The 64,389-nt window shown below is 34.1% G+C and overlaps 1 protein-coding gene and 3 long non-coding RNA genes across 4 annotated transcripts; all 4 read left to right on the top strand.

The window, feature by feature from the left end:
- The first annotated feature begins 10,629 nt into the window (after positions 1 to 10,629).
- On the top strand, positions 10,630 to 13,832 carry LOC111989326 (basic leucine zipper 61). The gene is made up of 4 exons (XM_024021118.2): positions 10,630 to 11,524; positions 11,908 to 11,998; positions 12,163 to 12,289; positions 13,439 to 13,832. Exons 1-4 carry the CDS (start codon positions 10,968 to 10,970, stop codon positions 13,594 to 13,596), a joined length of 933 nt encoding a protein of 310 aa, XP_023876886.1. The 5' UTR covers positions 10,630 to 10,967; the 3' UTR covers positions 13,597 to 13,832.
- Positions 13,833 to 20,070: 6,238 nt separating this feature from the next.
- LOC136063866 (uncharacterized) lies at positions 20,071 to 24,950 on the top strand. The gene is made up of 2 exons (XR_010625526.1): positions 20,071 to 21,559; positions 24,661 to 24,950. It is a non-coding gene; the product is annotated as an uncharacterized LOC136063866 (long non-coding RNA).
- A 5,956-nt stretch (positions 24,951 to 30,906) lies between these two features.
- On the top strand, positions 30,907 to 34,112 carry LOC111989284 (uncharacterized). Its single transcript, XR_002880525.2, has 3 exons — positions 30,907 to 31,041; positions 32,432 to 32,486; positions 33,495 to 34,112. It is a non-coding gene; the product is annotated as an uncharacterized LOC111989284 (long non-coding RNA).
- A 1,276-nt stretch (positions 34,113 to 35,388) lies between these two features.
- Positions 35,389 to 36,217, top strand: LOC136063863 (uncharacterized). The gene is made up of 3 exons (XR_010625522.1): positions 35,389 to 35,483; positions 35,645 to 35,717; positions 35,876 to 36,217. It is a non-coding gene; the product is annotated as an uncharacterized LOC136063863 (long non-coding RNA).
- Positions 36,218 to 64,389: the final 28,172 nt, after the last annotated feature.

Raw genomic sequence — 64,389 nt, 5'->3', positions numbered from 1 at the left:
CTTCGCTAGGGTGTTACTCACCAGGTTAGGCTTAGGTATTTGTCAACTTACTCCTAAAGTATGGAAGCTAGTTGTCTTTATGCAAGTTTTGTGGAGGAAGGTGTTTAAGGGGATAGTCCTCTCATTGTGGATGAGTTCCTCAATTGCTATAAGCCCTCCGAGATTAAACAATCCCTTGGCTTCTATCAATTCACAGCTAGAGAGAAAGATTATAGGCTAATAAAATCCCTAGTCACCTCAGATAGGAACTGGAAGATAAAGTTCTTTTTCGTCCCTAGTTTTTGGACTGGACACCCTGTTGAGGTTGACAGGGATCCATTTGCCCCTTATACAAGAGAGTTAGGGAACCTTTGTTCTGAATGTATGCTTATGATTGTCATTTGATTATTTATTATATTTATTTTTTGTTTGTAATCGTCTAACCCTTTGTTCTCTCTCTCTCTCTCTCTCTCTCTCTCTCTCTCTCATTTTTAAATTTTTTTTTTTTTACAGGTGTCAAATGACCACATTTAAGCAGGTTCTATCTCAAACGAGTCCAAAAGGCTTGTCTATACACTGACAGGACTTTCCATTCTTTGGTAAGTCTTCAACATCTTGCCATTTGGGGGTTAGGTCCTAAGCCGTCTGTTGAAGCTATTGCCCACGAACTTACTATCCGTAGACGCAAGCCCTCTTTTCTTTCTTTTCTCTCTCTTTTTTGTTTTGTTTTAGTGTTTTTTTTTTCTTAACTCTACCATGGTGGCTGCCATGGACTGTATATGTTGGATGGAAGGCGGTTGCGTGACAAACGCTGATTGTCGATCACGGTGGGGATTACTAAAGGCATCCCTACTCTCTTGGTGGCCTGGGCTAGTGGCCTTTGATCTTATTCGAACCATACAGCCTTTTGTTGAAGCAAGATAAATTGCAAAACACAATATTCTCCTCTCTATAGACGGCGCCAACTGATGATACACAAAAAATCAGTAAGCTAAATGCTCCGGACTTCAATAATCTAGAAGGCTTGAAAAAGAAAACATAGAATCAAAGATGACCAGCGTGGACCAGCCAAGAACCCTCCGATGCTTAAGTTAGTTTCTCTCAAATTCTGGAGTTCCAACTTTTGGGGAAATGTTTCGCACTTACCTTTTCTTGTCATAATTGAGTGTTTATATAGTGCACACTAGAAGCAGTTACTTGTTAGTAACTTCCCCTATCTTTGAGGAGGTCGAAGGATTTGGGGTTAACTTCCACAACCACCATGGAAGTTAGATTATTTGATCTTATTTTCCATAACGATTTTTGGAAGTATTTAGTAACAACTTGCAACAATGAACTTCGACTTTTACTTATGCTTCGGGACAAGAACATGTGATTCACTTCCTTAATTTGAGTAAAGTAACATGTTTGGAATTCTTGTCTGGGGGTCGTCCAAGCATCTTTGTTGATGGATGACCTTTCATAGACGACAGTTCTATAAAGTGCTTATTCTTCTTTGGAAGACTTATGGACGAGCCTGGAGTTAGCTTATTTTATAGCGGACCATCAATACTTTTGGTGGCGTAAACAAACTTCGTGTCCATACTCATTTCTTGTCTTTGGAAAAGCATCTCTAATTCTTTGATTCTCTATTTACCTCTTTTTCTCATCTACTTTCTTAGGGGGATTTGGATCATGCGAGAGAAAAATTATCTATGGCAAAAAGGGAAAATGTAAAAGTGAACTTTTCAAGTTTTCAAGTTTCATTCTCAACCATTAAAATTGGTATTGTACAGGATCTCAATTCCTTGATGACAATAATGTTGTTAGGCTTTATCTTAATTGACCTCTCTATTCTCACTTATTAATCTCAGCTAAGGCTATGTTTGGCTCAATATAAATTCATTTCCGAGTGTAAAATGGGTCCAGGGGAAAATATTTTCGGGTAAGGAAAATGTTTTCAATGTGTTTGGTTGCACCAAGGAAGGTAGAAAACGATTTCCAGTGTTTGGCTGCTGCGAAAATAGTTTGACCGTATTCATTTTCCCATGTTTGGTTTGTTCCAAAAATTCACGGAAAATATGAAATGAACAGTAAATAAAAACCTACATTCCTATAGCAATCTAAACAAATATTGTACTCATCCACTTCAACATGAACAAAGAGCATCTGATAAATAGTTTCATAATATTCATATCAATAAGCACATAATGTAGCATTCACCATTGGAGGTGAGCCTTTATGGTCTACAAAAATGATACCTACATGTGGTATTTGAACAGTACACATGTGCCCTATATGCTTACACTGAACATACATAACTTGGGTAATTGTATCATCCCAAGCACACAAAATACTACATCCTACAGTCAAGGTACTTAATTGTTATCCCTTAGAGTATAACAATCCACAAAATATACATACCATCATCGTATGTCCAAAGTTAGAAATACATACATAGCCTGCTTATACTAGCCAATGTTTATAGACAATACAATACTGTCACATGTATGGTACAATCAGAGGTGAATACTAGTACTACAACATATTACCAAAAAGGAAAATTACCATCACAAATAACACCAAACAGATTCGTCAGAGCCGAGTAAAAAAATAACTATCCATCCAAAGCTTCCTCAACTTAGCATTCTTGGCCAGAAATCTCCTATCTACCTTCTTATTTTCACACAAATGGTCAAAGGCAGTTGCGAGCATATCTTCATTATACCTATCCGACACCATGGCCATCACCTCAGAGTAAAGACTGGTGTAATCAACAGGCCCTCGGTTGATTTCTTTCAAGGCCACAACAATTTTCTTAAGCTGATCAGATAGATCAGTGAGAACACTATCATCATTGGGAGGTGCATGGCCTCTCTTGCGGGACTTTGAAGCTGTGGCCCGATGGTGGATGATTCTACCACATTCTTCCCCTTGTCCCCTTTATCCACCACACCCTCCTTGCTACTGCCGGCCATATTCTCAGTGTCATCACCATTCTCTTGTTGTGTGTCAAGATTAACGCATGACTTAGTAAAGCTACTTGTGGCCATATCCTTACCCACTATAAGGGCCAACTCATCGTACATCTCTATCCTCTTATTCAAAAACTTGGCATACTTACGATGCGTCTGTAAGGGAGAAAGGAACGTAGAAAATTCAATATTCACTTCAATAATCAGAATTGACTCATATAGATTCCATATTCACTCATATAATCAATATTTACTAACATAACTTAGTACACATCGCAGAAGCATCAAAATAAGACTATATTAACAAAATATTGTTGGAAGTCATACCATAACTTCCTCTTGATAGGTCTTGGCGTCGCATGTGATCATCTTGAGGTTGTCATCCCATCCAAATCCACTCTTCTTCCGAAGAGTCTGGATGGTACGCCACATAGTCCTTAACGTACGTAGCCAGTTCTCCACAAACGAGAGGTTGCACTCTACCCCAAACTGAGCAAAGATGGCTTTTGCTGTAGTGGCAAAAGAGCATGCCTTGAAAGTGTTTGAGGGCTTGTTGCCCTTCATAGCATCTTCGGCAAGTAGGGTAATCATGGTAGTATACATTGGGGGTAACCACCTAAATTGCTTAGAGCCCACCTTCTCTTTTTCTTTCTTTTTCAACATTGCTATATATAAAAATTGTATAGTGAGAGTAGCATTTAATAATAACTATGCATATGAATAACAAAACAAACACACACACAACCATGCTTATTTGAGGAAAAAGTGCATTAACATCAACGAACCTACAGATGTGCACAAAAAACAAAACAACTATAGGAAATAACAATGTAATATTGAAAATAATTATCCTTACACCGCCACAAGTCTATAGTAAATACATTGTCCTTACACAATAGATAGTTATAATTCTCAGTGTCATCAATCATAGAAAAATACATTACATATTACAACTATAGAAATTTGAATCACACATATTTAAAGTACTACTCTCCACTCCTAGTATAATCAGACCACATGGCTTGGCATATCTTATCTCTATTAACATTTCACACTTTACTTTTTTCAGTGGAGTTCTGACATTAACGTGTTTTTGGTTCTCCACCGCTACTCTACTTGGTTTATTGCAGCTTCCATAATATAGTAAGTAGGATCAACCCCTATAATGAGATTATGAACCACACAATATTCTAACACTACTTCCACTTGGGTTTCCAAAGACCAAAATGGTTTTGCATCCAAGACTCGAAAACGTTTCTTCAATACTCCAAACCTCGCTTAATGGTAGTTCTTAAGGATGAGTGACGGAGGTTGAACAATTCACGTTCATTCTCAGGATGACGATCACTAAACTCTTTCAAGTGATATCGAACACTTCGATAAGGTGACAAAATTCCATTTTTATTACCATACCTAGCATCACCAAGATAATATTTATCTACATATATTGAAAGATAAACCGAAATAACTCCTATTCTTTAGTAAAAAGAACAAAATTTACTAAAACTAATAAACCCAAAAGGTGAAGTAATCCTATAATACTTTCGGGAATTGAAAATCCCTCTGGCCTAACGAATGTATCATTTAACACACGCGAATCATGTGCACTACCTTCACATCTAGCCAATACATAAGTGAACTTCAAGTCAAAACTAATGGTAGCTAACACATTTTGAATGGTTCCATCTTTGTGACCACGAAACCTTCCTTGTATTTCAGGTGGTACAGATGCACGAACATGTGCACCATCTATTGCTCTAACACAGTCCTAATTTTCAACAGATATAATGGTTAAAAAAAATACACAAAATCTTCACAATTACAAAAATAAACAAAGTTCCAATATTTACCTTAAAATATGGGTAGAACCTTTTGCTATCCCTTATCTCTCGAGATGTATTTTCGCTAGACAGTCTTATTAAAGCTCTATATAATTTCAGAATCCCCCTAAGGACGACCCTAAAATATCTATGAACAGTTTCAGTTGATTTATGGAACCAACTACAAATTACATGGAACCTCACATTATGACCAATTATGTGTAAGAAAATTAGCACTTGCTCCCTAACGGACATGTGAACAGTCGGCCGTATGTGCTCCCCCTGAGTGAGAATGTCACATAACTAATGGAAAACTATAGGCTTCATCCTAATTTGACTTACATAATGTCTCTCACTTCTATGCAGAATACTATTTATGTAATGCTTTCTTTCGGTTGCATGATTAACGTAAGGTGTCCTATGCAATCATTTACATCGTAAATTCCTTAACAATGCAACCCCTACAAGGAGGACAGATGCAATTGAGGCAAGAATTGTTGCTTTGGTTTTTCTCTTCATCTAAAAATAACAAACACTGTGGTATAAGAGGTACATAAACAAGCATACTATTTTAGACATTACGCAATGTATAGAACATCATAATGACAAAATAGCACAACACATCCTGTTAACCAACACAACAATGTAATCTCTTACACAATCAGTATATAAAGCCATGCTTAGTTTTTCTTAAACCATCCAAATTCACAAAAATATTGTAACAAGCCCAATTCAAGAATGATGCTAAATTTAGTTTACCAAAATATTCACAAGTTACCATATACCTTCACAAACACTTATTACAGAGAACATTGTGCACATATATTTTATATACAAATAAATATATAAATAACTATAAATATTATATATATATATATATATATATAGCGATTCTGGTACAGGGATGTGGAGTGGTGGGTTTGAGGGATGGGCTTGAGGAGACGATGTCCGAAGTGGGACAGATCGGGTGTTCGGATGCTAAAATCGGTGTAGGTTTAGCTGCAGTGGGTAGATCAAGTACACGCATTGCTCAATCTAGGCTTGCTTTGTAAGAGTTGGGTTTGAGCAAGATGAAGGAGATGAGGATGGACAAGGAGAGAAGAAAACCGAGGAAGAAGAGAGAAAAGAAAGGAAGAAAAGGAAAATAGTACTCACAGTCGCATGGAGGGGAAGAGAACGGAGCGATCTGACCGTTGAACCTTGCTTGGGTTTTCTACTCATGTCCCTTTGAGCTCTCTCTCACTCTCTCTCTCTTCAAGTGTGTGAGTCCAGAAATAGAATGAAGGTAAAATAGATGTATAAAACATTTTACGGGTTAGTTGGGGGTATTTTCAATCAATTGAAAATGATTTTCAGTTTGACCTTATTTGCATGTGCACCCAAATACGCATCAAGGTATAAAATAATTTCCTAATTATATTTACACCCAAAACAAACACAGCCTAAGTTTAAATTCTATCCAAACTTGGTGTAAAACTAAGGGTTTATACCATCCAATAAAATAAAAACACATCATCATTTCACCAAAAACTGAATACACCTTACCACTCACAATCACAATTGGAAACCCACACACCAAACATGAAATGGGTTTGATGATTTCATAATTCCTTTGAGTTCGTGGTTATATAATAGAATGATTATGTGATTGAATGATTAAATTATGAATACCTTGGGATTTGTTGAATTTCATGCCATACGGCTATTTTCTCATGATTTAGATGTGTATAGACTCATTGTCGTATGGCATATGAACATGATGAAATGAATATATATGCATGTACACCTTTATGTACAGACACATATATCTACTCATGTTCATATGATCATTCATGATTTATGATGTACAACGTGAATGATTGTCATTTGAATGCAAAGATAAGTATGCATAACAATATGTGTTAGCATGTGCATGTAGCAATAGATGTTAGCATGTACATATCCCAATATGTGTGAGTACGAAAACCTCCTCCTTCATGATTAAGTGAAAATCAAAAATATATTTTAAGCATATCATAGACACTCTCATTTTGTATTGGTTAATAATCTTTCAATCCCTAGCTCCAATGAGGAAATTAGAAAATGTCTACCAAGTATAATTGTAGTATTCTCGATAGTTTGGAGGTAATCATAATTCACAACTTAAATGTTCTAAAAATAATACTTCAAAAAATGATGTAGAAAAATAAAAATTTCTTACTTTTTTCCTAAAATTTGTTGAACTACAATGAATGTTTTAGTGAGGTTTTTTCCATTAGAAAGTAGACGGCTAAGGTTTCAAAATAAACAAAAATTTGAATTTAAATCAAGTGAGGAATGCCATTTTGAAGTTTGGGAAACAATATATATCATCAATGTGACATACAGTTGCTTTAGAGGGGCAATCGTAGACATTCTGTTTTGTACTAGTTAATAATTTGTAATCCTCAACCCTAATGTTGACATCAAATTTTTTGTTTGGGATCGACCCCACGAACCATTTAGGAGGCCTTGTTGACATGTGTGAGTGTGTGATGATGTGTAAGTATTAGCTATTCTTTTTTATTTTTTCCTTATATTTGCATTTTAGGAGTTGCCACCAACCATAGGATTTCTAGATGTAATTTGTCAATTATGTCTAATTCTTTTCATTTTATTTAAATTCTAAAAAAAAATTATTTTATTTCCTAATTAACTAAAAGATTCCCCAAGGGCTCTTAAGCTAAAATGGAGAAAATATCTCGAACAAAATATACAAACTTGAAAGTTTGGTTATGTATAGAGAATGTGTTACTGTGTTAAGCACCCCAAAACGTCTATTTAAGATGGTATCTTGTTTTGATTCAATTTAATTGTCCACTATTTTGAAAAATAACTTGAATATATACTTGAAATTTATTATTATTATTATTATTTTCTCATAAAAAACAATTGAAAATAACTTCACATGCAATTTTTTTATATATATAAAATGAAAAAAAGAAAAAAAAAAAAAAAGGAAATCCTTATGATTCTATCTAGTCTAATAGGAACAAATGGATGGAACTACGTATCGCTTGTTTTTTCAATATATATATATATATATATATAAAATATAATTGAAATAAATGGAAATCTCTATATGGTATAATTGGTACAAATGGATGGAACTGTGCAATGTGGTCACCACCCCACCTTTCTTTCTTTATTAGTGTTTGCGCGTTCTCTTTCTGGACCTTTTGTTATTATCCGATTATTTTTTTAGGGGGAAAAAATAAAAACAAGTAGGGTCTTCTTCGCTCCTCCCACGTGCAATAATGCTTCTTTTGTATTCAGTTCACAAACAGTCCTTTCCCTCTCCCTCTCCTGTACGGCACTTCAGAATTTTTGGGATCCCTCGATTAAATGAAAATTCAGAGAGGATTGAGATTAGTGAGAGATTATTATATATGTATATTAGGTAATTCACTTGAAAGCTACGATTGGAACGCACATGCAAACCATTTTATTAGCATTTACTTGTGGGAATCTTATACTCTTCTTTTTCTTTTATTCTTTTTAACAAAATTATAATTGCAATTTAAAAATTAAAAATAAAAACTTTTTTTAAAGGTTTTACATATAAAAAATCAAGCTAAAAGATTGTGTTTATTTTATATATTCATTCTTAGATAAAGGTTATATTGGTTGGGTGGTGATTATATAAAATAATCACGCTAATATTATAGAGCAGAACATGGCATTAGTTGCATAGTGGAAGTTTATCATTTTATGGGCATTGACCAAATATTTATTTATTTAATTATTTTGATACAATAAAAACCCGTTGTGTTCAAATTCTTACTTAATAATTTCATATGCATACATTAAGAAAATAAAACCCTTCCCCTAAGAAAAAGGAAAATAGAAATGACAATTGACAGACAAATTGTTAATTAGTTAATAAACAAAGGGGATTACTTGGCATGCATTCTAACTTTTCAATTAATCATTATTAGCGTCTCCTAAGTACTTAGATTAATAAATTCCAACATGATCAGATGATGGAAGGTACCAAGAAATTTAAGAGAGAGAGAGAGAGGCAAAAAGGGACACAAATCCTCCCATGTGAGTCTGATTTGGGGACAAAGCAAAGAAAGGTGGGCTCTTACAAGTTAGAAGCAATTCACATGGAGGGAGGAGGACATATGATTCTTCTTAGCTCTCTTTCTTTCACAGCTCATCCTCCCCTAAGTCCTACATCTTCCCACTATATTCCCCTATCCAATATATATATATATATAGTTTTTATCTTTCTAATAAGATTTCTTCCTATATATGCAACTAGTCCACAATAATATGCATGCACAACTTGACGATTAATAGAGAATGATCTTATACCATTCTAATTCATCATGACTCTACCCCCACCTTTTTTTTTTCCCTTCAAATTGACCCTGACCCAGACCCATTTGATTCCTTAATTTCTTTCCTTGAACAATTTAATCCAACCTTAAAACAAAATCTTTTTTTTTTTTTGGGGGGGGGGGGTTATTCAACTAATATATATATATATATTTTAAATTGTTTGGTAGCTCCTATATTTCTATGATCTAATTTCTTTTTGCTGAACCCATTAATTGATCCTAATTTCTATGGTAGCATGAGCTTATACTAATTTCTTTAGTACCTCATATTTATATACCCAACAATGATAAAAGTGGAAATTGATCCCATTAATTGATCCTAATTTCTTTGGTAGTATGATCTAATACTAATTTCTTTAGTCCCTCATATTATATACCCAACTATGATAAAAGTGGAAATTCATCCTAAGTCATGATCATCTTAGGAAATCAATTTGGAATAAAAATCCTCTATCCCATTTGGATTTGAGGATTCAAAGAAAAAATATTGATAATTGATGGTTAGGGGAGTAGGGATTTAAAGCTTAAATAGATGTATTTGTTAGAAATAACATGAAGTACCAGCTAGTTGAGGTACAAGACTCTTTGTAATACTAGTATAAGTCAATTAATATAAATTCTATAACACATTGTAATGTAATCTTTGGAACTTTCCTAAAAATAAAATATTTGTGATATTATGGATTTGAGATGAAATCTTACACATAATTATTTCAAATCCACATATTAATAAATAAAAAAATTCTTTCAAAATTTTCATCAAAAGAAAAAAATTCTATCATTTCATACCTTAACTAAGTCATTTAACTATAGATTGCAATTCAAATCCTTATCTTTAAATTCCTTTATCAGAAAAATTCATCACTATTCTAATTTATACTCTACCAACCAAATATCTTATTTATTTCTATTTTAAATTTTGATTACTTTCTAAGGAAGAGAAAGAAAAAGAGAGAGAGAAATATGATAAACTGTCATTGGATTAATTGTCACATCAATTTTTGCAACTATTTATGTGACTAATTGTAAGTAGTAAAAAAAAATTGATAAGTAAAGTGATAAATAACCGGTTATAACCTACCATATAAAATATTTGTAAAAAAAAAAAAAGGTACAATCCTATAGTAAGTTAATAACTTTTTTTGGCTGAATAAGTTAATAACTGTTTTTATTTAAAGAATTGTGACACAAAATTTGATAGAAAAGTAGGGCATGAGATGATGATGATGAAGGGAAAATCGATGGTCAAAAGGCACTTACACATAAAAGACATCAACGCTCGATATGCAAAGTAGATGGAGGGAAGTGAGAGTGAGAGACATATGGTAAGTGCATGTTGGTGATTAGATTAAAAAATGGTATTAAGGGTGATGAATGCCAAGGAGAGGGGTCACATCGGCACGTGGTGGCTGATTCCGCCAGTTATTAAAACTACACTGACGACTTTCCAGTGGAACCGTTGAGTCCCCCCTCCCCATTTCCTTCCTTTCCTTTACCCATTCCCAGCTGTTGCTAGCTGTCTCTAATCTCTCCCCATGTGATCACCCCCTCCAAAACCTCTGGGCCTTCTAAAGAGAGAGAAATAGAAGCAACAAATTAATGCCGTGATTGTGTTTGTGTTTGTGTTCCTCCTTCCCTCTCAGTCTTACTTTCTCTTTCTTCCTCTCCTCAGTGATTTTAGGACTCCCAAGATTTTTGTTTTTTTTAGATTGCTTATTCTGATTAATGAATGTTACTAGTGAGCACACATCTGTTTTTGTTTTTGTTTTTGTTTTGATTGGTCAGATTGGTTTCTCTCTCTCTCTTGTACATAAACCACACATTTTTCGCTCTCTATTTTTGTGTGTCATATGGCACAATTACCGCCCAAAATACCAAGCATGACTCAAAATTGGCATTCATCTCCTCACCAACGAATGCCAATTGTAACAAACTTCATTCCCACAAACCATAACACCAACAACAACACCCAACAACATCCCTCTTGGGTAGATGAGTTCCTCGACTTCTCATCCGCCAGACGCGGATCCCACCGTCGGTCTGTGAGCGATTCCATTGCCTTCCTGGAAGCCCCATTTATTGAAGAATGCCGGAATTCTAGCACCGCGGTAGTCATGCATGGGAATAATGGTTTTGACCGTTTGGACGACGAGCAGCTCATGTCAATGTTCTCCGATGATTTATCGGTCACACTTCCGCCTACTGTGTCCTCTTCCAACCCCTCTACGCCATCCGATCACAACAGCAATATTGATGATGACAACAAGCCAATGCCACTAGAACAGCAGCAACAGCCTAAAGCTGAACCAGGAGAGGTGGAAAGCTCATGCAATACTCACCCACAAGCGCCACCGCCCTCCGCAACCCCCACCGGAGACTCCATCACCGATCCTAAGAGGGTTAAAAGGTAATCACAATGTTGATATGATAACCCACGTATTACAATACCTAAATTTTAACTTATTAGTCTTTATTAATATATATAATTTTTTTTTTTTTTTTTTTGATGACCGTAAAGCATTTTATTATCAAATCATATAATAGGGTTGAAATTCTATCAACATAAAAAAAAGGAACTAATTAGTGTTTTTCCTTGACAGTAAAAAAATAGTTATTATAAAGTAGAACCGTAAATTTTAAATTCTATTGAGGTTATAATTTATAAAACAATTTAGAAACTATCACAGTTGTTCGCTAAAACATTACTAGAAGAAGTATTGTTGGATCTATGGTGTAAAAGGAGCTAGCTAGAATTATTGTTTTTATTAATTATTCTTGGGTTTGTATTAGAATCTTGGCAAACCGGCAATCTGCGCAAAGGTCTAGAGTTAGGAAGCTACAATATATTTCAGAGCTTGAACGGAGTGTGACAACGTTACAGGTACATAATATAATATACTTGCAATGAATAGATATAGTTAATTAGTTTATTTTTCTTTATTATGTGATATTTATTGCGGTCTAAAATGTATACTATTCAAATTAAATGCTATAAATTAATATATACTAAAAAATTTTCATTTAATTTTATAATGCAAATTGAAGACCGAAGTATCAGCGTTGTCACCACGGGTTGCATTCTTGGACCACCAGAGGTTGATTCTTAACGTTGATAATAGTGCTCTCAAGCAACGGATCGCTGCTTTGGCTCAGGATAAGATTTTCAAAGATGGTAAGAACTTCTTTATTATTTTAATAAATAACACATTTCCTCCAACTGCAATTCCATTAATGCAATCATGAAGTACCATGATTTCTTTTTTTCGAGGAAGAAGTACCATGATTTCTAAGTACAAAGTATTGCTTCCATGACCCATGACCACATGGGAATTAATGTTTTGGGATAGCAGTAAGTTTAAGATCCATGAGACATGAAATGATAAAGGTTGTAATTATTTTGTTTGACGCGGAATCACCAAGTAAATTACTAATAACCCCTAGTAAATTTACAGTGAATTGAAACCATAATAGTACGAACCTAGCTATATATAAGAAAACCAAGCAGGTCTCTAAACTGTGTTTGGGATTAGGTTTTTTATTGAGAAGAAGTTTATTTGTTGAAAGTTGACAAAAAATACTTAATTACAACCGTACGCAAAATAATAAGATTTTAAAAAGTGGTATATAAACGAATAAGTTTATAAAAACTAATGAAGAAAAGTTAATACAGACAAACTCTTTTTTTTTTTTTTTTGAAGGGCTGGTTTTCTTTTTTGATAATCTTGAAGGGCAGGAAAATGTTACAATCTAATAGTAGAAACACTACTCTTGCACATGCATAACTCCCTTAATCACTTTGGAAATTAATATTTGTTTAGAAGTGGCATTAGTGAGTCAGACTTTAGGAGGGAAGGTGGTGGATACATAATATTAATGAGCAGATCTCTAATTTATACAATTGATTTTAAACGTGGATAAGAATTATATATAAGAAGATGGACACTTAGAAGATATGAAAATAATACTTTTATACTAAGAAAACACATTTTATATTTTAGAATTATAGTTAATTGATTAAATTTATTATTTCATAATAATTTAAAATTTTTGAGACAATTTATAATTTATCATATATAATATCAAATTCAGAATAGATGGTCATGAGTTGAAATCCTAACTCTATTCTACCCTCAATAAAAATATAAAAAAATAAATAAAAAAAGTTGAAAAATCTTATGTATTGTATCTCAGTGGGAAGTTTGGCTTAATTAAATGTTTATGATAATCAATAATGTATCATTATTATTGAGTGGGCAGGGCATGCATGTCTAAGCAATTTTTGTTATTGTTATTGGTTGTATATATATATATAATTAATTAGCTCATCAAGAGGCATTAAAGAAGGAAATAGAGAGATTGAGGCAAATCTACCACAACCAGAACCTTAAGAAGATGAGCAACCAAAACGCAGCACAACCACGACAGCCACCAAACTCTGATCCCTTGGGCTGTACGGACACACAGCAGCTTATCAACTGAGGCTAAGAGAGTAGTGGCGCGCGCGTGTGAGAATCAGATCACGTACTGCTATTGTAGCTGCATTCTGCTAACAGGTGTATGTTCCCACTTGTATGTTTATGTGGGACCTCTCTGACAAGCTTTCTAAGACTCAAAGGGCTTGGAATGGACACGTGGTTTTCTTAGATTGGGTGGTGAAAACATCTTGTTTTTTCCAGTGATGTTTTGGGGAAAATGGGATTGGTCTTCTTCTTCTTCTTCTTTCTCTCTCTCTCTCTCTCTCTCTCTCTCTCTCTCTCTCTCTCTCTCTCTCTCTCTCTCTATTTGTCTCTTTTCTATCACTGTTTCATACCCTCTCTCAATTTATCACTCTCATTTTAGTATTTTCAGTTCTCATTTTACCTCTCATTAGTCATTTTTTGCTTTTTCATATTATAAGTATAAGGAAATTTTAAAATTTATGTGTTAGTGTTTTTTGTGTGTGATGTTGATGTATTCAAGCTCTCTTTATTAAATTATGTATAAATTAAGTTTCTTAATCACCGCCTTAGAAAAAAAATTCCTAAAGTTGCTTTTGAATATACACTTAGACTTAGGGGTGTACATGGGTCAGGTTGAGGGGTTTTTTCAACTCAACTCACTATGGTTAGTTAAAAAAATTCCAGATATCCAATGCAACCCACATTGATCGGGTTGGACCTATGGGTTTGACAAATTTTGTTTTAATTACTATTATTAATATTAAATTGAGAATTAGAACAACACTATCACAAATAAGAGGAAATTTATAACCAAATAATTCTAAACATAACACCAAACCAACACAAACTATATAAGGAGAATTTAAGGTTTGAGTTTAATTTAGGAAGGGGAGTAAAAAAGTAAATAACAAAATTGTATAATATATTTTAAAATTTAAATATATATTAAATATAGGTGTGTCGGGTTAAGCGGATTTGTAAATTTTATGACCCAAACCGAACCAAACCCACTGTAAAAACAAATTTCACAACCCAACCCAACACAACCCACCAACCTACCAGTAGGTTGGGTTGGATTGGGTCTGTTTGGGTGGGTTAACTGCACACCCCTATATACATTTATTGTTTTAAGTTTGAACCAATGAAATTATGAAACGTAATTGATTATAATTAATTTTTTAGCCTATCATAATCACACATAATTAATCCCATTTGTAAGAGTGCATATTGACTATTAAAATCTTGATTTAGCTTGATCTTGCAATTCGAAGGTTTGATTTAAGCACATGATATATTGTTTTGATAGTTAGAATTCTAGATTCATCCAATTGTCAAAATTATGATTTGACATTACATCATAACGTGATGATTTTGCCATTGGTGATGAAGTTAAACAGAAGTAGCAAAATGAAGTGTCTACACAATCTCGCTTTTTTGGCTTTCCAAACCATAAATTTCCAAGTTTTTTTCATCAAAGCTCATGGGTTTTGACCATGAAAGAGAGTTTAAAGTGACCAAATCACTTTTATTTGCTGTTTGTGGAGTGTTCTTGAGAAATTTGTTGCCTTGGACTTGAGTGCTTGACTTTGATGCTTTTGTCATTAACCAAAGGTTGCTTCTTTTTGGCTTGTAGAGAGGAGGCTAATGAGCTCAATAGCTCATTCTGAAATGATTTTTCGTTCTGGCAGTTCATGGGAGATAAGAAGTTTGCTTCTTTTTAAGTTACGATTATGATTGTCTAAGCTTTCTCCAAATATCAAAAATTTTGGCCTTTGTGGGTTCTAGTTATCTCAACTAGCAAAGTTCTGATGGTTGTATAAGAGATTTAAGATTCAATCTCCGCCTACACCAAAAATTGATTGATGTCTTGGTCTGATGATAAGAGTTATTATAAGAAGTGGACGCTTTAAGTTGAAACTCTCTAAAAAAAAAAGAATTGGCCTTTGTTTGCTAAAAGGAGAGAGAGAGAGAGAGAGAGAGAGAGAGAGAGAGATGTTGAAGTTGCACGGAAAAAGTTGGTGCCCATGTGTTGGCAACATGTTGCTTGGACATGAAAATGTGGATTTTATCCCTTTCTACATGTGTTTTTTTTTTCTTTCCTCCATTGATTTGCTTTTTTGTTTTATAATGGTGATGTAGTTCATTGAGGGAAATAATTTAGTTCCTTTTGTTATTATCCTTGCCCATTTGAATCTTTTGTCTTCTAGTGAGGTAGACTTATTAGATAATTGGATTTGGAGCCAAATATGAAATTACGCCAATTAGGTCTTGGGACTTGAAGAAGCATGCTTGGGACTTAGTAGCTTTTGTAGTCTAAATAATTCATTTGGCTTGTAGTTAGACGTTTTTCTTCTGTGCTCATTTGTGTAAACATAGAGTTTTATTGGGGAAGGTTTTTTTTCATGAGGAACATAACAAATAATGTGGTTGGGCCATGATCCCGGATCCATTGAGAGAAACATATGGGCTTAAGCCCAATCTATGATGCAAAAAAAGAAAAAAAAGAAAAAAAAGAAAAAGAAGAGCCATAAACCCAATCCATGTAGTTGACTATGAGTCCATACTGTGAAGTGAAAAAAATGTGGGCCACAATAAATGTTGAGTAAAAACACAATCCATAAGGTTGGATGACTAGTTGGTCTATTTGGATTTTATAGAACTTGGTCCGACACTTATATTTTTTTAGATGGATAATTATTAGTTTACATACTCTAGTGCATGTAAACATAGTACACACAAGTCAGAGTGGTACTTATTTCACACATGCTCACTTTTTTGCACTAAACTCGTAACTTGAAGTCACGATTTCCAACTTGGAAATCATGACTTTAATTTACAAGTTTAGTGCAAAAAAGTAAGTCTGTGTACTTTGTATTCAATAATGGTTGTGCACTAGTTATTAACATTTTTTTAGAAACCAAATATGATGATATGACATGAGTTACCTAATTAAATGACGCCACACCATTTGCATATGGAAAAAGGAAGAAGAGAGCATAAATTTAATCACTTTGTGAACTTGAATAGATTTTTGTTATTCTCACCTACACCACATTATTGTAGCATCAATCAAACTTTTTCCAAAGGGCAAAGATCTTTTATTGGAATTTTTCCTTAAGTTGAATGTCTAAGTGATTAGGTTTGTTTGTTTGTGAAAAAAAAAAAAAAAAAAAACCAAAAAGGTATTATCCAGTATAATCCTATTGCTCCTTAAAAGATTGGATTAGTGTCATAAGTTTGGTAACCCATTTAAGAAGACTTGTTTCTAATTTCTTGATCGCATTGAATCCAAATTCAATCCACCTAACCCATTTGCTTGGTCTATCTATTCCCACATGATAAAATCTAAAAACACAGCTTTGTGTTACAACTTTTGTCACAACAATAGGATTGTGACAAAACATATCTGTAGTTCCTTTCTCTATTCTTTTTTTTTTCCCTTTGATGAACATATAAAATTTGCAACTTAATATCTAACAAAACAACATATATATTGTGGGGATATTGGGCCCAGATGTTCATTATATATTCGCACATTGGGCCTGTGGCCCAAGCAGAGGACAAAGTCTTGCCCGAAGAGGAGGAATCTTGGAGAGAAGGGACTGTGATAACAAACAAAAAAGTTAGTATTGGCCATAAGGGCTTAATGAGATGAGCCAAGGGTAAAGGTGTCCTCGGTCGACCAAGGTCGAGGTTAGAGGAAATGGTCTGTTGATCAAGGGAACGTTCTAGGAAGTTCTAATGGATTGGATAAGCTTTATAGAGGCACTCGACGAAAGAAGGCCCTAAAATATCTTAAGGGAAAGCTGTTATCACCGCATTAAATGTCTAGCAGTTAATTTTCTAGCTGTATTAATGTGGAGAAGATCCCTGAGCAGTATAGATTTGGCTGCCCCAATGCAAATAAGGTTAGAGAGGGTGTCTGATAGAACAGACACTCAAGTAATGGCCTAAGTGATCAACAAGTGTAGGATCAAGATGCTCCAGAAGAAACTATATAATGCAAGGGATCCTTTATGGATAGGGGATCGTGAATTGAAGAGAAAAATACTGTAGCTTCCAGGAACCAAATTTGTATCCAAATTTGAGAACAATATATAAGAACAGACATCCTCGGACTTTTGCCGAGGACTATTTTTCTTCAGTACAATTCTTCTTCCTTTCATTCTCTTATCATCTGAACCCATTCTAGCGTTTGTTTGATTAACTAAAGCCTAGTTTTCCAACCCATTCTCTATAAATTTATTGTTTTGGGCTTTTTGAGCCTAAGTCCATTCACATAGTAGGCTAGGAATTCAAATCTGGTCCTTACATATATGATGACTGCTTAAGCTATTTGGTCCATGCAAATATGCAAATGAAGATCAAATAATGCCACAACCAACAAAGATTAAAACAACTTAGAAAAAAAGGTAATGAATCGTTCCGAAAAAGGTAAAAAACCAAAAAAAAAGAAAAAAAAAAAAAGAAAAAAACCTACCATACAAATTACTCCCCTAAATTTAAAAGGATTAAAATGGAAAAAAAAAATTATGGACTAAAATAACAATTAAATGTGAGTTTGGATTTTGGGGTAAAAACTAAAATACTTAACATTAAAAGAAAAACTTCTCCCAACTGATATCGGTGTTAGTGAGGGCTAAGTTTGCAGTAGTTTTAATCTCGGCTTCCTACTTTATGGCTTTATGCCATTGGTCTAATAGTATTGTGTCTGCAATGGCTTGCACTAATATTTTCTTGCAGCCATTATGACAAATTTCGAGGATAGTTTTTATAGCGATTGTCTCCATTTCCGTTTATGCAAAATTACCTTTGAGAAAGTTCTAGTCGGTTTGGAATAGCAGGGGAGAGGAGGTGGAGACCGGAGAGAGTAGTAGGCTAATATAACATCCTATCTCTCTCTCTCTCTCTCTCTCTCTCTCTTAATGAATCGTTCCGAAAAAGGTAAAAAACCAAAAAAAAAGAAAAAAAAAAAAAGAAAAAAACCTACCATACAAATTACTCCCCTAAATTTAAAAGGATTAAAATGGAAAAAAAAAATTATGGACTAAAATAACAATTAAATGTGAGTTTGGATTTTGGGGTAAAAACTAAAATACTTAACATTAAAAGAAAAACTTCTCCCAACTGATATCGGTGTTAGTGAGGGCTAAGTTTGCAGTAGTTTTAATCTCGGCTTCCTACTTTATGGCTTTATGCCATTGGTCTAATAGTATTGTGTCTGCAATGGCTTGCACTAATATTTTCTTGCAGCCATTATGACAAATTTCGAGGATAGTTTTTATAGCGATTGTCTCCATTTCCGTTTATGCAAAATTACCTTTGAGAAAGTTCTAGTCGGTTTGGAATAGCAGGGGAGAGGAGGTGGAGACCGGAGAGAGTAGTAGGCTAATATAACATCCTATCTCTCTCTCTCTCTCTCTCTCTCTCTCTCTCTTTGTGAGAGAGAGAGAGAGAGAGAGAGAGAGAGAGAGAGATTGCATCCCTATCTATTTTAGAGCAATTTTATGTAAGGATAAAAGGATAATTTCCACTTAACTACGTGTGTTATGTAAACTGTTGAAGCAAACATGGGTGGTTTAAGGTTTGAGGATTTTATTTGACGCATTTATCCCATTAGTTTAAAACCTAGAATAAGGAATATTTTGGGTTTCAAAAAGTAGGAATTCAAAAATGTAAAACCCTTTAAATAGTAGTGTAGAACTAAAAAACTATAGATATAGAAATATGATAAGAGATCAAATAACAAACTACTCAAAAATAAAAATAAAATAAGACATAAATTTTGAAATTTATGCATAGTTCGCCATCCCCATAAAGAGAATGAAAAAAATAAAAAAAAAATAAATGTTATCCATAAATACTAAAAAGTGTGTTTATGTAATGATTTTTTTTTTTTTTAAATTTGTCGAGACAAAAGTATGTATAACCGTTAAAAATGAATATATTGTAGGATAAACTATGTATTTGGTTCGTATCATTTTCATCATATTTTAATTTGATCCTTAACTTTTCAATTGTGTCAATTTAGTCTCTAATATTTTAGTATTGTATTAATTTAGTTCCGCTAATATCTTTTGGATGGAAATTAATGACGTGACAAACAATTTAAAATAAAAAATTAGGTTATTTTCACCTCAACGGAAATTAATTTTTTATTTTGACTTTTAGTTACGTCAATAATTTTTATATAAGAAATAATGATAAAGATTAAATTGACACGGTACTAAAAATTTAAAAATTAAATTAATACAATTGAAAAGTTAATGACTAAATTAAAATATGATAGAGAGTGAGGTTTCAAAAAAAAAAATGATAGAGAGTGAGATGAGGTGGAATATGATGTAAAGAATTGAGTTTAGCTTTTATTTTGGGTCACTAAAATATCGGTCAGGTGAGTTGGAATATGAATTTTGGGGGGTTCAAGTTGAGTTATTTGGTGGGTCCAATTTTGCAAGATCTTTGAAAAGTCAACTTTGTATTTTTATTCATTGTGACTTGTGAGTGGTGAGAAGTGAGAAGTGAGAAGTGAGAAGGACATTAACGACTGAAGACCTCCGCTCCACTCCACCAAACCCTTCATATCGTTGATGGATAAATCAAAGAAACACTCTGGTCAGGTAGCAGAAACATTCATGAGAAATGCAGACTGAGTGAGTAAACTACCAGACGCTCTTCTCTGTCACATCCTTTCGCTCCTTCCTTCCAACCAGCAGGTGTCTTGTCCCAACACTTGACTTCAGCAATGAAACCATCGAGGGGGGAGTCACACGTTTCCAGAGTTTTGGGTCTACCAGTACCAGGAACCCTTTGCCTCCGAAAATTGAGCCTCAATTGGTGTTTTGGGCATGATTCTTGGTCCTATCTTGACTTGACACATGGCTTCGCATCGATGCTGCAGCTCCACGTAAAGTCGAACAACCCGATCTCCAGTTCCACCTCGATTGGAAACCTGTAGTTGTAGTGTACTACTACTACTACGATTGGAAGTGTACTAGTGTATTACTACTACTACTACTACTACTACTACTTTCAATTCCCAACCCAACCCTAAAGGTATTACATTTGGAACATGCTTTTCATTTACGTGTCTCTGCCGGTCCTGTCCTCGAAGATTTCTCATTCAAATATTTGTTCCTACGCTAAAACGTTTGAGTATCATTTTGACACAATTAATGTATAATCTATTTTGGTGAATCGGAGCGTGAGTTTCCTTATAAAAGACTTGAGATAGACACCGGCCAGCTCTTGACCTTGAGTACTTTGATTTCGAAGGCAGATGATCTGCGTGACATCAATATCCTTGAAAAACTAGACAACTAAATGTCGATATTTCTACATTTGAAGCTGACTATTGGCAAGATGATGGTTTCTTTTTCCATCAGGATTGTTGCAAATGCAGAGATAGGGTATTCGACCTTCTTGCTGCACTGAATCACGTTAAATTCCTCAGTATTTTTGCGAAAGTCTGGTTGCTTTGATGTATTGTTCTATTAAGTTGTGATATATTATAATCTCATCATCATGCAGTGCAGTGCCTCCGCTACGGTTACTTTCATCCTTCCTCGTTCCAGAATTTGGTCCGACTGGACTTTAAAATTAATGATTGTAGCTGGCATGTGCTAAAAAGCTTGCTCCACATTTCTCCTAATCTAGAAATTCTTGTTGTTACTAAGTTTAGTTTAGTTAACACTTAATACAAGTATTTTAGTTGTCCTACACCATAATTACACTTTTGAGCTGCTTTTTGTTGTCATCAGAGTCATGATTTCCTTATATATGTTGGAGGGAGCAACCAAAATATCCTTTTCATCTGTCATCTCACCTTACAAGTGTTTGTTATGGTGGATTTGAGGGTTTGGAATATGAACTGGAATTCATAGAATGTACTCTGAAGACAATGAAAGTACAAGTTTCTGATGGAGAGTTGAAGGAAAGTGTTCTTGAGGAACTATCAATGTTTCCAAGGTGCTCAAAGACATGTCTACTTACATTTGAATGAGGTAGACTTCTATTACTGGTACTTTAACAATTTATTAGCAACTAATTCCAAAGGCAATGTTACAAATATTTTATTTTTATTATAGACCCTCTGCAGGTGGTAATTAAACTGTTACTACTCTTTTTTGATTGTTAATGAAAATTTTCTGTTTGGCCCTTATTTGAATTAATTGATGGGAAGAGAGGGAGTAGATCAATTTTATCCAATGTTTTCTTACTTTATTTTATTTATTTATTTATTTATATTTATAAATGAGTAACATAACTTTATTGATGAAAAGAAAATCCCAAATACACAAGTAGTATACAATGGGTACACAGTCAAGTTCTGAAATTACAATAGTCAATCATATCAAGGAGAGAAGTAAAGAAAAAGTGGTGCAGGGAAATTAGCTGGCTGCTGTTTTGCTTTGGAAATGAATAAGGATTGTGAGTTGATTAGAGTAACCTATAGGTGGATAAGCAGCTCTGCATGAACATAGTTCCAAGAAAACCTCTCAAAGCTTAATGCATTCACCAATTCAAGTCACTGATCACTATTACAAGGGAATTGCTATTTATACAATCTGTTGGTATTAAGGCTAAGAACTAACTCGAAGGGAGGCTACATATTATTGGTTAGTGCTTAACTTATAGCTAACACACTAACTAACTAAGTGGATCTAATTGGTTGCCGGTACAATAACTTCCTCAAGCTGGCTGTTTGGTTACAAATCTTAACAAATTTGAACTCTTCTAACAAACTGTTACAGCAGAGAACTCCAGCTTTCCATGCTCCCACCAGTTACTTCTAACTGACTTGGGATTGCTTTAGAAACTTAGTTAACCATCTTTATCTTGTTTCTGCCAATGAAATAAAGAATTATAGAAAAAAAAATTTAATGTCGTGAATAGTCTGTTCACAGCCCTCGAAGCTTCTAGCCTTTTTTTCCTGCCAAACGTACCTCATTGAACAATGAGGCACAACTTTCCAAATTGCTATATTCCAATGATGAACAAAATGACCTTGCTATGATGCTAGCATATGCAAAAGTCTCTGCAGCATAACCCAGTGAACTCAAAAAAACGAAAGTCATAATCTGTTGCTATAGGGCAATGAAGTAGTAAATGGTCCATAGTTTCCCCATTACACTTACACATATAACACCAATCTACCACAATAATGTGTCTCTGAAAATTATCAATGGTCAGGATTTTTCCCAAAGTGCATCTACTAAAAGAAAGCAACGCTAGCAGAAGCTGTGGAACCTTCGTTCTCTAAATAATTTTCCAAGGAAAAGGCATGGAAATGTTAGTCATTAATAAACGATAATAACCACCTACTTCAATCATATTAACAATGGTATTTGAAAAGGCATCGCAATTTTTTGTGAAATCCTATTATAAAATTATTACAAATGATGATCATTCTTTCCCTTGGTGAATGGCGAAGCATGTGGAAGGCGAGAGTTCCTTCAAGGGTGGTGTTTTTTTACTTGGACTGCAACTAAGGGGAAGATTCTTACCCTTGATACTTTGAAAAGGCGGAATATTTGTTTGGTCAATTGGTGTTGTATGTGCCAATGCAGTGAGGAATCTGTGGACCACTTACTTATTCATTGCACTCAGGTGTCTAGTCTATGCCCTTTGGTTTCTTTTTGTTTGGTGTTTCTTGGGTGATACCTAAGCATGTGGTGGAGTCGTTAGCATGTTGGAAAGGTGGTTTTGGGTGCTATTTGGCTGCGGATATCTGGTGGGCAATTCCACTTTGTCTTATGTGGACCATTTGGAGAGAGCAGAACCTGTGTACCTTTGAGGGGAAGGAGCATTCCATCCTGAATTTGAAAAGATTTTTCTTCTTTTCATTGTGCGATTGGATGTCTGTGAGGTCTGATCCTCTCTTTTCTTCTCATGTTCATTTTTTGGATTTATGCTCTCTAGATGATTTATCTAGGCTGTTGTAGTACACATCCTGTGTACTTGGAGTCTAGCTTATACTGTTCCTTTTCATCGTTTAATAAAGTTCTATTCACTGATTAAAAAAAAAAGTCATGGAAATGAATTATAATGCCCTTCAATAGAGAAATGTTAAGCATCTTGATAAAAAGTGTTCCATGCTTGTTTATTATGCAAGTAATTATTATTGAATATTAACAATTTTAATGTTAACAAACTCTAGGTGTTTTCGCTTCCTGATTGCTTAACAGAGTTTCAATGGGCTTATTAGTTAAGCCAGGTTCTAGAGCTGCATTTGTATCATTTGCCAGAGCAATGGTACATATTGTCGAGTTTCTGTACCTGTTAACCCTTTATGTAATTCAAGTTTTCTTTGGTGGAGTTAAAGTATGTTTTGATTATGCCAGTTGCCATGTGTATATAATGAAATTATTCCTTTTTTTTATTATTTTATTTTACCCCTTTCTCTTTTGCCTTTGTTTTTGTTTTATCACTTATGCTTAGTATTGCACTATTCTCTGTCTCTTATTGTAAAGAAAGCCATATACCTATAATTTAATGACCTTGGTATGCAATTACCTTTATTATTACAACAGAGATTAAGGAATCACTTTTTAAGTTTTTTATATGACACTGAGTTGAAATATGCAGTTTTATTACAGGAATATATATATATTTTTTTGTTGTTGGGATACTTCTATAGTTATGCTTACTTATCTATTGCATAAGTTCTTGCTGCTGTTGGTTCATTGTGTTCATCCAGATGGCGATGACCTTTTCTTTTTTCATATCCTCTTTACCAACAAAATAACTGGTATCAACCTTTTAGCTGGCTTGTCTGTTTCAAGGATGATGACTTGAAGACTGCTAAAAGAATGCATTGCACATGGAATATATTACCGCTATTCTTTCTAGAGTTAATCTTATCGTTATATAAGTAGCTGGTTTCATCGCTCATCATCACCCACATGCATTTGGTTTCATTGATCATTTCAAAGTGACTTTTTATTGAATTTATCTGTCGCTCTTATACCATACCTTTCTTTTTTGTTATTTGGCTTTTATATCATACCTCATTGATGGAAGCGTAAATCTATCTCGTCAGGCCATTTTATTGATTGAGACCAAGTAACATCCATCTCTAATTACATCTTCTTCACTATTGCAGTCGTAGTTTGCTGCAGTTATCAAGGAAACAAGTTTGGGATCATGATTTTGGCAAGGTACATTGGTATTTATGATTGAAATATCTAATTATTTTGTAGCTATTGTTGGTGTCTCTTAGTTTCATTTGTTGTGGCTGGTTAAGTTGGAGAGAGAGAGGTCCACTCTCCAATTCCAAGACCATCTAAGAGAAGGGAAGTTCTGTTTGCTCCATTGGCATCCCTTGTTTCATAGACTTGGGATCTGAAACTTTTCTGTTGAGGGTAATTATAAAAAATCTCAAATTTGGCATAATTTCAAGGATTGAATTTTTATATGTAAGAGATAGTTGAAGTTCGTATTATTATTTTTAATTAATACCTTTTTATATAATTCCATGTTTCCTTGGCGGATTAAGTTCACCATATAGTTCCTTATTTTCATGTTGAATTTGGTTTCTCTACAACAAGAAGGATGAAATTTAGTTGTGTGAATAGTAACGAAAATGAAAATGAAAATAAGCAGCCATTTTTTCCCACAGCGTTGACTTTTCGATTAAATTCTTTATTTAATCCATTAAAATTTGGTCCTACAAAAGTAAAAAATTACGGTAAGTACCATGTGTGTGCTTTTTATTCAAGTATTGGAATTCTAGAGAATGAGCTTTGCATATGGGAAGAGGCCTCCAAACCTTTTTCATTTGAACACCCTTAAGACTTATTTCTGTTTGGTTCTCCAAATTCTGCAAATCTTTGACACTCAAACCACAAATTTCTTCACCCATCATTAGCCTGTTATGTTAATAGACATTTTTTAAGCCTTCAAGTTTGCATCTTGAACATATCAAATTCATTTGTATGGTGCACTTATGATATTCAAGTCTCAAGAGACCATATCTTCCAACTATAACATTACTGGAACTGTTGAGAAATGCTATTCTGTGAGCTCTAATGATCCTATGAAACTCGTCTTGTTATTGATGGCTTTTACTCACGAATGCAAATCTCTTTGTGAGCATCTAATTTGTCCATTCTTCATTCTCTGCAATGCAAGTTCTATTGCTAGTATGTATGAAAAGTTGCTGCATTCTTTCTTGACTTTGTTTCATGATTATGTACAAAATAAATAAATAAATAATCTAGAAGAAATAATAAAGTAAGATCTCAAACGTATGTCTTTGGTAGGTTTTGCCGTACTAATGGTTCTATTTATTAAATTGTTCTAAGCCATTTTTCTATTAATTAAGTTATTGATTCTTGTGGGAAATTGTTTTGGTGATCCATGTTTAGTTTATCAATTTATCCGGAAAATTGGTATTTAGTGGTCTAAGAACCCATTTTTGGTCTGTACAAAACGAATGTGTTTGGGTTTTGATCAAGAAGCTTCTATGCCAAAAGAAGTTAAGTGATTCTTGTCATCATGATACGTTAGATAGTTGATGTAGAACCTTTTAGTTCAACTATTGCACGTGTGAAAGAGAGGATGTAAATTTCTTCAACAAGTATGTGTCTGCCTCAACTTACACTATATAAAAGACTGCATCAGATTAGTTCCATTGGCTATTACCTAAACTATTTCTTGATCTAACACCTAAAAATCTTATAAATCTTTTTTATTAGCTGGCTTATTGGGTTTTGGGGGGTATTTTGGTCATTTTCTGTATTTTGGTAATTTTTAGGTTTCAAGAATATTTTGGTCATTTGTTAGGTTTTGGGGGTATTTTGGTCATTTTCAAGTTTTTGGAGTATTTTGGTAATTTTTGGGTTTCAGAGGCATTTTGATCATTTTTGGAGTATTTTGGTCATTTTTTGAGTTTTAAGGGTGTAGGGATAAATGCCCAAATTTGTATATTGATCCTTGGGCCTTATCTGAGGACGTAGACATGTCCGAGAAGGGATAAATAATCGAGAGAGATCCCAAGTTTAGAGTGATAAAAGGAAGGAGCGAATGGATGCTAGCCTGAGAAGGAATTGCTCCTCGGATGTGATGAATACTGTTTAAATCTGTATTCCAGTAATCTAGGTGACCTTCCAAGAGGTTATCATGATAAGGATGAGTTTCATGCATGTATAGAAGTGATAAGAACTCAAAATATCTAAAGAAAAAGCTGCTACCATCGCATTAAATGCACTACAACTACTTTTTTGGCCGCATTTATGTGGAGAAAACCCTTGAACTGTGCTGTCCCAGCTACCACAACTCATAGAAGGCCAAAGAGAATATCTAATGGGACATGCACTCAAGTGAAGGCTTAGATGATTAACAAGTGTAGGATCAAGATAGTCTGAAAGGAATTATATAATGTAAGAGACTTCCTATGAGAAGGGGGTCGAAGAAAAAGGGAGAGCAAATACTGTAGCAATCAAAGTTGTATGTGTAAATAGTTATATTGATTTATACTCAAAATCGTCTCCTTGGATAGTGAATTTACCCAGTCCTATGTGTCCTGTTCTTGCTTGATCATCTTCTGAACCCGTACTAGCCGTTATTAAATTCACGGGGGTTTAGTTCTTTAACCTACTCTCTACAAATTTATTGTACTGGGCTCACTGGACCATCATCCCATTCATCTTGGGCTTAGGTCACAAATTGTGTCCTTACAATTGTTGTTGTCTGTGGGAAGAGCTCGTGTGATAGTGAAGGCAATGGTTAACTATATTAGAACCAAATCCACAACAAGCAGAGTCGAGAGGATCCCAACACGGTGACCCTTTTCTCAGGCTTCGAAATGTCATTAGCAATTATGAAGCGCATAGAACCATACTCCCACACGTGTAAACTTAGGGATTTGATATCTATAACCCTTAAAACAAATCAAAACCCCACTTTTTCTCCTCGAATGCGAGGGAAAAACTAGAATTTTGAGGAGCTATTGTAGGGATAAAGACTCAAATTTGTATATTGGGCATTGAGCCTTATCTGAGGACATGGACATGTCTGAGGAGGGGTAAATAATCAAGAGAGATCCCAAGTTTAGAGTCATAAAAGGAAGGAGCGAATGAATGCCAACCCGAGAAGGAAATGCTCATCGGATGTGATGAATACCGTTTAAATCTATATTCCAGCAATCTAGGTGACCTTCTAGGAGGTTTCCATGATATGGATGAGCTTCATGCATGTATAGGAGTAATAAGAACTCAGAAATATCTAAAGGAAAAGTTATAATCACCGCATTAAATACACTGTAGCTACTTTTTTGGCTGCATTTATGTGGAGAAGACCCCTAAACAGTGCAGTTCCAGCTACCACAACTCACAAAAGTCCAAAGAGGATGTCTGATGGGACATGTACTCAAGTGAAGGCTTAGATGATTAACAAATGTAGGATCAAGATGGTTTGAAATGAACTATATAATGTAAAAGACTTCCTATGAGAAGGGGGTCGAAGAAAAAGGGAGATGAAATACTGTAGCAATCAAAGTTGTATTTGTAAATAGTTATATTGATTTATACTTAGAATCATCTCCTTGGACAGTGAATTTACCTAGTCCTATGTGTCCTGTTCTTGTTTGATGATCTTCTGAACTCATACTAGCCGTTATTAAATTTACTAGGACCTAGTTTTTTAATCCACTTTCTACAAATTTATTGTATTGGGCTTACTAGGCCATCACCTCATTCATCTTGGGCTTGGGCTGCAAATTGTGTCCTTACAAGGGGTATTTTGGTCATTTTTTAGATTTCTGGGGGTATTTTGGTAATTTAAAGGTTTTGGGGTATTTTGGTCATTTTTTGAGTTTTAGGGGTATTTTGGTCATTTTCTAGGTTTATGGGGGTATTTTGGTAATTTTTTGTGATTTTGAGGTATTTTAGAGTTAGGTGATTTATAGAAATAATACTTGGATCATAATTAGGTCAAATTGAATACTCAATTAGAACCCAATAAACATTAATATTAATTGGGCTAATACCTATTTAACCTAATTAATAATTGTGTGGGTTTGGGTAGGCAAATGGGTTTGAGTTAATTTTGCCACCCTTAATCAAAATACCCATAAAATCTAAAAAATGACCGAAATACATTAAAAACTAAAAAATTACCAAAATGCACCCCCTAAAACAAAGAAAATGATCAAAATATCCTCCAAATCTTAAAAATTGACCAAAACACCCCTGAACGTAAAAATCTACCAAAATACTGTAGAAACCTAAAAATTGAGCAATATACTTCCAAAACCTAAAAATTGATTGACCAAAATACCCCTAAAACCTAAAAACTACCAAAATACCCCATAAAACTTAAAAATGATTGAAATACCCTCTAAATCTTAAAAATGACCAAAATACCCTCGAAACCTAAAAAAGACCAACGTACCCCTTGAAACCTATAAAATGACCAAAATACCCCAAAAACCTAAAAAAATGACCAAAATACTCTAAAACCCTAAGAAAATGACCTAAATACCCCTTAAACATAAAAAATGTCCGAAATTCCACATAAAACCTAATTGAATTTCAATTAGAGTTTAATTTTGCACCACGTGGCTTATCTAATCTAATTTTTTTAATTTTTGTGCCTAAATCGTGTGTGTGTGTGTGTGTGTGTGTGTGTGTGTAACTGTAATTAGTTTTAAATGTACACGTGCTTATGTATGGGGTTACATAGTAGTTATACACATAATAACGATGTAATGAGAAACTTAACGTAACTAATATCATGAAAATTGAGAAAAAATCATTTTAGTACATCTAAATGTCCTAATTGAACTAGTGTCTTATATGGTTAATAACTCAAGTTAATATCAATAGAACCACTTCAATTGATCAATCCCATGCATAAACATGGGTTACATACTAGTATTAATTAATTTAAACTATAATTTGAATTTACTATTTTTGTTATCATAACTATCAATTTTTGGAAAGCATATTAAAAAAATGTGTGTTTTTTTCTTTTTTGGTTCTTGAAAACTTTAAATATCTACAGTGTTAGAATACATTAATTTAGTTCCACATACAAATAAAATGCTGTTTAGTAGTCTACTAGTAGACATGGCAAAACGGGCGGGTCGGGTCGGGTTCGGGTCGGGTCAATTGGGTTGCAGGTCAAACAGGTCGCGGGTCAAAATAGGTCATTTTAAGCGGGTTAAAAACGGGTTTGGGTCAATCTGGTTCTGTGTCGGGTTGGGTTGACTTGTATTTTCACATGAAATTTTTTATTTTTTTATTTTTATAAAGAAAACAATATGTATTTGCCATTTGAAAAGTTATGCAACATATTGGTTGATGTAAAATGCATTATTTTGAATTCACCACTTATATTAAGAATGAACTCAGTTAAACTTATTAATACTTATTCAATAATTTTAAAATTATACAAATCCTAACATTGTTATCTAAAACAAAATAACACAAAGATAAGTAAAAAAATATACAAGTTTTATTTCTACACAATATCAACGTTCGAAAACATAAAACAAAATTACAAATGACTTATTGAATAACTCATTTGATAAAGAATAAAAACATATAAGAAAGTTACAATTTTGAAAATTAATTTTATAATCTATTATCAGTTGTGGTTGGCACCCTATTTCAATTTGAGATATACATTAAAGTTTGATTGCTTACTTATTTATACAAGGTCTCTTTTATGAAGATCATATCATTGTTAAGCAGCACAGACTCTAGGAAATGTCATAATTTATTTTGAAAAGCCATTTATTTTGAACATAAATTGTTTAAAAAAATAGGTCTAAGTATTCATAATTTATGCTAATTTGATACTTTGGCTTTACTATTTTCACACTTGTGAATGTGTCTCATACATGTCTACAATTTTAAATCTGTTTTTAACTCTATTGTAACCAGATTATCTTGGCATGAACTTTGTTATTTGATATCTAAAAATCTTTACTCATTACAGAATACTCAACCATTTATCTTTCAATTAATTTGCATGCAGTTATGTAAATGTATTAATTGTTTCCTTAAAGCTCACAATAAACAATTAAACCAATATTGTCTTAATTTCACTATTTTTTTTTTTTACCAAATTTTTTTTTTTTTTTTAAAAATGGTTCGGGTTTGGTTCAGGTCTGGTTGACCTGCACAAAACACGGGTCGGGTCACAGGTCAACCTGTTTTTAATTCGAGTCAAAAAATCAGGTTCGGATAAGGTATTTTTCGGGTTGGGTCGGGTCGGGTCAGAAAATTCTGACATGTTTTGCCATGTCTACTAGTAGCACTTCTTTGTGGAGTAACACTCCCTCAAGCGTTCAATTATCGGCGCCAACATAATTTTCAGCTTAATTTTATTTTCAGTGCCATGCCCAATTTTCAATGCCAATTTTTTTTTTCATTTCTTTTTTATTTGAAAAAGCAAAACCCTAACCCGTCTCTCTTGCTCCTCAACTCACGCGTTGCTGCCTCCCACAGACCTCACGCCTCTCCTCCCCCATTGATCGGTAAGCTCTTTCTCTCATCGATCCTCTCTCTCTTTCTCTCTCATTGATCATCATTGTTGATGAGTAAGCCATTTATATCACTTTTTAACTGTCTCTTTGTACATTCATATTCACCTCTCGTGTCTCCCTGTTTCTTTTCTGCATATAGTGACTTTAGAGTTATTGTTTTGTGTTTCCATTTGAATCAAATATGAATGAGGATTAAGGATTTTTTCCCCTTAAACAAAATATATCAATTAAAATTCCAGTAATAAGAAGGTCAAAAGATTGGCAAAAAGAAATAAAGCAATTCTAGAAGACCATTACATGTTTTTGCTATGGCGGAAAATGGGAGAGCAGTATTGTGGTGAACGTGAAAGATGTGCACAGAGAAGTGTAAAAGAAAAATATGAAAATTAATTTACAAAGCACTGTTATGAAGTTGCTCCCCTTTAAGTTATGCAATCCCTAGTTGATTACATCCCAACAAGACTTAGGATTATTAAAGGGGCAGCAGATCATCACTTAGATGATCTTTGCTTTCCAATTAGATTATGCAACAAAAACACACTAGGAGCCCCTATTGTAGTCCCATTGCAAAAATTTGTCCCAAGTAGACAAACTATTTTTGAACACAAGCCAACCAATAACCATACTTGCACATAATATGGAGTTTCTTGCTTCTTCAATCTAACTACATTCCAGTCTTCAGTAGAATCAAAATTTCTTGATTAGGATGGCAACCACAGAAGCTGAAGAACTTTACCACCAACTTCAACCAAGCTTATCAGGCCTTAATGTACATTTTCATTTAAAAAAAAAAAACTGTGAAATAGACTCTTTCTATTTCAAATGAAACCAAGAGAATCTTGTGATGGTGTGGGTGTGTTTTAGCAAGTGATGTTCATAACAGAATGGAATGGAGTCCATAAGAAAAGTGGTACTATGTACTCAACCAGGGACAAACAAGGACGTTTGAGTAAATTGGTACAAAAGCACATTTTTAGGAGGAGAGAATTTTGTGTAAAGCTTCAAAGCTATCACTGAATCAAAAATGGGATTAACAAATATTTAATATTGATAGAAGCTAGAAATGGGATTGAGATAAAATCGATAATTTTTAAGCAATTGGTTTTTTTTTTTCAATAGTGTTTCTTAATGTATGGGGTTAATTTTGCATTTCAGAGAACTCAAATGGCCTATTCATAAACCCACAAAAATTCCTAAACTTTATCTGAAACTTGGTCTAGAGTTAGAAATTGCTATTAAATATTTGTCTCTTTAACTGATTTGTCAAGTTTTTGGAAGTTGCAGTTTGTGTTCTGCTTTAGCTTATTATCCATTTTTCATGGCATTGTGGCCTTTGTTATTGCATGGGATTGTTCTAATTGCTCTCTGTCAAAATTTTTAGCTACTGAAGGGGTCAAGGGGAAGCAATTGGAAGAAGCTGTGACCATTAAAAACATGTGAGTTATCTACTTCATTTTTTTTTATGAGTCTAATTCAAATTATTGATACTTTATTTAGAACATGACACAATGACTCAATTAGAAAAAGATCATTTAGGTCACATTATCATTCTAAGTCACATTATAGTTTGATGGGGCAGTTACATGTACTTGTACTTAAAGTAAATTCCACATGGAAAGTAAAGTTTACATGTACTTATAATTATGGATATGATGGGGCAGTTATATCCACCTCTTTAACCGTATGTTTTTGGAAGGAGTTCATCTTATTAATCTATCATCTAATCAACTACTTCATCTTATTAATCCTTGCATAACAAATGGTTCTGTAGGTGAACTTATTAATCTAGATACTCATACTTGGAAAGCATATTTAGTTAGAGCTTATTATCCTTTTCTTGTTTGTGAAGAAATATTGCAAATTCCCCTATCCAAGACTAATTCTGGATGCGACAAACTGTTATGGAAGCACTCAAAGAGTAGGGATTTTGAGGTTAAGATGACTTATAGACTACTCATTAAGGACTATTTAGCATCTTCTGCTGATTGTCATAGGGTGAATCATGTAGAAAAGTTTGGATGTTGATTTGGAGGATAAAAACTCCACAGAAAATTTGTACTTTTGTTTGGAAACTTTTGCATGACAGTCTTCCAACTCTACAACTATTAAAACGCAGGGAAATTATTGATAATGGGATATGTTCTATGTGCAATTGTGAAGAGGAATCCACTACTCATCTATTCTTGCTTTGCCACTTTGCTAGAGCTTGTTGGCATGGTTCATCTCTGGCTGTTCATACCTCTGATATTATAGATACTTCAGTGTAGCAATGGTTAGGAATTTGATTACTGCTCACAATTGGAATGAGGATGGCGTTTTAGAATATATGTAGAACATTTTACCACATTGTGGACTATTTGGTTTCATAGGAACATGGTGGTACATGAAGGTAAACAGCCAAATCTCATGGAAGTAATCATAACAGCCCAAACTTTGTCTTGCAGGTACAAAGAAGCCTTCTCCAGCCAACCTAGTCCACATATCAGATGTAGTAGGCCAAGCAATGAACCCAACACAGTCACTAGACAGTGGCAGCTCCTAATTAAAATTGCAGGGACTAGAAACTCAAGGCTCAATAGGAGTGCTTGGGCTTATGAAGCTAAAGATCATCAAATTTTATGGTGTTGCTAGCAGCAAAGCAAGTACAACTAATGGGGGTATGCAGGAGGCTTTGATGGAAACTGTCATCAGAGTCAAACATCATGGTTTTCAACGGATCCTGTTTTTGACCAACAATAAGGATCTAATCCAACTTATAAGTAAATCCAGGAAACTAGCTTGGCAAGAAAGGTCTTTCATTTTTGATCTAGATGTTTTGTATTAGAATGGGTTGTTTTGTAAGCTGCTAGAGGTTCCTAAGATTGTGCTTGATTTTGTATATAATGCTATATCTTTGGCAGTTAGAATGCCAATTCACCTAAGTTGGGCTGATCCAACTTTTTTGTAATCTGATAACTCTTAATCTTCCTTTTGTGGTATCAAAAAGAAAAAAAGAAAAAAAAAAAAAAAGAGAAAAAAACTGCTTCATCAATATTCATTTAATGTAGTGCTTCTTTATATTATGAACTTTTATTTATTTTATATATTTATTTTTTCTGATGTTTATATTGTTAACTTAAAGGGAAAGACTAGATGTGTCAATCCTATTTGCATTTAGATCCATTTGTTTACTAATTATACGACCTTGCATGTGTGTGTGGATAATAAAAGCTCAAGGTCATTTCGGTAATTGCACACACCAAGGACTAGTCTACAAGTCAAACTACAACTATACGTTTTTGACATCTTCTCTCTCTAGCCCTTTAGTTTCATTTGCTTTCCTTTCTTTGGGTTACTTTTTAGGTTTGTGATCGACTGTTAGGCACGTAGGCATGTGTGCCTTGGGAATATAAGTCTGAGAATTTCTTACAAAAGTATTGAGCCCCCACCTTCTAATCTAGCTATAGTCATCAAAGTTTGTGAGCTAGCTAGGCACGTGAGCCTCGTACAATTTCATTGCTTTTCTTAATTTGTATCATCATATCATTTTTTTTTTTTCATTTATGCATATTGATGCTTTTGATATATATTTTTAAAATAGTTATTATTATTATTATTATGTATGTGGGCTTGACAATGATAAATTATTAGATATTAACTAAAATATAGATTTATAGTTTTAATTGGACTATTGTATTTTTTTTTTTCATTTGTGCATATTGATGCACTTGATATATATTTTTAAAATGGTTATTAATATTATGTAAATGGGCTTGACATTGATAAATTAATATATATTAACTAAAATATAGATTTATAGTTTTAATTGGACTATTTTAGTTTATTTATTTATTTTTTATTTGTACCAAATTAATATATTTGTTCATGTATATTTCTATTTGATGTTCCAATTTATGTTTCGTACTTGGGAAGAATTTGTAATCAATAGACATTATATTTTATTTTCTATGTAAATCTATAGTTGCAAAAATGGCCAAAAAGGGCAAAGACACTCATAATAAAATAACAAAATATGAGATGGAAAGAGCACAAAGAATCAAGCAAAATCAAGAGAAAATAAATGCTTTGGGATTGAAGCATCTGTCAACTTTTTTGCCTAAGTGTGCAAATGTGGGAAGAAAGAGAGTAAGTGTTTAGATAGATGACGACAACTATGTATAAGCTATTGGTGATGATGAGTTTTCTAGTTCTTTAAATAATGAGGTACTATATATATGATTTGGTGCATGCAATACTTCGTACTTTGTAATACTGTGATGAAATAACTTCTTTTTTATTTTATTTTATTTTTTATGAATTTAAAAATCTATACATATTTTGGTATGATACAGATGGCACCCGGACATAGCACTTGTTCACGCCGTGAGGAATTTAACCTAACAGTCCAACATAAGGGCTCATTATCGAGCCTACTTCGCAATGAAGATTCTGAGGTACTATATACATGATTTGGTGCCTGAGATACTTTGTAATCTTGAGCTTGGAATGATCAATAAAAATCATCGATTAAAGATATTTTAAATGATGAAATAACTTGTTTATATCTTAACTTGTAATGAATTTATATATCTTAATATGCTTTTGCATGATACAGATGGCTCGTTATAGGCGTGAGGAATCTACCCCATCAGTCTAGCATACCAACCCATCATCGAGCACTCATCTTGGTGAGATTCTCTTGCCCAAATTTCTACTAATGTAGAGGCATAGCTTGTGGACACACCATCTACCACGGATGGTGAGATATTTAAGTTCCATTACCTAATTTCGTAATTATATTATATTTGGTTCACTTGTTGATTTAATTTATATTATGTCTTGATAGTATTGACTAGTGGACGTGTCCGTGGCATGACGCATGGATTATGGGTACGAGGACTTGTTGAGAAACATAGGAAGCTATTGGTTCGCATTGCCCCAGAGTTTTGTGCTCTTGTTGGTGAACATGCAGGGAAGTTTGCTGGCCAAATTGGTGCACAAGTGCATACGAACTTGTCCACTATGAATGCTTATAGTTGGAAGAATGTTGATAGCGGTGAAAAGGAGACGATCATTCAAAATGTGGCGGTACTTTAAATGTTTATAGTTGTCCATGAGCTTGATTTTGTTGTTTTCTTTACATTGCTTTATACTTTATGTTGTATTTTATAGTGTATTGTTGATGTTGTCACTAAGCATATTGAATTTAAGGAATAATATTTTCTTTATAAATACCTCACTTTGCAGGATCAATTTGATATAAAAGGAGAATTTGTACTTGTCAACGAATCTCTAAATACAAAGTGTGGTAGATTATTGAGCAGCCATCACAACAGGTTGTTTGCAAAATATAAAAAAACTTGTAAAGGATGAAGGAAGCATGTATGCAAGAAACCACCCACCAAAAAATGTCACACGAGAAAAATGGATTGAACTAATTGATGGAAAGTGGAGTGATGAAGATTGGCTGGTAATTAATATTTTGAAAATTTTAATTACAAGTGAAGTATGTTCTCACCTTTCACCTAGAAAATACCAACTTATATATGCATTGGATTAATGTTTTATGTAGATCTTATTATGGTGTCATGTCTACTAGATTATTCGTTCTATCAAATTTGTTTGATTAATACATATTTGGAAGGTGGAGTAGATTTATATTGTAATCTATATATATAACTTAAGTCAAAACTCTATTATTTTCTTGGTCTTTATTCATTATAGAAAGTCTCAAAAAGAAATGCTAGAAATAGAAATAAAGATGGAACAGTTGACAAACACATTCATAGATGTGGAAACAAGTCGCTTGTAGTTAAGGTGGATGAGGCGGTGTGTTATTTCAATTTTTCAAAAGCTTAGTATATTACTTGTTGTAATTAATTAACTTGTCTACTAACATTGGAAAGCAAACTAATTAGAGACGGAAAAATGGAGGTCATATTCCTAAGCTAACACAACTCTACTATGATACCCGTTTCAATTCAAAGACAAAACAGTGGGTACAACTTTATTGTGAACATACATATGTATGTATATTAGTACATGCCTTGAGTTTGCAAAACTAGAACATATATATTTTTGATGGTTTCTATTATTTGAAATGACAGCAAGAGATGTTGAGAGTACAAGATAAGCATTGTATCACTACTAAAGCACAACCTTTGACCGAAGAGGAGATATCTATGATGGTTCTTAAGCCGAGATTTGGCTATGTAAAGGGACTTAGCATGAGGCCTTCCTCATCTCTTAGGACTTATGCCTCATCTTCCTTAACTTAGTATATTCAACAACTCGATGGTTGAGTAGAAGAGCTCCATAATGCAAACTTACAACTTGAGGATCGAGTAGAAGAGCTCCAAGATGCAAACTTTAGGTTAGAGGAGAAGATGGATTGCATCATACAATATTTGATGAGCAAGGGTGATAGTGACATTTGTGGTAGTGGGAGGAGCTCATCTACTAACTAGAACACACCTTGGTTAGTGTTTTATTTTCCTACCTAAGAGCATTAGTATTAGGGCTTGTATATGGTATATGTTGCTATATTTTAGTATAAAAACACAAAAACAAGCATTACCCAGTCTCTTAATTGTAAAATTTTTTACAATTGTGCTATAGTAACCTCTTATATGTATGAGGGTACTATAACACAATTGTGCTACAATTGTGTTTTTTGTTTAATGGTGGTGGTGGGTTTTTTGTTTGTGGTGGCGGTTGGATTTTTTGAATGGTGGTGGTGGGTTTTGTGTTAATGATGATGGCTGGATTTTTTGTTTATTGTGTAGGTGGGTTTTTTTGTTTGTGGTGGTGATTGATTTTTTTGTTTAATGTTGGTGGTGGGTTATTTGTTTATTGTGATGGCTGAGTTTTTTGTTTATGGTAGTGGCTGTGTTTTTGTGTTAATGGTGGTGATTGTGTTTTTTTGTTTAATGATGGTGGTGGGTTTTTTGTTTATGGTGGTGGCTGAGTTTTTTGTTTAATGTTGGTGGTGGGTTTTTTGTTTATTGTGATGGTTGGATTTTTTGTTTATGGCAGTGGCTGGGTTTTTGTGTTAATGGTGGTGGCTATTTTTTTTTTTCGTTTAATGGTGGTGGTGGGTTTTTTTTGTTTATAGTAGTGGTTGGGTTTTTGTATTAATGGTGGTGGCTGTGCTTTTTCACTATAAGAAATCTGTACTATTGCGGCAATTTTTTTGCAGCAGGTGCAAAAACCACCACTACATGTCGCATATTGCGGCTTTTTTTGGGATTGCCGCTATAGGTATAGAATTTTGCGGCATCCTACAACGGTGGGACATAAAACCGCCGCAATATATATGTTTTAGCAGCGGTAACTTAGACATAGAGACGCTCCAAAAACCCACCGCAGTAAATATATCATTTTGCATAGATACTACAGCGGTTGTAGAGAAAAACGTCGCAATATGCAAGCTGTAGCGGTGTTTGTATGACCGCCGCAATAAGGACTCCTTTTTGCGGCACATTTTCTTAGTTATAGCTGTAGGTTGGACCACCACTATAGACCTTCTAACTCCCCGCCTCTCCCCAAATCTTCCCTTTGTAAAAAAAAAAAAAAAAAAAAAAAGGCTTTTCATTTTTGCCAAAAATGCTGTATCTCTCTATTTCATTTCGCTTCATCTCTCTAACTCTATAGAGACCCAAAAACACTATTCACTGTATCTCTCTCTAACTCTTCAGAGTCCTAAAATCCCACTCAAACATCCAGCTCAAACACTATTTATCTTTTAAACTCTCTCTCTCTCTCTCTCTCTCTCTCTCTCTCTCTTGATCTCTAACTCACAGACCCAAATTCCCACCACCGTCGTCGCCTTCACAACAAGCCCACCACCACCACCAAACCACATCAATTCAGTGGTCGCCACCAGCAACCCCAATCCACCTCATTGCCACCACCACGTTTCACTCCCAAAAGCCAAACGCTCTCTTTGTAAGTTGTCTCGAACACTCTCTCAGCCTTTTTTTTTTTAATTTTTTTTTTATCAGATGTGTTATATTCAATGTGCGTTGGTTTGTGCTTTATCAGTTTATGTGATTTTCAAATGTGCGTTCGTTTGTTAATGAAAATTTTACATTAGATTTTGGGTATCCTTGTGATTAGGGTATTTTACTACTCTTGTTTGATTGTTAATGAATATATATATATATATATATTGGTTTGAGTTGTTAGATGTGTCCAAATGCATTATTATTCTCTTGGTTTGTGTTTCATTGCTGACAATGTAGTGGAAAATAAAGGAAAATTGAGAGCTTGAAATTGATTTTTCTTTTTTTTTGGTCTTGGTTTGTGTTTGGTTGCTGAGAAAATGGTAGAAAGGAAAGGAAAATTTGAGGGAAATTAGCTTGATTCAAAAGTCTGATTTTTACCCTCATTTCTTTTCATTTCCTTTTCTTCACAATTGCTCGACTTACCAAGAAAGCTCAAAGAAAACTAACACTAAGGCCCTTCTATCTCCTTACTCTCCCTTTAGCTCAAAGAAACTTAAGCTTCCAACCCCTCTCAACCAATTCTACAATAAGTCTAAAAACACAATAATTTTCACTATTTATCTTTTCAATATTGTTGAAGTGACAAATTGTGAATAATGTATAATAAAAGTGATATCAATGGTGGTTCCATGTGAAGGGATATTATACTAATTAGTCTGTTACCTAAAAACTTTATGAAATAGTGAAGGGATATTATACTAATTAGTCTTATATAATGCTACAGCTGCTGCTTTTGCTATGGGTAGATTTTAAGTTCTATTGATACATGACTTTCAAATGATTAAGTGCATGATAAGTGTTTTTGTTAAAATCAAATCCTCAAAACTGAAATCCATGATGTGTATGTATTAATTCATTAAATCCTTTGACTTTAAATTTTTATGTCTAGATACAACCTTTACTAATTCTTGTTTCTTCTCTTATGTCTAGATACAACATTTCTTACCATTCATTAAATCTCTTATAATATCTGACTTGTGAATTCTAGTGAATTAAGATTTGATCAACTATATGGTAGGTTGCATTTTGTAGATCATGTGTGACAAAATCAGTTTGTTTTGATAATTCTATACATATGATTTGATTCAAACCTCGTGCTACATAAAGTTTACTAATTTTGTGGGCATGCTATCTAAAAATTTTAATCCGATGCATATTTGAACTTTCAGGCTTATGGAATTAATGAGAAATGCCATCTGTTTGTAAATTTAAATATTTTAGAGGTTCTTGATGATGACTAGCAATAAGACATCCTAGCTCCTGTGGATGGAGACCAAGTATTCCACATTGTGCCCCTCTTGAATGTGTATTACTTTCTATCAGTTGAATGTGTTTAAAATGTATATATATGGGGCTAAGATGCAAATCCAAAAATTTCCTGGCTGTTGTAGAACCAATACTTGAGGTTAAATCAGCTCACTGTATATAGGTGAATGTGTACCATATGTTGGACTTTAGACGGCTGAAAAGTTTATGAGGAATCAATATGAATCACTACATAAATATGCTGTTCATATTGCAGGCAAAAGCAGATGGACGTCCTGTAGAGCGTGTAGCATTATATTCAATATTGCATACTTGAAAAGATGGATTTGCAGTTAATCTTGTAGTGCAAGCAAAAATCCATTTTATTACATTAAATTTTATTATGTGCCTGCTTTTGAGTTTGTATATGGGAGCTTGTGGTGATGTATAGACTTATATTAATGAAATGAAGGTTAACAAAACAATAATATGGAGGCAGTGGCCTCCATTATTTGATTCATATGTATTTTATTTGTTAAGTGATTCTTATGCTCTTTGACCATATATGTGGTGAATGCATTAGTGTGAAAGACCGATTTTGATTTAAATGATATTATAGGTTTGAGGGAGGTTTAAATTAATGTGAGTGAAAGTTGCAAATTTGATGGGAGCGTGTTCCAAGATTGTTTAGAAAGACTTAAGGGAAGTGGGATTTTAGGTTGTACATCTATGAAGGTGGATTAATATTAATGCATTTGGTTTCTATGGCTTATTTTTTTTGGATTTTGTAGTCCCTTTAGCTATCAGTTGATGAGTTCAGCCTGTTTTATTTTTTTATTTTTTTTCTCTTTTTTATTTTATTTTTTATTTTTTTTTTGCTTTCTTTCCTTTGCATATATGATTCCGGTATAGTGTTTTTGAGTTTTAATGAAATCACATTACTTATCAATATATAGCATTGAATTTGGTTCATTTGATTTTGTTATTTGATGTCATTCTCTACACAGATGCTAGTAACTAAGGCTAAACGAGAAAATACCACTAGTGATAATCAAACTTAATTTCCATCCCTTGAGTCTAAAAGAATAGGTTTCTGTTAAGATCCATCTTTCCTCAAAAATTTTAATCACAAAACCATAACCAAAAATTTTAGTCTACAAGAGACTTGATTTCAGATTCCATCAATTCAGAGCCCACTCTTTTTAAACCCTCTATAAGTTCCTCAAATGTTATCGTCCCACTATTTTCTGTGTCAATCATATATACAGTTCTTATGTTTGGCCTAAAAATCATAATCTAAATAGTTCTGCAATTTATGGTTCAGCTACATGTAAACAAACACTAAAGAACAGATGAACATATATTTAAATTGTGTGATATAACTATTAATTGGGTGATACAACACTGCTTTATGTTTCCACGTTAAAAAGGACAACTTTATTGAAATACTTTGAAATGCTAGTTGTTTTGAAATACTTTGAAATGCTAGTGGTGATGCTAGTTGTTTTAATTTTTTGTTTGTTGAGGAACTTCTACTTCAATTAGATGTTTCTTGTTGGTGCTTAGATGTTTTAAATCTTGTTAGTATTGCTTTGCCATAATTTCAAATCTTATTTGTACTATTCATAAATGATTGCTCATAAAATGCTATTTAAAAATTGCTAATTGAATTCATATATCAGGATAAAATGAAGGAGTTGTTGGCTGAACCTTCGAATCAATTGCAATCATCTGACACAAGTGGTAGTATTGCATGGGCTTTGGACGATGTGTTTGCCAAAGTGATGGGTAAGGAGCGCAAAGGTCATATTTGTGGGGTAGGATTTGGTCCAAGCCTAAGTGGACGAAGTGGCAAGAGTGCTTTCACGGACCTTCAAATACAATCAAGTCAATCAAGGGACAATGAAGTTGCACAACTGAAGGCTTCCTTGGCTGAGATGTAGGAGAAATTGTCCTCTTTTGACGAAATGAAGGAAAGACTTAGCCAATTCAAAGAGATGGAACAAAGAATGACTCGTATGCTTCAACAAATACAACAAATAACTTCACAATGCAGTCAGGTTGGCATTAATGATTTTGATTTTGGGGTTTCTAATGGTTAATTTGTGTTTTTGGGGTTTCTTTGCCAAAGTCTACCTAGCTATGTTTTTAGGGCTAAATACTTAATTTGGTTGGTTATTTTTTTATTAGAAGTTTGCAATCTATGTAGATATGTTTTTTATTTAGACCAAGAGCACATTCTTATATAATTTTTGATTTATTTCAGCACTAATTGATCAATTGGACTTTAAACTCAGTTTTTAGATTGAAAAAGAAGGTCCTCTAGAATTTTGTTTATAGCGAAAAAATGACAACTGGGTGCTTTATGTTGAAACATTTTTAGTCTTTAAAGTTTTTGTTGACCAAAGATTGAAACCCACAAACTCATGTACTATAGGTTTGGTTTGAAATTTCCCCAAATTTTATTACTTTGTGCTTTGATTGATTTTTCCCCAATATGCTTGATGATGGGTATGATGCCTAGTTGAGTGTGGGTATTTTTACCATGTACCGATGAGTGGTCTCTAGCTTGTGGGTTTGTTTGTCTATGGGTGTGTGGGTTTGGTGGGCTGCGGGCATGTGGTGTGAGTGTGCTCAGAACAGGTGTTAGATTAAATTATTATGACTTACTTTTCATTAATCTTGAATTAGAGTATCTATTTTAGTAGGTAAGATGTGATTTGTTGCATTAAGTTATCATTTTTTTTTTGCCCATTTTCAATATTGCTAGTCTGAATCATGAAGGGGCACAATTCTACATGTAACTCAAATATTTGTACATTATTTTTCTATATTGTCTTTGTTGATTATTGCTTGGTTTTGTAATTTGTTGAAATGTATTGAACATTTGGTATTTTTCCGGTCATAAGCAATGTGGCCTCCTTTTGTCCAGTCATAAGGATTGAAGGTGAGATCACAGTGTTGTAGACCTATAGTTGCTTCAATTTGTAGTTGGCATATGAAAGCTTAGAAAGCATAATGCTATCTACTAATTGATTGGGTCAATTATCTTTGTAAATGTGGTATACTTACAAATATAATCGTGATTGGGAGAAAGATCATAAACTAATAGAGTTCTTTTTTTGGATATAAGATTCAATAATATATAGTAGACAATAGAGAGTACTGGTTAACAATGGTTTAGCTGAGAGGATGTAAAATTAGCAACTTCGTAGGGTTTGAATGTGTAGAAAGGAAGGGAGGGGAGTGGAGGGTTTATCTTTGAGGATTAATGTCTTAATTAAGGATGTGATTTTTCACAAGGTAATATGTCTCAATAATGTATGCCCATGCTGCAACAGTTCACATAAGTAAAGAAAACACTCATGAGTTGTAAATCTATAGAGTAGTTATTTGGAAATATCTATATGTGATTGTGTGGTTTTTTGGCAATAAGTAGTATATCATATTTTAGCACATTAAACAAGCAATGTGAAATAGTTGGGTTTGAGGTTGTACTTATTTTACTTACATGTAGAAATGAATACTGTATTCAATGTAATTGCAAATAAATCCTCATCATCCAATGATGATGAGTTGCATGGTTTTGTGAATTTATACTTTAAGGTGTTTGATAGTTGTATTGTGATTTCCATATTGAAGTTGCAGCCTTTGAAACTCTAAATTTCCCATCTAATGCTCATGCATTAAGCAATTTTGGATTTCAATATTTGATATTGTTGTGTCCTACTTATTGCCTTTTTTTTTTTTAGGTAGGACGTTCCTCCGATCCTACAATCCCTAGCTCTCCAAAAATCATCAGCTGCATCCCATCAACCAAGCAGCTTATAAATTTTATGTTGGTGTTTGAGGACATTTTGTGTACAAAGAACCACATTTGAACAAACACATTTTTTACAAGGGTTAAAATATATTTTGAAATACTTTGAAACTTTGATTATGGTATTAGTTTAATTTAAATGTTGAAGGAATTTCTATGTACGAAGGACCACATCTCTTCTTTTTTTAATTTTATGATGATGGATATAGACAATGTTATGTAGTCAGTATAATGTTGTGTACAAAGGATCACATCTTTTCTTTTGTTATGTATTTGATAATATATTTCTATATTAATATTACGTTAGTTTGGAGACATCTGTGGTGTTGTTAATTAGTTACATTTGTGGTATTGTGTTAGTAGAGTTAAAACTAATATAGGTTTTTTTTGTAACAGGTCTGTAAAAAAGATAGTGGTTTTCAAACCTACTGAAAAAAAAAATAAAAAAAAAAAGAACCTATAGCGACGGTCAAAAAGTGCCGCTAAAGGTACATATATTATGATTTAAATGAAGCCCATAGCAGCATTTTTGGCCGCTGCTAAAGATGGACACCAATAGCGGTGGACATAACCCATTGCTAAAAGTCAATTGATACGAATTCTAGCCTTATATGGCGGCAGTTTTCTGCTCGTTGCAAAAGACTAAAAACGCCATTAAAAGGTGCATTTATAGCGATATTTTTTCTTACCGCCACAATAGAGCTATAGGGGCACCGCAACACTAGCGAGTAGAACCACCGCAATAGCATCTGCTGTAAAAGGTCAAATGGGCCTTTAATGGCCGTTTTTTGGGCTTTTGCGACAGTTTTGGCCCGCCACAATAGGCCAGCTTTTTTTGTAGTGTTTGTTTAATGGTGGTGGTTGGGTTTTTTATTTATGGCAGTGGTTGGGTTTTTGTGTTAATGGTGGTGGCTGGAATTTTTTTTTTTTTTAATGGTGGTGGTGGGTTTTTTGTTTATGGTGGTGGCTGAGTTTTTTGTTTATTGTGATGGCTGAGTTTTTGTGTTAATGGTGGTGGCTATGTTTTTTTGTTTAATGGTGGTGGTGGGTTTTTTGTTTATGATTGTGGATAGGTTTTATGTAAATGGTGGTGGCTATTTTATTTTATTTTTTTTTAAATAGTGTTGGCTAGATTTTTATTTGTTGTGGTGGTTAGGTTTGTGTTTATGATAGTGGCTAAGTTTTTGTTTTGGATTTCACTTTATTTATTTTGTTTTAAATTGGGATTTTTTTGCATTCTTTATGATTTCTCCATGGTTTGTAATGTAGTTTGATTTTCATTTGATGAGAATGTTGTGGGTCATCTTTCTTTGATAGTTTGGCTTCATATGATATTGCATTATGATTATTTTGTCTAGTTTGTTATTGGGTTTTTTGTGGACATTTTTTTGCGTTGTCTTACTAATAATATATATATATATATATATATATTTTTTTTTTTTTTTTTTTTTTGGTAGTACATCTTATCAAGGATATAGGTTTGCAATCTAGTTTGTTATTGATGTATTTTCCTTTATACTTGTGCAGATATGGGATTGTTGGCAAAAAGATAGGTTTTGTGGGACTACTTGAACTCAAATAATTTTATGTAAAGTTTGGAAGCTAAGACATCATTTGTATATAAATGGTTGTAATTACTTTGTGAACATCTTTATTGCATTTTTAGATTGTATGATTTTTTTTTTTAATTTTCTTTAATTTTTAATTTTAATTTTAATTTTTATGGATTTGGTTAGAAGTGAATGTATTTAATTTTTATGGATTTAATTTTAATGTAATGGCAAGTAAATGTAAAAAATATTAATAAAAAAATAAAATTGGTGACGATAATTTTCACTGCCATATTTGACTATAAACAGAAATTGGTGACGAAATAATTTGTCACCTAATCTATTGAAATTAAAAATAAATAAAAAAATCGGCGACGCAAAACTTCGTCACCTAATCTATTGAAATTAGAAAAAAAAAAAAAACATTTGGCAATGAAATATTCCGTCACTGAAAATAATGTCTAGTAACACAAATATTAGGTGATGTCGTCACCTATCATTTTTTATTGGTGATGAAAAAGTTCTGTCACCTATCATTTTTTTTATTGTGACGAAACATTTTAGCCACCAAAACATTTTGTGACGGAGCTTAGGTGACGAATGCTATTTCGTCACCATTTCGTCACCATATGTATTCGGTGACGAAATAAGGACATATTGTGATGAAAAGTTTCGTCACCATAGCCCACTCTTGTTGTAGTATATTAGAGTGTAATTAAGACACTTAGCAAAAAGTAGGAGTGCAATAGAATCTAATTTAAATACTTTATTAAGCTTCTATTTTAAAACATTAAATATGATTATGTTAAATATTGGTTTTTCAATATATTATTGTTTAATAAAATTGGCTAGCATAATATGTAATCAGGACATCTAAAGTTTTGAAACTTTAATTGAGTGAAATTATTATAAATTTGAGAATACTGAGAGAATTGAAATCACTAAGCTTAGACTTTGAGCCAAATTTGAAGATTTTGCTGATTTGAGGCTATGTCAAATTGAAGGTTCCTCTATGAAATTAAGGTGCTAAATTATAGTTTCTGATGTTTAATTTGGTGATGTGGTCAAAGGGATTTTTTTTTTCTAAGCTTCATTTAAAAAAATGAATGGAATCTATATGGATTTGAAGGTTATATTTGACTTGAGTTATGTTTAGGGCCGTAAATGAGTCGAGTATTAAAAGTTTAAGCTTGTTCATTTAATTTTATTTTAAACACGAGCTGAAGCTTAGTGCATTTTCTTGTCAAACAAACTCATGCTTGTTTACTAACTACTTAACTTATTCATTTCCCATATATAGTAAAACCATGACTAAAATTTGGTATCTTTTAACAAATCTATGATTTTACTATTAATTGATTGTTTATATTATCAAAAAACTACAAATAATAATTTGACATCATATAAACCTATTTATAAACTTATACAATCTAATCTTATTTCTATATAAATATATTTTTAAAGAAGCATATATATATATATATATAAGAATATAATATTTCAGATATTTAAATTGAGCCTCATGTTCATGACTTTGTTTATGAACATATTATTATTTTTATATGGTTTTTTTTTTTTTTTGATATGTTTGTTGCTTGTGAATATATTATTATGTTTGAACTTGACTTATTTTTAATTATTGAGCCTAAAGTAAAGCTTGAGTTTGACTTGTTTGTTAAACACATAAACATAAATAAGATTTTTTAAAAAAATATATAAAAAAAAAAGATCGAGATTGAACTGTACATAAACAGTTCATTTACAACCTTAGTTATGTTTAATTATGACTAGCTAAATATATGATACTGATGATAGGTTTAATTTAAGAATTATCATTAGTTATTAGTAGATAAAAATAATAAAATGGAGATTTTTGAGTTAAAGATTTTTTTTCACTAGAATTGATAGTTTAAATTTGAGATTAAACAAATTTTTATTTAGATTTTGTTATGTTCTTTGTCTTTACAAACTTGTTAGAATTGATTTTCGCTTAATTGGCTCATTAGGTTGGTTGTGTACGCTTAAAGTAAGTAGGACTATACATATCATGCCCGGCCTCTTCTTTATTTTTTATCGGGTACACATAGGCATGCAGTTCAAAGAACTATATTGAACTTTTTTGTACCTTGCTGTACTTTTTACTACTGTCTACCAATATTCTCTTAAATGACCTAGTTATATGGTGATGACAGTTTCGTATCTAAACATGCATGGCTGAAGATAATTAGATAACTGAGCAAGGAGAAATGAACAGATGATCGTATGTTGTTACCTTCAAAAGCAGCCTGAATGGGCTTCCTAGGACAATTTTTTACATGCAGAACAAAATTTGATTGTAGTAGTTATAGAAATCTTCCAGTGCCATCTTCATGGCTACACTTTCTTCTTTACCAACGCGAGAACTATTATCAACAATGGCACCAATTATGCCCATAACACTGTTATTCTCTGTTGTGCTAGTGCTTCCAGCAACTGTTGCATTGTGTGTAAATAATGAAACCAAGACCAAGAAAGAGAAGAGTCGAGGAAACCTGTCCATTCTGTTTCTGTGCAGAGAGTGGCATACAAATACAGCTCTTGCTCTTCCCTTATGATTTTTTTGTGGAAACAGAAGAGTCATGTAGTTGAATTGGCAATATCTCATGCAAAAAATACTTGAAGATTTAGGAGAGAGAGTTTGAAAGGTAAAGTTAACAGTATATTATAATTATCTCTAAAAAATATACATATATGTTTACTCCACGATTTCATTTCTTTCACTCTATAGCTTGTTTGGATTGAATGCACATTAATCATGCCGACTCTAGGGATACTAAATTGATATCTTAATTGAGAGAGTAATTACATCTTCATGTTTGATATTGATATTAACCATGGAGAGAATCTATTTCATAGTTTGAGTGTATATATTAATTATTGACGTGTATAAATTACGTTACTAAGCACTCTTATATATACAAGTAGTGGCCTAAGAAAATATCACTAACAAACTATTATTTCTAACTAATTACAAAATTGCATATGGAAAATACAAAAGTTCATGTGAAAAATGTGTAGAGAAAAATACGATCCACAAAATACAAATATGCTAATTTAAAATACAATTTATAACACTTATAATTGTGTAGTAACTATCGCACCGAAGGTGTGCGGTGGTTAGAGCGTCCCAATTTTAAATAACATTATATTGAATATACTAATAGATTTGTAATATATAAACTGTGTCATGTTATAATTAAATGATAGATCAAATTCAAACGGAAAGAATCTGAAATACACTATTGACATGCTGACACAAGAAAAACGGAAGAAGTCTTAAGGTTGACAGAATATGAAAGTTAATTGCATTTTCTCGTTCGTACTCATAAGGGAAGAGCAAGAGCTGTATTTGTATGCCACTCTCTGCACAGAAACAGAATGGACAGGTTTCCTCGACTCTTCTCTTTCTTGGTCTTGGTTTCATTATTTACACACAATGCAACAGTTGCTGGAAGCACTAGCACAACAGAGAATAACAGTGTTATGGGCATAATTGGTGCCATTGTTGATAATAGTTCTCGCGTTGGTAAAGAAGAAAGTGTAGCCATGAAGATGGCACTGGAAGATTTCTATAACTACTACAATCAAATTTTGTTCTGCATGTAAAAAATTGTCCTAGGAAGCCCATTCAGGCTGCTTTTGAAGGTAACAACATACGATCATCTGTTCATTTCTCCTTGCTCAGTTATCTAATTATCTTCAGCCATGCATGTTTAGATACGAAACTGTCATCACCATATAACTAGGTCATTTAAGAGAATATTGGTAGACAGTAGTAAAAAGTACAGCAAGGTACAAAAAAGTTCAATATAGTTCTTTGAACTGCATGCCTATGTGTACCCGATAAAAAATAAAGAAGAGGCCGGGCATGATATGTATAGTCCTACTTACTTTAAGCGTACACAACCAACCTAATGAGCCAATTAAGCGAAAATCAATTCTAACAAGTTTGTAAAGACAAAGAACATAACAAAATCTAAATAAAAATTTGTTTAATCTCAAATTTAAACTATCAATTCTAGTGAAAAAAAATCTTTAACTCAAAAATCTCCATTTTATTATTTTTATCTACTAATAACTAATGATAATTCTTAAATTAAACCTATCATCAGTATCATATATTTAGCTAGTCATAATTAAACATAACTAAGGTTGTAAATGAACTGTTTATGTACAGTTCAATCTCGATCTTTTTTTTTTATATATTTTTTTAAAAAATCTTATTTATGTTTATGTGTTTAACAAACAAGTCAAACTCAAGCTTTACTTTAGGCTCAATAATTAAAAATAAGTCAAGTTCAAACATAATAATATATTCACAAGCAACAAACATATCAAAAAAAAAAAAAAACCATATAAAAATAATAATATGTTCATAAACAAAGTCATGAACATGAGGCTCAATTTAAATATCTGAAATATTATATTCTTATATATATATATATATATGCTTCTTTAAAAATATATTTATATAGAAATAAGATTAGATTGTATAAGTTTATAAATAGGTTTATATGATGTCAAATTATTATTTGTAGTTTTTTGATAATATAAACAATCAATTAATAGTAAAATCATAGATTTGTTAAAAGATACCAAATTTTAGTCATGGTTTTACTATATATGGGAAATGAATAAGTTAAGTAGTTAGTAAACAAGCATGAGTTTGTTTGACAAGAAAATGCACTAAGCTTCAGCTCGTGTTTAAAATAAAATTAAATGAACAAGCTTAAACTTTTAATACTCGACTCATTTACGGCCCTAAACATAACTCAAGTCAAATATAACCTTCAAATCCATATAGATTCCATTCATTTTTTTAAATGAAGCTTAGAAAAAAAAAATCCCTTTGACCACATCACCAAATTAAACATCAGAAACTATAATTTAGCACCTTAATTTCATAGAGGAACCTTCAATTTGACATAGCCTCAAATCAGCAAAATCTTCAAATTTGGCTCAAAGTCTAAGCTTAGTGATTTCAATTCTCTCAGTATTCTCAAATTTATAATAATTTCACTCAATTAAAGTTTCAAAACTTTAGATGTCCTGATTACATATTATGCTAGCCAATTTTATTAAACAATAATATATTGAAAAACCAATATTTAACATAATCATATTTAATGTTTTAAAATAGAAGCTTAATAAAGTATTTAAATTAGATTCTATTGCACTCCTACTTTTTGCTAAGTGTCTTAATTACACTCTAATATACTACAACAAGAGTGGGCTATGGTGACGAAACTTTTCATCACAATATGTCCTTATTTCGTCACCGAATACATATGGTGACGAAATGGTGACGAAATAGCATTCGTCACCTAAGCTCCGTCACAAAATGTTTTGGTGGCTAAAATGTTTCGTCACAATAAAAAAAATGATAGGTGACAGAACTTTTTCATCACCAATAAAAAATGATAGGTGACGACATCACCTAATATTTGTGTTACTAGACATTATTTTCAGTGACGGAATATTTCATTGCCAAATGTTTTTTTTTTTTTTTCTAATTTCAATAGATTAGGTGACGAAGTTTTGCGTCGCCGATTTTTTTATTTATTTTTAATTTCAATAGATTAGGTGACAAATTATTTCGTCACCAATTTCTGTTTATAGTCAAATATGGCAGTGAAAATTATCGTCACCAATTTTATTTTTTTATTAATATTTTTTACATTTACTTGCCATTACATTAAAATTAAATCCATAAAAATTAAATACATTCACTTCTAACCAAATCCATAAAAATTAAAATTAAAATTAAAAATTAAAGAAAATTAAAAAAAAAAATCATACAATCTAAAAATGCAATAAAGATGTTCACAAAGTAATTACAACCATTTATATACAAATGATGTCTTAGCTTCCAAACTTTACATAAAATTATTTGAGTTCAAGTAGTCCCACAAAACCTATCTTTTTGCCAACAATCCCATATCTGCACAAGTATAAAGGAAAATACATCAATAACAAACTAGATTGCAAACCTATATCCTTGATAAGATGTACTACCAAAAAAAAAAAAAAAAAAATATATATATATATATATATATATTATTAGTAAGACAACGCAAAAAAATGTCCACAAAAAACCCAATAACAAACTAGACAAAATAATCATAATGCAATATCATATGAAGCCAAACTATCAAAGAAAGATGACCCACAACATTCTCATCAAATGAAAATCAAACTACATTACAAACCATGGAGAAATCATAAAGAATGCAAAAAAATCCCAATTTAAAACAAAATAAATAAAGTGAAATCCAAAACAAAAACTTAGCCACTATCATAAACACAAACCTAACCACCACAACAAATAAAAATCTAGCCAACACTATTTAAAAAAAAATAAAATAAAATAGCCACCACCATTTACATAAAACCTATCCACAATCATAAACAAAAAACCCACCACCACCATTAAACAAAAAAACATAGCCACCACCATTAACACAAAAACTCAGCCATCACAATAAACAAAAAACTCAGCCACCACCATAAACAAAAAACCCACCACCACCATTAAAAAAAAAAAAAATTCCAGCCACCACCATTAACACAAAAACCCAACCACTGCCATAAATAAAAAACCCAACCACCACCATTAAACAAACACTACAAAAAAAGCTGGCCTATTGTGGCGGGCCAAAACTGTCGCAAAAGCCCAAAAAACGGCCATTAAAGGCCCATTTGACCTTTTACAGCAGATGCTATTGCGGTGGTTCTACTCGCTAGTGTTGCGGTGCCCCTATAGCTCTATTGTGGCGGTAAGAAAAAATATCGCTATAAATGCACCTTTTAATGGCGTTTTTAGTCTTTTGCAACGAGCAGAAAACTGCCGCCATATAAGGCTAGAATTCGTATCAATTGACTTTTAGCAATGGGTTATGTCCACCGCTATTGGTGTCCATCTTTAGCAGCGGCCAAAAATGCTGCTATGGGCTTCATTTAAATCATAATATATGTACCTTTAGCGGCACTTTTTGACCGTCGCTATAGGTTCTTTTTTTTTTATTTTTTTTTTCAGTAGGTTTGAAAACCACTATCTTTTTTACAGACCTGTTACAAAAAAAACCTATATTAGTTTTAACTCTACTAACACAATACCACAAATGTAACTAATTAACAACACCACAGATGTCTCCAAACTAACGTAATATTAATATAGAAATATATTATCAAATACATAACAAAAGAAAAGATGTGATCCTTTGTACACAACATTATACTGACTACATAACATTGTCTATATCCATCATCATAAAATTAAAAAAAGAAGAGATGTGGTCCTTCGTACATAGAAATTCCTTCAACATTTAAATTAAACTAATACCATAATCAAAGTTTCAAAGTATTTCAAAATATATTTTAACCCTTGTAAAAAATGTGTTTGTTCAAATGTGGTTCTTTGTACACAAAATGTCCTCAAACACCAACATAAAATTTATAAGCTGCTTGGTTGATGGGATGCAGCTGATGATTTTTGGAGAGCTAGGGATTGTAGGATCGGAGGAACGTCCTACCTAAAAAAAAAAAAGGCAATAAGTAGGACACAACAATATCAAATATTGAAATCCAAAATTGCTTAATGCATGAGCATTAGATGGGAAATTTAGAGTTTCAAAGGCTGCAACTTCAATATGGAAATCACAATACAACTATCAAACACCTTAAAGTATAAATTCACAAAACCATGCAACTCATCATCATTGGATGATGAGGATTTATTTGCAATTACATTGAATACAGTATTCATTTCTACATGTAAGTAAAATAAGTACAACCTCAAACCCAACTATTTCACATTGCTTGTTTAATGTGCTAAAATATGATATACTACTTATTGCCAAAAAACCACACAATCACATATAGATATTTCCAAATAACTACTCTATAGATTTACAACTCATGAGTGTTTTCTTTACTTATGTGAACTGTTGCAGCATGGGCATACATTATTGAGACATATTACCTTGTGAAAAATCACATCCTTAATTAAGACATTAATCCTCAAAGATAAACCCTCCACTCCCCTCCCTTCCTTTCTACACATTCAAACCCTACGAAGTTGCTAATTTTACATCCTCTCAGCTAAACCATTGTTAACCAGTACTCTCTATTGTCTACTATATATTATTGAATCTTATATCCAAAAAAAGAACTCTATTAGTTTATGATCTTTCTCCCAATCACGATTATATTTGTAAGTATACCACATTTACAAAGATAATTGACCCAATCAATTAGTAGATAGCATTATGCTTTCTAAGCTTTCATATGCCAACTACAAATTGAAGCAACTATAGGTCTACAACACTGTGATCTCACCTTCAATCCTTATGACTGGACAAAAGGAGGCCACATTGCTTATGACCGGAAAAATACCAAATGTTCAATACATTTCAACAAATTACAAAACCAAGCAATAATCAACAAAGACAATATAGAAAAATAATGTACAAATATTTGAGTTACATGTAGAATTGTGCCCCTTCATGATTCAGACTAGCAATATTGAAAATGGGCAAAAAAAAAATGATAACTTAATGCAACAAATCACATCTTACCTACTAAAATAGATACTCTAATTCAAGATTAATGAAAAGTAAGTCATAATAATTTAATCTAACACCTGTTCTGAGCACACTCACACCACATGCCCGCAGCCCACCAANATTAGTACACAATTAACCATTACATAAATCCATTTGATATGGTCTTCTTTTGCTTAAACTAACTTTAGCGAGACTTTTCCTCAAATTAACAAATGCTCACATGCATTAAAAATTGTTTCAATCATGCTTATAATCTGGTGCCTGAGAGCTCATTTATGCATAAGATTCTGATATCATGCTTTCATTTAGCACTATGATAATAAAACAAGTATTTGTAAGTTATAAGTTAATTATGAGCTATATTCAGGCAAATAAAAAAAGGAAGACAGGGAACAAGCCGTTATTAATGTTAGTTCGATAAAAGTTTCCTTCAAACATTAGGTATTAGTTCATAAAATCACCAATGTGTTAAATTACATTACTAAATAAATATTTCAAATAAGTATGTTTACAATACTATTAAATAAATTAGGTGACTAAAGTACTTGTGAATAGTCATTTAAGTGCCACCAAGTGAGTTGGAAAATTCTATCCATAGCTGAATTCGTTATTATTAAGGTTACCTAGATACCAAAATTTTGTCAAAGGAGCTAGTTATATTGGAGAGGATAGTTTCATATACGATAATAAGGTTTAGATAACTCAATAAGGAGAAAGTATTAGTTACCTTCAAGAGCTGCCTGAATGGGCTGCCTTTGAGAGTCCCTTATGTGCAGAACCAAACTTTGGTTGAACTTAACACAGAAATCTTCCAGTGCCATCTTCATTGCTACACTTTCTTCTTTACCAATACGAGAACTATTATCTACAATTGCGCCTATAACGCCCATAACGTTGTCATTTCCTGCCGTGTTAGTACTTCCATTAACTCTTGCCTTCTGAGTAAATATGAAAACAAAGACCAAGAAAGACCAGAGAGGACCAAGCTTGTCCATTCCGTGTAGAGAGGCAAACTGTTTGAGCTATTGCTCCCCTTAATGGATGCATACAAAAGTGTTATTTAGGGTGCGAGATAACTCTCTCTAAGGAACTTGACAAAATAGCCCCGTAACTTCAGGAGAAGGGATGCCTCCTCAATTTTTTATTCAGAAAAGTTTAAGATGGGCCGAATTGCTTGCATGTTGCAAGCTGTAACTCTCAAGTTTTTAGTTCCAATATAATGATTTTGTTCCACAATGATAATATATAGTAGTAGTATAGTACTCCCTGGATTAATAGAGCCTAATATGCACTACAGTACATATTATTTTAGAGTGCAAGAAGAGAAGAGCAACGCGGAGTACAAAAGTTAGAATGCATTCTTTATAAAATGACTTGTGGCAGATAGCTAGGATATAGGAGGATGTTAAGTTTCGCGGTACCTGACCAAAAGAAATTTATTTGATAAGAGAACAAGAAGAGAATATTCATGGTCAAGGAGGACTCTCTTTTTTTTTTTTTTTTGTATCTGGTTAAGAACTCAGGGAATATTCAACTATTATATGAGAAGCTAAAAATATCATTTCTTAGTTCTTTGCTAAGAGTGCAACCAAGCACGGAAGTGTTACGATTGGTAGTAGGGGCCGGGGAGAAAAGCCACTAGAATTTCCTTTCAATATTCATACAGTTTCCACGCGAGGACTAAATATGGTGCTTTGAAAATTTGATATGGAATCATTCAAAAGGGTTTATGAATTCTTATCATGCATCACTTCCCTTTCATGCAGTATAATAAAAAAACATTTAAAATATGAGAAATTATTATCTTTATAAAATTTTTGAGTATTCAAAAATTCCTAGTTTGCTATAAACACGTATACAAAAAACCATTATTTTATTGAATTTTTTTATAAAACAATTCTCTTATTCCTTTTAGTATTATTATCAGTTATCACTAGTCCAAACATTAAATAACTCCATAATTTTTGTTAAAATTTTGAATTCAAATCAAGTATTTGACAATAATTAGAAATTTAACAACAACAATGAAAGACTTAACGTGTACATGGTGTGAAGTAGTGTAAATCAGAGAGGAGTTTGAAACAATAATTTCTCATGATATGCTACACTGAATTCACGGGAAATGTTGGTCAACTCCTGTATTGTAAAACCGTATATTTAATTAGTATGGAAAATTATAGCAAAACTGGTAATTTGACCAAGTCAGTTCCAGAAAGTTGAGAATTAATCTCGATACTAGAATCTTTAGTATAATTTGATTCTTTCAACATTAAAATTTTGTTTGAGGCAAATGCTTGTAATTTCCACATCTTGGCTTTCGTTTTAGTTAATTACCATAGCTTGTCCTATTGAAGTTAATGTGATGCGTGCAGCTATTGAATGCGGAAACCTTAAAGTATTTTTAGGCCGTTTGGTAGAGCATCTTAAACACATATTTTCAGTTTTTAAACAATATTACATACATTTTTATACATTTTTTTATTTACACGTATTTCAAAAAAATACAAACAACATTACTAAAACTACTCTACCAAACAGACCCAAAATGCTTTAAAACTAATTATAAGAGTTTAAGAAATTTTTTATTTTTATTTTTATTTTTAAAAAATAGTCTCAACCTATGAGGTTTACTCTTGATGATAACTTTTTATTATTAGATCAATATACTAATTAGTTTTTGGTATAGGTGGAGAATGAATTCCAAATCTCTTATTTAACTATAAAAACCTTTACCAGTTAAGTTAACTGAAACCCGCAATTAAGAGTTTATGACTAAATTGACTAGGTCCTAGAACTAGGAATACAACCATTTTCTCTCTTTAAAAAGAGCTCATTCGCATAAAACAATATAAGACTTAGATAAACTATCACAGGAATTCTACATTTGGATAAAATTTCATAAACGTTTTCACAAGTGAACAAGCTTAGGCGTCAACCATAGATCAAAATAAAATAAAATAAAGGCAAAAATACCATTTTTGGTTACTACATTTTAGTAGTATTTAATTTAGTTTATATTATTTTTAACTTGTAGTTAATTTGGATGTTGATATGACTAATAAAATAATAATTAAATCTTTGAATAAATATTTAAAAATGCCATGTTAGCATTTAAATTGAATTTTTTTTGGGAAAAAAATTACCTTCTCAATTTTTAAAAATTGAAAAAAAAAATGTAGGCAGATTTTCATATTTTCTTTCATTTTCTTGGCAACCAAACACAAAAATACAAATCAAATTTACCAATCTCAGACACAAAAATCAACCCAGCATCTAAAATAAACCTAGATTTGGATCTAGATTTAAACACCACTGATAGAAGCAAAAAGAAAAAGAAATAAATAAATCAACCCAAATTAATGATAGTGACCTTTCACCGTCCATCACCGCAACAAACTCGAAACCTAAATTGGCAAGATACCTACCAAATCCATCAAAATACTTGAAACCCACACTCAGATTACCATTGAAATCGACAACCGTGGAAGCATTGCACCGTCACCAAAATCAAATAGACTTTGTGGGGGAAAAAGGGCCCAGCCCAATATAATGGGCCGAAAGCCCATAGGAGTACTATTTTGCGACCGAGAAGAAGGAGATGGAAAAGGCAGGGCCCATCTGGAAGTGGGACCCTCAGAAGGAAGAATTATTACAATCCGAAGATGATATCTCCTGTCTGAAGAGATTGTAATCCTCTGACGCAAATATTATAAATCAATTGAGTGTGTGAAAGGCCAACATGACCTTCCGAGGACTCCACCTGATCAAGATAAGCTCTGAGTATGCTGGGAAATGATAAGGATGGAGAAATATCTAAGGGGAAAGCTGCTACCACCGTATTTAATACTTTGCAACAACTTTTCTGGCCGCATTTATGTGGAGAAGACCCCTGAAAAGTGCATCCTAACCTACTGCCACTCACACAGAGCTAAAAGAAGATGCTTGACGTGACATGTACTCAAGCAAACTCGTGGATGAGGAACAAATGGACGATGGAGATGAGGAGAAGGGTGGCTATATAAAGGAAGGAGGCTCCTAGCGAGATGAGAGAGGAAGAACAAAAAAAGAAAGAGAGAACTTGACTGTAACCCTAAGACCTTTATTCATCAAATAAACAATAGTATAGCTCTTCGGATTTTCAGGTTTTACGTGTAAATTCATGTTGGCTTGTGTTTGAAAGTTGTGATTCGTTGTTGTCAATCCAATACTTAACCTAGCTCTTTCACCCATATTCTACAAATTTATTGTTTTGGGCTTGGGCCACAAATCCTAACCCTACAATTGGCGCCGTTTATGGGAAGAGCTTGAGTGTAAGGGGAAGCAGCAGCAGTTGATCATGGCTGAACCAGGGCAACAACTGGCAGAGTCTGGGGCGTCCCAACATATTGATCCTTTTCTTAATTTGGAGCGGAGGCAAAACCGTGAAGGCAGTGTGCATACTACACACACTGAACGAACTCAACCTCGTGGCGGAAGTCATCTTTCTCATGCAGAGAAAAACATCATGCAAATAGAGATTGAAAGGTTAAGAAGGGAGTTGCGTCATGCGAAAAGAAAACGTGCTGCCTCGCACTCTGATGACGACTCGAATGACGGACAAGACATCACCTATGAACAGAGGTCTCGAACTCCAATCAGCGAATCTTTTTCATATGAGGATGAGGACCCTCGTAAGAAGCAACCTCATGGGCCACCACATGGAGGGGTGGGCAATGATGCCATGAGCAAGGCTTTGAATCAAATCTCCAGGTCACCTTTCACGCGTAGGATTGAAGGAGCGAAGCTTCCTCGGCGTTTTAATCAGCCAACCTTTACTATTTACAATGGTAAAACTGACCTTGTGGAACATGTGAGCCATTTTAACCAAAGGATGGCTGTCTACTCCAGAGATGAAGCTCTGATGTGCAAGGTATTCCCTTCTAGTCTTGGACCCGTGGCCATGAGGTGGTTTGATAACCTGAAAGCAGACTCCATCGATTCTTATCAAGAGCTCACTCAAGCTTTTGGTTCACGTTTCATCACATGCCGAAGGGTGGCTAAGCCCTTGTCTTCTCTGCTATCCTTATTCATGGTTTAAGGACATCCTTGTCCGGCAAGCCTATCACAAACATGCGTCAGCTTATGGACCGTATTGAGAAATATAAAAGGGTTGAAAAAGACCAGCAGCAAGGGAAGGGTAAGGATAAGGTTACCCCCCAGGACAGGAAGGACTTCAGGTCAAATCGTTTCTTGGTTCATTATGATAATTTGTCACTCCTTATTGGTTCTCTAAGTGTTTAAACTTAAACCCAATCATGCCTGTAGTCCTCGGACCAGATGATTTTGGGTTAGTTAACACTCCTTATTAGTTCTCTAGTGTTTAAACTTAAATCCAATCATGCCTATAGTCCTCAGACTAGATGATTATGTGTTAGTTAACACTCCTTATTGGTTCTCTAAGTGTTTAAACTTAAACCCAATCATGCCTGTAGTCTTCGGACTAGATGATTTTAGGTTAGTTAACACTCCTTATTGGTTCTCTAAAGTGTTTGACTTAAACCCAATCATGCCTGTAGTCCTCGGACCAGATGATTTTGGGTTAGTTAACACTCCCTATTGGTTCCCTAAATACTTATGCTTAAACCCAATCGTGTTTGTGATCTTCGAACCAGGTGATTTTTAGTTAGTTAATACTGTTGTGCTGTTATTAATATTGAGTTATTTTTAGAATAAATCTTGCCTGGCATTATTGACTGTGTTTAGTGTCAACTTTAAACTTGTGTTAACATTTCTAAAAAATACATGCAAAAGGATTTGTCCATTCTTATAATATTTGTTACGGCCATCCTTTAACAGTAACCTCTATGTATTGTCTTCTTCGGAACTAATTTTAATTGCATATATTGTCAGCAAGACAGAGTAATTATGTTTGCCTCCATTGCTATAATTACAAAGTGAAGTTACTTGTAATAAAAGAAAACCATACAACATGCAACAAATACACAAAAGCTAAAAGAAAAACTATTTCATTGATCAAAATAAGACAGTTTACAACCCCCTTGCAAAAAGGGGGAAAAAAAAAAAAAAAAAAAAAAAAAAAAACAACAACAACAACAAAACAACTAAAACCTAAGTTTTTGTTAAGGCTTGGTCTTGGGGATCCGAGGGTGTTTTCTTTCCTTCCAAGACCTCGCCCTTCTCCTGATGTGGCTCAGTAGGGGGGCCCTGATCACCCAGCTAGCTAGAATCCTTGGTAGGCTCAAGGATGACTGGGGGAGCTTGGTCAACCAAAGGCTGCTCCGAGACCTCTGGGAGTTGTGTTGGAGGAGGGGCGTCAGCCTCTGGAAGCTGTCGGATGTCTGCGTCATAAAAGATATTCTCAGGCAGCCTCAGCTCCGAGTCAGCAGGCACTCCAGCAGCATCCAGCGCCTTGCCCCAGGTCATGTCGCAGTAATCCCGAGCAACTGAAGCGAATTGCTTAGTAAGACCCTTCTCCGTCGTCTCCACTACCAGTTGGTAGGATGCTTTCTTTTCGGCCTCGGTCGCCCCCTTGGCCAGCTGAGCGTCCCTCCGAGCCTCCTTGGCAGCCTCCTTAGCCTTCAGGAGTTCGGCGCGAAGCTCCTTCACAAGCTCCTTCTCAGTTGCCAGATTTTTCTGAGTTTCGTTCAACAGCTTGCGTTGGGCTTCGACCTTGGTCTCAGCATTTCTAAGACCAGCATGGAAGCTATCCCTTTCCTGGGTCACTCCTTTTAACCGGTCCGAGATCTGAGAGACCTCATCCTTTAAGCTGCCTAATGCCCTTTCCGCCTCGGACCTAGCCTGGGCCTCCGCTTGGGCTTCCACATAAGCCTTTTGATTCCATTCTTCGGCCACGAAGACCTGCTGGGTAATCTGAACAAATACGGTAATAGTGTTAGCATAAAAATATAGGAAATTAATACTCTAACCGAGGAGTCGAACGAGCATGCTTACCATGGCCAAGTCCCTCTTCAGGGACATAAAGAGATCATACTGGCTGAAGCGCCTGTATGACTCCATGTCTCGGGGGAGGAGCAATATTTGCTCTAGCACTTCAGCTATGAGTCCAGCTCTACCCCTATCGTAATTCCTAACAGAGGTCTCTTAGGAAAAAGGAACGCCATCAAGTTCCAGCTTGGGAGACCACGTACGTTGCCCTCAGCGCACGTCGGCCACTGGGGGCTCTTCCTTGCTCTCCACAGAAGAGGCCCTCTTACTCCGGTGGTCCTTTCCCACCTTCTGCTGCTTGGCCTTTGGTGGTACCACCACCTCCTACTCCTCGGGCTCGATAGGCCTCTTTTTCTTCAAGTCCGGTATCGGTTTCAGAGCCGGATCAGAGACCTGGGGTAGGGGTGGAGGTGGAGGTAGATTCACCACTGGCTGAGAGGTCCCCGTCCCCTTGGACTCAGCTTTATTACCCCTTTTCTTCAGAAGGAGCTTTAAGTCAGACATTTCCTTTTCTTCCTCTGAAGAGTCCTCAGGGACTGTAGTCAGCAGCAGGGGTGGGCAGATGCAGGATTGCCTGTCAGTTTCCTCCTCGGAATTTGAAGAGGGTATTATCTGAACCCTTCCTGGAGTCTCCCCTTCAAATCTAAACTTGTTAATCTGCTCCTCTAATGAAGTGGATGAGGAGCCGACCTTTTCGCCTACGGCCGTCGGTACAAAAGGGACTTGTTGAACTGGTCGGATTAGCAAAGGAACACCTTAGGGGTTGGGGTGTGGAACAGGTGCAAGGTCGAATGGGGTAAAAAAGTTTTTTCGAGCAACGTCTATTCGCCGTAGCCGGTAATCACCTTATGTGATGGCGTTGCCAGCTGGCTGGATGTCTGCTTTCTTGGGCATGTAGCCGAGTATGAGTGGGATGGACCGCAGTTGTCCATCCTTGCTTATGAATATCTCCGAGCGTAGGAGGTAATTGAGGGCGGGGGCGTTGATAAGACTGAGCCGAGGAGCAGTATGTGCCTTATCTGTAAAACAAACAAACAGGTCGGGTCATAAAATTGAAACAGGATGACATAAAAAAGAACAGGCTATGGAGAATGAAGGCCCTAAGACTATTGCTAGAGACCCTAAGTCTAAGAAGTCACACCTGGCTCTCCTGGCTCGGTCGAACAGTGTAGACCGTCATGCCATGCGCTCAAGACGATTAAATAGTCGTCTTTCATCCCTTTATTCGATTTAGGAAGGCAAGAGAACAGTCTAACGACGTCGGATCGGGATTTAAGATAATATCCCGCCCCTTTTTGGCTATGACATTCATACATGTATGCTAAGTCATGCCAGGTCAGCCCTAGTCCTAACTGTTTGTTCAAGGCATCGATGGCCCCTAATATCCTAAAGGTGTTGGGCGCGCACTGCTCAGGAGAGAGCCTGTGGTTGCGAAGATAATTTAAAGTGATGGAGCCCACTGGGAGGGTCATTCCCCCTTCAATGAAGTCTATCATTGGGATGACGACCTCTCCTTCTCTTTGGGTCGTTAATATCTTCTCTGGAGGGCAATACCTCAGATTTACCCCCCGCGGGATACCATAATTTCGCTTGAATTCCTCTATCAACGCCGGACTATCGTCGAGATGTTGGAATTTGCCCACTTCTAAGGGAATGACTGAAGCAATGAACAAAAGAAGGGTTTTGAGGGAAGAAAACGTTAGCCGAGAAGAAAATAAAGGATCAAGAGGCGCCAAAACTTACACAAACAGGATTGGAGTGAAATCCCTAAGCTCGAAATGGACTCTTCGTAGATTCTAGAGGCAAAAAACGCAGAAATCCAAAGAGGCGTGAAAAGCTTTCGAAGGAAAGGACTCTCTGGGTGCTCTGAGAATGCTCTGGGTACTCTGAGAATGTGTAAAGTAAAGAAAAATAACCTCCTTCAGAGGTTTATATACGGAGACAGATGAAACGGTGTCATTCATTCCGTCCAAATCCTGAAGAAGAACCCTGGCCGTTTGATCAACAACCCATCGTTGGATGCAAAGGACAAAAAGCCGCCTGGAGTAATTAATACAACGCTTTAGGAATATGGGACTGATAGCAGCAATAATGAAGCGCGCATCTCTATGCCCGCGCGCGTGTAAACGGGGGTATTTATGAATTCCCCCTTTTAAATTTCTTTATTTTTCCTTATTTTTATCTCTTTTTCCTTGCGTGGCAGATCAAAATCTTACCTTTTCTCCTCAGATGCGAGGGAAAAATTAAAATTTTGAGGGGCTATTGTGGGGGGAAAAAGTCCCAGCCCAATATAATGAGCCGAAAGCCCATAGGAGTACTATTTTGCGACCGAGAAGAAGGAGATGGAAAAGGCAGGGCCCATCTGGAAGTAGAAGGAAGAATTATTACAATCCGAAGAGGTTGTAATCCTCTGACGCAAATATTATAAATCAATTGAGTGTGTGAAAGGCCAACATGACCTTCCGAGGACTCCACCTGATCAAGATAAGCTTTGAGTATGCTGGGAAACGATAAGGATGGAGAAATATCTAAGGGGAGAGCTGCTACCACCGTATTTAATACTCTGCAGCAACTTTTCTAGCCGCATTTATGTGGAGAAGACCCCTGAACAGTGCATCCTAACCTACCGCCACTCACATAGAGCTAAAAGAAGATGCATGACGTGACATGTACTCAAGCAAACTCGTGGATGAGGAACAAGTGGACGATGGAGATGAGGAGAACGGTGGCTATATAAAGGAAGGAGGCTCCTAGTGAGATGAGAGAGGAAGAACAAAAAAAGAAAGAGAGAACTTGACTATAACTCTAAGACCTTTGTTCATCAGATAAACAATAGTATAACTCTTCGAATTTTTAGGTTTTACGTGTAAATTCATGTTGGTTTGTGTTTGAAAGTTGTGATTCGTTGTTGTCAATCCAATACTTAACCTAGCTCTTTCACCCATACTCTACAAATTTATTGTTTTGGGCTTGGGCCACAAATCCTAACCCTACAGACTTCAATGGTGGGGTTCGATTATGTTGGTTGTGTTTGTTTGGGTTGAAACTTTTGGTCATCAATTTGGATTTGGTATGAGGGGTTTTTTAGGTTTTGATCTATAGGGTGGTATTTGTGTGGTAGCTAGAGCTTAACTTTGGTGCAAATTCGAGAAGGACATCACTAGGCTGTTGTGAAGAATGCTCGGGATTTG

This window comes from Quercus suber, unplaced genomic scaffold, assembly GCF_002906115.3.
Source record: "Quercus suber isolate HL8 unplaced genomic scaffold, Cork oak 2.0 scaffold_587, whole genome shotgun sequence".
NCBI lineage: Eukaryota > Viridiplantae > Streptophyta > Magnoliopsida > Fagales > Fagaceae > Quercus > Quercus suber.
Note: the sequence above shows the minus strand (reverse complement) of the source record. Positions and strands in the feature narration are given on the sequence as shown.

Bases quoted from the DNA above. Each gene is read 5' to 3' on its own strand.
- LOC111989326 (XM_024021118.2), top strand. From the start codon at position 10,968: ATGGCACAATTACCGCCCAAAATACCAAGCATGACTCAAAATTGGCAT. The intron at 11,999-12,162 runs GTACATAATATA...TGCAAATTGAAG, and splicing joins GGAGTGTGACAACGTTACAG to ACCGAAGTATCAGCGTTGTC. The intron at 12,290-13,438 runs GTAAGAACTTCT...ATAATTAATTAG, and splicing joins GGATAAGATTTTCAAAGATG to CTCATCAAGAGGCATTAAAG.